This window comes from Lissotriton helveticus, chromosome 4_1, assembly GCF_964261635.1.
Source record: "Lissotriton helveticus chromosome 4_1, aLisHel1.1, whole genome shotgun sequence".
In the NCBI taxonomy this organism is placed as follows: domain Eukaryota; kingdom Metazoa; phylum Chordata; class Amphibia; order Caudata; family Salamandridae; genus Lissotriton; species Lissotriton helveticus.
The window spans coordinates 814,737,541-814,809,629 of NC_136063.1; positions in this window are offsets into that span (position 1 = coordinate 814,737,541).

Consider the following 72,089-nt stretch of genomic DNA (forward strand, 5'->3'; position numbering starts at 1 on the left):
ATAAAACATTTCTCCAACCCACTGTGTCCAAAGTTTACCTATATCATTATCTGATAGATAGGTTTCTTGCAATAAGACCAATTGGCCTTTGTCTTGACAGATCAGTCATGACTCGTCTTTTAATGGGATTTTTTAGGCCTTTTACATTCCAAGTAATAATTCTAATGTTCATTCTACACATTTATGAATATAGTGGTAACACTCTCTGTCAGATATAAAAATGTATAATACCATGAAGAAGAAAAGGAAACAAGAATAAAGGACTGGGAAAAGAAAAGTGGAGAAAGGAAAATAAAGGCAGAGAACTGAAAAAGAAAAGGGATAAGATATCCTGAACATGAAGTACAAAAAGAAAAAATGACCATCACAAAAGTCACACATTGAATCATTTCAAATATTGAGACATACACCATAAAAGGTGCAGGGGAGTTGGGGGCACCTAAAGAAAGACATGTAAACACCAGCTCAATATTTGCATGAACTATGACAACCAAGTAAAAAACAGTAGGAGGAAAAAACAGAGGATACTAGTGAAACATGCATTGATGAAGGTGTTAATGCACAAAAAAGTGTTAACACTCACTTACCTACCCAGAAAACAAGTATACCAGAAGGGAAACAGACAACACAAAACAACTTGGATCCATGAAACAGGGGGGCTTGACAACATATTACGAATACAATCAAGTAACTTCAATGATAAATCTGTACGAAAAGAAATATGGGAAACTACTGTAAACAGTCTAGAGATTCATTCCAAAGAGATAAAAACCAATATGTCAAAACGTTCAACAATTTCAGAGTACAGTCAACCAATGGCCTGAACCCCAATATTTATACCCTCTGTTCGGCATTGTAGCAAGAATTCCTTTAAACAGCAAGGTCAGTATATATAGTGGTCTTGTCCCTGTAGGTAAAAAGGATGCACCAACCCATATCCAGCATTCATAGCCTGAAGCTGAAGTCTCAAATCACGGAATTGTTTCCGCCTGGAAGCCATTGCATTGGAGACATCCAGAGGTAGATGGACGGTATTACTCGACGACTGAGAGATTTTTGTAATTTTGCATTTTTGACAATCTCCATCAGGTCAATATATTGAAGAAATAACATAATAATAATGTGTTTTGCTCTGAAGGTTGATGTGATCTTTGGACCCAGATGTTGAGCTTTCTGAATACTCAGACAAGTTTTGAGAGTGCAATGAACAATCTTTGATATTATAGACTGTAGATAAGTGATTATGTCTGTGCCCTCTGCTACAGACTGAACTTCATATCGTTGAAGATTGCTTCTGCTGTTTCTGTTTCCAGGTATTCAGTGAACTTTTTTAACATTTCAATGTCTTTGAAATTTGTGAGATGGTAGACATGGATCCTCCATATCACTGAGACATTGCTCATTGTATACATCATATACCACTGTTGTTAGAATTGGGGGTCTCTGGTTGGCACAGGTAGGTACTTGTGACAAGCAGGGACCCTCTCTTCTAGTCAGGGCAAGGGAATTACCCTCTTCAAATAACCCCTGCTCACCCGCTAGGTGGCATGGCGCGAGCAGTCAAGGCTAGTTCAGAGGCGATGTAAGTTAAGCATTTGTGACCACATACAGTAACCCAGTGACAACACTACAAATGGACACCACACAAGGGTTTATATAAAAAAATAAGTATACTTTATATAGAACTAGCTTACCCATTGCGCGTTGCTGCGATCTCCGAAGAAAGGAAATTCAAGGAAACTCGTTATGATAACATTCAATTTACATTGTGTCATTTTTATTGAAACTTATTCATTTTAATATGGAAAACATTTCAAAGTGTCATTTTAATTCTATTTATTTATTCGAGTGCTTGTGGATACACAATTTTTTGTTTTTCTGTCTGGTGCGTACATCAGTATTCAAAAGATTATGAGGGCCCTGGGGGGCTGATATTTAAAAAAAATGTATACCAGAAACCTTCGCGGGAGTGTACTCAACAACTTCCCAAAGTTTCCTGGCGATCGGATGAATGCTGTTTTAATTCTATTTATTTATTCGAGTGCTTGTGGATACACGATTTTTTGTTTTTCCGTCTGGTGCGTACATCAGTATTCAAAAGATTATGAGGGCCCTGGGGGGCTGATATTTAAAAAACAAATTATGCCAATAACCTTCGCGGGAGTGTACTCAACAACTTCCCAAAGTTTCCTGGCGATCGGATGAATGCTGTTTTAATTCTATTTATTTATTCAAGTGCCTGTGGATACACGATTTTCTGTTTTTCCGTCTTGTGCGTACATCAGTATTCGAAAGATTATGAGAGCCCTGGGGGGCCGATATTTTAAAAAAAAATTATGCCAGAAACCTTTGCGGGAGTGTACTCAACAACTTCCCAAAGTTTCATGGCAATCGGATGAATAGTGTAGTAATGCATGAAGGACAAACAGACAGACAGACAGACATACATTCGTTTTTATATACATAGATTATCACAAGACCAATAAACAACAAAAAGATTCCACTGTACTATTGAATTTCAAGAGTTCTGGTTAAAAAGGTGTAAATCAAAGTTCTGTGCGAGTCGGTAGCCTTGTACGGCTACGGCGTGCTGAAAGAACACAGAGTCTAAGAAATCAAGCGGACCGCGATGGTCCGGGCCCACTCAAATGTCAACAGACTCAAACACAGTAACTTTTCCTTGAGGCGGCCGGCACAGATGTGCGAGCCGGTTCCGGGGATCATCACGGTGTACAAAAAGAAAGCGTTGCTGGTCACGTTGTCCCTTCCGTCGCGGTGCAGGCTACGGCTAGTTGACGGCGTCGGTGAGCTCAGAGCTGGCATTGTTCGGGGCGGACGTTGCTCGTTGCGGTGCTTCCAGCTTTACGATGCAGCGTTCCAAACGGAGTTCGGGAGCTGGCATCGGTCAGTCCGGACATCGGTGCGAGTCGGGCGGTGCTTCGCGAAGTGTGCGAGGCGGTGCCAAACTCCGGTGCGGTCACAGTACTCGAAGTCAGCAGCAGTGACGCATCAGTCAGACCAGTTCGAGTTGGTGTAGCGAGGCGTTCCACGTTGCGGTGTCCTTCCAGTCGCGGTGCAGGCTACGGCTCATTGACGGCGTCGAGACGGAGTCGGTGAGCACAGAGCTTGCGTTGTTTGAGGTGGATGTTGCTCAGTGCGGTGCCAACAGGACACCGGGCCGGTAGTGAGAGTCGGTCATAGCTCCCTGCCTCTGTAGCCACTGGAACAGCAGCATTTCACAAAGGCTATTGAAGTCCACTGGTCCTGGGACTTCGGTCAGGGGGCAAGCTCTCTTCCAAGCCCTTGGAGATCTTCTTAGCACAAGTTGAAAGCAAAGGTAAAATCCACAAAGTCCTTTCTCCTCTCTAGGCAGCCAGGCAACCACTGCAGGCCAATCCCCCAAGCAGCAATTCATCTTGGGAATAGTCTCTCCTCAGTTTCTTCAGGTTCCTTCTCCTCACAAGAGGTTTCTTCTTGTCAGTTCCAGAAGTGATCTAATTTCATGGGATCAGGGTCCCAATACTTATACCCCAAAATCCTTTGTTCTCTGAGGGGAGAGGGGCCTGTGCCCAGTTCAAGCCAGTTATGAACCACTTTGTTTACCATACTTCTCCTTCCCTTTCACAGCACAGGGAAGGCACATCAGATGCCCCACAGGAGGTGGAGCCAGCATTGTGGAAGGCAAGTACAGTCCAGGAGCACTTTGTTGACAGTCTTCCTTCTCTTCTTTCAGTGTGCAGGGCAGAGACATCAGACGCACCACAGGGGGTGGAGCCAGCACTGTGGTGGGCGGGCACAGTCCTATTCAGGTCCCAGGTGCAACTCTTCCCTCCCATCTGGTTGTAGAGCTCCCTATTCACCACCGTGCTGACCCAACCTGTCTCCTGGAATTCCACAGTCCTGTCACACACAAACCCAGACAAGATATACACAATTTAGCAGAGACAGGCTCAAATGGTTAGGCAAGCAAATACCTACTTTCTAAAAGTGGTATTGCAAACACAGAATATTAAAGGCATGCTAAACTCGAATTTCTACCATGTTGTCTGAGTCTGCTAGGATTATAAACATGTAACAATCCAGCAGCCCATTCTAGCCTATAGAGAACAGGTAGCCTTACAACAGTGAAAAACGAAAATAACTGTAATTCACTATTGGGACATGCCACACGCATCAGGGCTTGTCCTACCTTATACTTACCATGCACATTGCCCTTGGGCCTACCATAGGGGTGACTAATATGAAGAACAGAGAAGGCTTAGGGACTGGCAAGTGGGTGCACTTGCCCAGTCAGCATGACAGTACCAGACTGCATGCACGCTCTGCAATGGCAGACCTTAGACACGTTTTACAAGGCCGCTTCTGTGGGTGGCACAACCAGTGCTGCAAGCCCACTAGCAGCATTTGGATTTACACGCCCTGGGCACACTCAGTGCACTGTAGTAGGGTCTGACAAGTAAACCAAATATCTAATCATGGAACCACTAATCAATACATCAATTTACAGTAGGGAGCAATCGTACTGTGGCACTGGACAGCAGTGGCACAGTGCCCAAAGCATCTAACAACAGAAAAACACATGAGGCAACAGCCAAAATGGAAGGGAGACCCACGCCAATGGTGCCAGGTCTAACAACTGTTCTTCCAGCCTTGTAGAATAGCAGTAGTTTCAATGACAAATAGCGACACGGTCTTGAGCTCATCCATCAGGTCATTTAGTGTCTCTTGGCCTCTTAACAGAGCCTGTGGCAATGGCACCAAAGACCTATGAAGGAATCGCAATTTTTGACTGTAGCAGTCAACAGGCAAGCTTCAGACTTGATAAGAGACTGACAGTGTATGATCTTGGATATCTATGAGGTAATTTGCATTAAAACCTATCCATGCTCAGTTTGCCAGTAGTATATGAAATCTCTCTGAGCTAAACATAAACAATCCGCATGACTCTTTCGATGGAATACAAAAAAGCAGTCGGAACATCTTGAGCTCTAAAACTGTTGATTTTCACCACTTAAACGGCTGATAATAGCTCCAATGTATGCTATTAATGTAGGAGAGCAAAGTGTCAAAATGAACTTGAGCCCTCTGTCAACCAATAATGATATATGCGGGGAATGAATCTCCCTTCATGAGAGAAAAAAAAATGGAGGGTGAAGTGTCCTGCTAACTTAAATATTCAAAACAATAGCTGTTTCCTCTGGAAAAATGCATATTCATGATGCCAATAGCAGTTGCTAGTATGACTTCAAACACCTGTGGAAGTCCATTGTGATCCACTTTGTTGTTTATTCCTTCCTGTGAGCTGAAGACATCGAGGACCTTCACCGATTTGCCATCATCTTCGTTGGCATCCAGAACATGCCCTTTAGATCAGCTCATTTGTACCTATGGAAATTCACCTATATAAAAAAAGCTAATGTGCACTAAGCAAACAGATCTAGCATGATTAGATTTCTAATATGCATGTTTCTGATTTTGAACTAGATGTGAGAATACATATTTCAAAACAGTTGCTGTATCACCCGATCCTCAATGGCTATGTGTGAAGCTTAGACAGACAAAAAAGGTTGTTTAAAAATGATAGACTTAGATGCAATAAGAGAACCCTAATTATCCTAAATTACTTCCAAGCAAACCAATCTGGAAGACACCTATATTTTCAACCATTTTCAGTCAGGTTAGCATCAAATCCAGTTACAAATTATGGGCAGCTGATATCACTCACGAAGAGACGCAGACTTTTGTTGAAGAGCAGATGTCATATTTAATTTCCATTCAATTCAGGACTTTTTATAAGGTAAGTTGAAAATATTTAAACAGCTGTTCGAATCAATGCCAATGGGCAAAACAATTTAAATAGGCAAGATATATTTCAATCATGTGGTAAATGGACAGAAATTAAGAAGATGCCATATAAATCATGAAAAGTAAATCTGCTCAATGCTTGGTGACAACTTTACATACTACTGCCTTTTAAAGACAACACTACTTTTGCAAGTGGCGAGATTACCTTATGCCCAAAAACACCAGCAAAATCATAAAGTCAACCTTGTGTCATCCATGATGGAAGCAGCGTAGGCACGTGCCTCGATTCTCCAAAATTCCAGGGTATGATATGACACCCTTTGACTTCTAATGCAATATAGGGTTAACACCTTGTCCCAGGTCATCTCCTAAATAGCCTCCTATTTACTGCAGAAGTGATAGAAGGAGCTCAAAGAATGGTAACTACAGAGAGTGCAAGGGGATCCTATGGCTCCAATAATTCCTAATCAACTAAATTAAAAACTGTACATCAATCAACAAAAGATCAGAATATGGTTTGACCCCTAAGCTTTAGGGCATGTGAGGCTAGAAGCAAAGGAATAAAACAATTTGTAGAAGTGGGAAAATCCACCTTAAAACCAAGGCAGAATTTGCAAACAAATCCTATGAGGAAGGTCTAATAAAACTGTAAGTCTATAATTGTCTGGAGTTGCAGGATTACTTTTGTTTAGAATCAGACAAAGAACTTCCAGGTGCTTATGATCCTTAACATATTAGCATGCTCGTGAGGATGGTTGGTAATGACTGACAACACCCTGAGGGTTAACAGCCAAGAAGGTTGTGGTTATCAACTCCTTTCATCCAAGGTTGTTCGGCTAATGTGCTGTCACTTCTTTCAAGACATTCCTACTGGTAAATTTCTCAACAGTCGCTATATCTTGCCCCTCATATGGTGCTTCATCAACAGTCTTTATTTTATCAACAACAATACCTCTGATACCATAGATAACACACTTTCTTTTTGCCACAAAAGTCCCTTTTATTGACTTTGGGATTTTAAACAGATAATTTTTCCATTATTATGTCTTTTTTTATATCGGTATTCACCCTCATTTCAAAAAGTTATTCTATTCAACTCTCCTTATTTTGTATCATATATCACATTTAGGTTACATACATTTACATACAACATCTCTGTACAAAAAACATAAAATAGACACCATATGTACATTTCCAGTTATAGCATAGTTTCATCCCAATTATAGCATAATTTATAGCATAATTTCATTCCGGTATAGCATAATTTAATTCCGGACAAGTTGGTGAAACTACTCCTGATATCTCCTCATGCACAAGATTAATGCTTGATTTTATCAAAGAGAGGTCTTTTTTTCTCCTCTCTGTCCTACTTCTACTTTCGAAACTGTCTGACTGGGGTCAAATCTTTCTTTATCCCTCAGTTGTATCTATTTTTCAGGTCCTGTATAGGGTCGGGGGTCTATTTTTAACAGTTATGCTACACGGGGAAATTAATCCTTTCCACTATTCGTTCCCATGAGGGGAATCTAAAGTGCATAAAAGTCCTCCGAACCACTATTTATTGCCAACGCGTTTCGACCGCCTCGTGTTCGGACCAAATGTTGTTTTCATGCGGTCTTCCTCAGGGCAGTGTGCTTTTGGGGTAGGACATCGTAATACACCTGTAGGATGTAATAGTGTATTTCAGTATGTGTATATTTGGTGTACTATGGAACTTTTTTTTTTAAACTTTGATGTGTTTAACACTCTATTATCACGTACCCTTTGTCTTCAACGTCCGTTGTCGGCAGTTTTGTCCTCTTAATTCAGGGTCTTTCGGCTGTTTTTTTTCTCTTATTTTTTAGATGCGGTAAGCAGTATCTTTTCCTGTGGGGGTAGTAGTAAAGGGGGGTATACATTACTGTGAGCATTCTCTGTTGTTTGTTTGTGTTAACATTTCCCCTATTTTTCGTGTGTTTATGAACTTGTTTGCAGGAGTTAAGGGGCGCGGGTGTCCTTCCTTTTGTTCGTGATTGTACTAACTGGGGCCGCTAGTTCCCTGGGTACATGGTTCTTTTCAGTTATGGCTTAGTGCAAAACGTTACTTCAGTATGCGGCTTTTCCCTGTCTTCTGACGTTCTGCGGTTTACCTTCTAGCTCTCCTTCGTGTTGACTCTGAGTGAGTTTCTATCGGGGGTGCCGTACTTTTTCTTGCAATCTTTCGCTCTTCTTTTAGTCCACCTTCATTTCCGGGTGTCGGGACGTCTGTGAGCGTAGCTCTCTTCCCGTGTACGTTGTCTATGTCAATGAGCCTCTTTTGATTGGCTTATCTATGTCCGTAGGCCTATTTTGGTTGGCCTGCGGTTGCTCCTAGAAACGGGGACGCTCTTAAAACTGCGTCTAGTTTACTTCGGGACTTGGGTGGTGCGTGAAAGCGCTCCTTGCCATTGGCTGTATCTCCATGGTTGCCAGGCGACTGCTCAGTGTGTATATACGTCCAATCACAGATGTTTTCCCCGCTCTTGTTCGGGCTTCCTTTTTTATTTAGTTGAGAGGTTTGACAACTTTATTGGATGTCATGTATAATGTTTCACGACACTTCACTCTCTCTGTATGCGCTCTTAGACCCGGTTTGCGGGGGAAGGAAACGATATTTCATGAACGGCATGTTTTTTCTTTATGTAATTCGTATGGGGTGTTGTATCGTGGGGGGTGAATCGATACCCTCCTTATCAAACTGCCCTCCTTGCATTTTATTCATCCATAATTCGATACCTCAGATATATCGTTCAGTCCATTTTCCATTGTTCCCAGGAACATGATGGTTTTGGCTTCAATTCTTGAAAGATTACTTTCAATATTCTTCCCTTTAATGTGTGTTAGCACAGTCCATTTCAGGTCATCTGGTCCATGGCCTGTTTCTGAGCAATGTGTTACCATGGGTGCATTAGGTGTTTTACACCTGATCCTTGAACGGTGTTGTGAAATGCGCCCACGAGGCAACAGATGGTTCAATCGCCAACCGAACCAATACCAAGGAGAAATCACCACCAGGAGGAACACCTACAGATGGTAACAAGAAGTGAAGGAGCAATATTCCATTTGTCCAACCACATCCTCACTCCCAATGAGATCAATGTATTAAATAAAGGCCTGTCCTTCATACCCACGATAAAACCAAATCTGTGCCAGTCCAAATTGGAAATAATCCAACTATTCCGCAAAATGCGCCTAAAAATATTTTTTCAAGATCGAGAGACCATGACTTCACGCAACTACTCTGGTCTAAAAAATGCATCCACATTCTTCCCACAATTAAACTTGATGCCAATAGAACTTTTGACGTTCGAAAGGAACGTACTACGAGATATCGATGTCTTGGACAAGAAAAAGAAGTACTTCACCAAATGGAATCTAGAAAAGGAAGAAAAGCTGGCATGAGAGCAATTGAAAGAAAACAAGGACCTTATAATAAAGCCAGCGGATAAAGGCGGTGGTATCGTGATGCTACCCCGTGAGATGTATAAAGCAGTGGTGCTAAGACAAATATCGGACGAGAGGTATTACCGAAAAACAGAAGAAGATTGGAACAAGAACATAAAAGACAAATTGGTTAAGCTAATTGATTTTTGAGAACAAGAAGGATGGCTGTCAAGAAAAGAGGGAAGCTACCTGATTAAACAAACACCAAGGACACCAATACTGTACGTCCTTCCCAAAATCTGTAAAGATCGAAGGAACCCTTCAGGACGCCTCATCATTTCTGGAGTAAATTCAATACTAGAACTTCCAGCCAAATAAGTTGACACTTTTTTAAAACCTCTGGTGATCTCTACAGCAAGTTACATCAAAGACACGATGCAAGCAATCAACTTCCTGGAAAAACAACCATTCGATGAACAAAACGAAATATTGGTAACAATGGATATAGTAAGCCTATATTCAAACATTCTGCAAGCAGACGGCCTGGAGGCCCTGGAAATTTTTCTAGAAAAAAGAGAAAGACCACACAATGTCCCATCTGATTTCTTGCTACAACTGGCAGAGATATGTTTAAAGTACAACTTTTTTACTTTCAACAATGTCCAATACCTGCAAGTAATGCGGACGGCAATGGGATATCCATTTGCGCCGGAGATGGCCATTATGTTTATGGCACTGTACGAGGAAAAATGGATTTATAACAACAATCCCTACGACCGCCATAATAAAATATGGCGTCGTTATATTGACGATGTCTTTATGCTGTGGAGAGGGAGTGAGGATCAACTAAATGAATTTGCGAGGTGGCTCAACAATAAGAACCCCAACATTAAATTCACAGTATCTTCAAACAAAAGCGAAATTAATTTCCTGGATTTGATGCTGAGACACGAAGATGGTCTTATCCACACATCCCTGTATACAAAGGAGACAGACAGGAATACGTTCCTACACTTTTCCGGCTTTCACCAACGTAATCTTAAGGAAAATCTACCTCTAAGTGAATTCTTCAGACTGAGAAGAAACTGCTCGAAGAAAGAAGATTACTTTGCTAATGCAAAAGAACTCTCAAGAAAACTACTGGCTAGGAATTATCCAAAAAAGTTATTAAAGAGGGTTATGAAAAGAGCCTGGTTCACCCCTCGCGAGTCTCTCCTTACTCCAAGAGAAAAGAAAGAAGACATGCCCCTGGTGTGTGTCACTACATTTTCAGGTGCAACGAGTGATATACAGAAGATTGTTCGAAAAAATTGGAACACAGTAAAAGGCCTGAAACAATTTGAAAATACTCCAATATTTGCATTAAAAAAGAACGGAAGTGTAAAGAATAAGCTGGTGAGAGCCGACACGTCCATACAAAGACAAGACATTTCACTCAGGTCAATGTTGAGTCTACCTCCAATTAAGGGCCACAGGAAATGTGGGAATTGCATATCATGCGCTAGCACCATGGAAGGCACTAAGTTTACATATGGGAACAAGTATATACAACATGAATATTTTACCAACTGCAACACACACAATGTTATATACTGCATTATATGCCCCTGCACATTGGCATATATTGGGAAAACCAGCCAACCTGTAAAAACACGCATTTCACAACACCGTTCAAGGATCAGGTGTAAAACACCTAATGCACCCATGGTAACACATTGCTCAGAAAAAGGCCATGGACCAGATGACCTGAAATGGACTGTGCTAAAACACATTAAAGGGAAGAATATTGAAAGTAATCTTTCAAGAATTGAAGCTAAAACCAACATGTTCCTGGGAACAATGGAAAATGGACTGAACGAAATATCTGAGTTATCGAATTATGGATGAATAAAATGCAAGGAGGGCAGTTTGATAAGGAGGGTATCGATCCACCCCCCACGATACAACACCCCCATACGAATTACATAAAGAAAAAACATGCCGTTCATGAAATATCGTTTCCTTCCCCCGAAAACCGGGTCTAAGAGCGCATACAGAGAGAGTGAAGTGTTGTGAAACATTATACATGACATCCAATAAAGTTGTCAAACCTCTCAATTAAATAAAAAAGGAAGCCCGAACAAGAGTGGGGAAAACATCTGTGATTGGACGTATATACACACTGAGCAGTCGCCTGGCAACCATGGAGCTACAGCCAATGTCAAGGAGCGCTTTCACGTACCACCCAAGTCCCGAAGTAAACTAGACGCAGTTTTAAGAGCGTCCCCGTTTCTATGAGCAACCGCAGGCCAGCCAAAATAGGCCTACGGACATAGATAAGCCAATCAAAAGAGGCTCATTGACATAGACAACGTACACGGGAAGAGAGCTACGCTCACAGACGTCCCGACACTCAGAAATGAAGGTGGACTGAAAGATGAGCGAAAGATTGCAAGAAAAGGTACGGCACCCCCGCCAGAAACTCACGCAGAGTCAACACGGAGGAGAGCTAGAAGGTAAACCGCAGAACGTCAGAAGACAGGGAAAAGATGCATACTGAAGTAACGTTTTGCATTAATCCATAATTGAAAAGAACCATGTACCCAGGGAACTAGCGGCCCCAGTTAGTACAATCACGAACAAAAAGAAGGACACCCGCGCCCCTTAACTCCTGCAAACAAGTTCATAAACACACGAAAAATAGGGGAAATGTTAACATAAACAAACAACAGAGAATGCTCACAGTAATGTATACCCCCTTTACTACTACCCCCACAGGAAAAGATACTCCTTCCCGCATCTAAAAAATAGGAGAAAAAAACAGCTGAAAGACCCTGAATTAAAAGGACAAAACTGCCGACAACGGACGTTGAAGACAAAGGGTACGTGATAATAGAGTGTTAAACACATCAAAGTTTTTTATAAAAAAGTTTATAGTACACCAAATATACACATACTGAAATACACCATTACATCCTACAGGTGTATCACGATGTCCTACCCCAAAAGCACACAGCCCTGAGGAAGACCGCATGAAAACAACATTTGTCCGAACACGAGGAGGTCGAAACGCGTTGGCAATAAATAGTGGTTCGGTGGACTTTTATGCACTTTAGATTCCCCTCATGGGAACGAATAGTGGAAAGGATTAATTTCCCGTGTAGCATAACTGTAAAAAATAGACCCCCGACCCTATACAGGACCTGAAAAATAGATACAACTGAGGGATAAAGAAAGATTTGACCCCAGTCAGACAGTATCGAAAGTAGAAGTAGGACAGAGAGGAGAAAAAAAGACCTCTCTTTGATAAAATCAAGCATTGATCTTGTGCATGAGGAGATATCAGGAGTAGTTTCACCAACTTGTCCGGAATGAAATTATGCTATAACCGGAATGAAATTATGCTATAAATTATGCTATAATTGGGATGAAACTATGCTATAACTGGAAATGTAATTATGGTGTCTATTTTATGTTTTTTGTATAGAGATGTTGTATGTAAATGTATGTAACCTAAATGTGATGTATGATACAAAATATGGAGCGTTGAATAGAATAACTTTTTGAAATGAGGGTGAATACCGATATAAAAAAAGACATAATAATGGAAAAATGATCTGTTTAAAATCCCAAAGTCAATAAAAGGAACTTTTGTGGTAAAAAGAAAGTGTGTTATGTATGGTATCAGAGGTATTGTTGTTGATAAAATATTTAGTTACAGATTCCAGCCTCTGACCCCCTTAACTGAATCATCCCCCCTTGCTATATGCCTCATAAACCGTCTTTATCACATTATCTTTGGCAATCTGAGAATGCTTGGAAGCTGACTCTGTGAAAACATTTGACCAAAACCTCCCAAACGGTCATTTGCAAAGAATCCTTAACAGCGCTGATAGTGTGTGCCTGCATGAGTCTCAGAGGATCCAAAAAGGTCTGCCTGAAGGTAATGGAACAGATTCTGAATTTGACCACACTCCTCTTCTGGTGGTCTGTTAGCTCATTATACAACCTGAGGTATTTTGATGATTAAATGTGAGCTTCTGAAGGGGGCACAAGATCCAGAAATTACACTTGTAAAGCGTGGCAGCTTACCCCCAACCCACTTGGCAAAAGCTGACTCATGCAAAGCATGATGCTGACTGGTGCGGTCTGCTCAGCGGAATACCCCCCCCATGTAGTAACACTCCCTACATTAGCCTATAGGGCAGTACAATACAATCAATCAAAATAAATATATCATTAGACACTAATTTCCTGAGCTAGCTGTCCTCAGAAGGCAACTAGCTCAAATGTGAGAGAGGCAAAGAGTCTCTTGGAGGGTGCTCTCAAGAATTCACTTGTTCAGACTGGTAAATGCGTAAAAAGGGCAGAATTTTGGTGGGGAGGGAGGTTTCCCATTGGGAATAAAAAGGTAGATTACCCTTTATGATAGAATGAGGAGGAGAAAATAGAGATCTAAAAACTGATAACAAAATATAGTGCTAGATAACTGGTTAACATTTACAGAATGTACACGTTGCGCCCTCCTCGACCAAGGCCACACAGCAGCCCTCATCCTCCTGGACCTTTCAGCAGCCATTGACACCATCTCCCACTGCACACTAGCCTCCAGGCTCCACAATGTCTTCATCCATGGCACAGCCTTAAACTGGATTCAATCCTTCCTCTCAGGCAGAACACAAATAATAAGACTTCCACCTTTCCTCTCAACTAACAGAGCTCAAATACGAAGTACCCCAAGGACCTACCCTCAGCCCCACCCACTTCAATGTCTACATGGAACACCTTGCAACCATCATCAGGTATCACGGATTCAACATACTCTCATATGCTGATGACACCCCGCTCACCCTCTCCCTCACCAAGGAGCCCAACATCACCAGGTGCAATTTCTAAGAAGGGATGAAATACGTTGTAACTTGGATGAGCAACAGCTGCCTGAAGCTCAGTTCAGAGAAAACAGAAGTACTCGTCCTCTGCTCTTCCTCTCCACATGGGACAACACCTGGTGGCCCTCCCGCCCTTGGAAACCCACCCATCCCAAAGGACCGCGCATGCAACCTCAGAATCATACTCAACTCCTCACTCACCATGAACCTCCAGATCAAGGCTGTTTCCTCCACATGCTTCAACACCCTCCGCATACTTTACAAGACCTTCAAATGGATCCCCCCAACTCCAGGATGATCATCACCCAAGCACTCATTAGCAGCAGACTAGACTACGGAAACGCTCTCTATGCTGGAATAAAGACAAAAACTCCTCTGCTAACTTCAGAATGCCACAGCCAGACTTATCCTCGACATCCCAAGACGTGACCACATTACCCATCCTCTCTGCGACCTCCACTGGTTCCTGGTCAAAAGAAGAATAACCTTCAAATTGCTCACACATGCCTACAAAGCCCCCCATAACACCGGATTCCAACACCTCAACGAACAATTCTCCTTCCGCGCCCCAAGAGTAACCTCCACTCTGCTGACCTCGCCTTAGCCGCGGTTCCTCGCATCCACAGGACCAGAGCAGGTGGCAGATCCTTCTACTACCTCACAGCTAAGATCTGGAATGAACTCCCCCTACACATCCGATGAAGACCTCAATACCTGGCTCTTCGAATGACCAATGGAGCTGCTCGCACCACCCGCACCCCAGTGCCTTGAAACCCTCATGGGTGAGTAGTGTGCTCTAAAACCCCTAATTGATTGATTACTAGTATATTAATATTAAGCCTATTAATACAATTAAAATAATGCATGTATACAACACTCTGCGTTTGTAACAGGGTACCAGCAAAACACTAAGGGGCCCATTGGGATGGCGGTCAGAAACCCACCCCGACCGCCATGGTAGCAGAAATCAACCGTCCGCCTGTAGCGCGAAAAAACCGGCGGTGCAATTAGGATTAACCACCTAAAAATCAGACCGCGGCGGTACAAGGCAACGAAAAAACATCCGTAGCGGGTGAATAAGGCCAAAATCCGTCCGTGATGGTCAGATTTGTGGCAGAAAATCATCAAAACAGCAGCAGAAACGCCGCACGGAAAATTAGGATATCCCCGATGAAACCGTGGTACGTTCCGCTGTTTCCAATCGTCACGGTCACAAACAGTGATGAATGGGAGATCCGGCAGAAGAGCTGTGGTATAGCCACCGCTGAAGACGCTCCGTGACAAATATGGCGGTCAACAGAAAAAACTCACAACAAAGCCACAAAATGCACACAGCAAACTAGCCATGCTCCCAAAAATACAGAACACACCCCAATGACACAACCACATGGCAACTTCAAAATACATATCCCAGGACAACCCACACAACACACCTGACAGCAAAACCCCATTTGGACACACCCACAGAGCTGAGTATAAAACCAGCCCCTTCCCTGACCAAAGTGCTTTGCAATACTCCGCAACTGAAGGGCCCAACACCAGAGCACAAAAGAGAGGCAAGTCAACATACCATCACTACTCACACCACACACAGCACCACCACCACCTCAACACCAGCACCTCTAACCCATCAGCACCTCACACACCATACACATCACCAGGCCTTAAACACCTGCACCTCCAACCCCTTTGCACATCACATAACATGGAACCACATAAAATGCCCAAATTCACAGAGAGTGAGTTGAGAGATGAGATAATCAGAGTAGAACCACAACGGTTTTGTAACCTGGTCCAACAGGCACCAATAGCCACAAGAAATAAAATGTAGGTAAGGATAGTTGACAAGGTCAATGCAGTAGGGACCACCCCGCGAAACAGACAGGAAATCAGGAAGCGGTGAAATTACCTGCAGAGTGTTGTTAAAAAGAAGAGGAGCAAGATCCGTGAGCTGGCTCAGAGGACTGGCGGTGGCCCTGCCATTTCACCAAGAACTTTCACTGCAAAAATGTATATAGTGACTACTGCGAGCACTCAGGACTCCACAGGCGTACTCGCACATACACGTATGAATATACACTAAGGCACCCGGTGGCCCGAACCTTACAACAGACCAAGTGATTTCGCACTCAACCTAACATCCACCTCTTAGTGCTAGTACTGGTGTCCCTTTAAAGCAGTTAAATAGCAGAAGTATTGTCTTTGGCGACTCCACTACAAAATGGCCGCGATAATCGCCTTAATACACCAGAAGACTCATGGCTAACAGTGTACAATTGCACTCCAAAAATAATTTTTAAAAATCCAGTTAACACTGCCTCATTCTCTGAATATAATTCCCACGCTGACACCAACCACACATGCAACAACGCGGCATGATTTCCGTGACCTGATGGTAAAACCTGTACACCATAGGAATCACTCGTCTTGGGCACCCTTTCAAAATGGCCGCCCAACAGACTAGGGAAACCACATGACCCGCAACATACAGCGTTCACGCCCAACCCGTCCATCTCCGTCACTATAACAAACACAGCTGCCGGACCAGACGGCACTATCCGGTCCTGGCGGAGAAGGGTAGGCGTTCCGCTGCTGGCACGGGAGAATCAAGTAAGTGAGCCTCAAAGGAAAGGAAATCCCGCCGTGCGCGAGTGCCGCCCTGCTAGCTTTCTATCACCCAAGACATGGGCTAGCGCTGACACATAATGCAGCATTAAGAGATATGGAGCCCACGTGGTCATTTTAACCTTGGGGAGTGATATCGTATATGACTCAACAATGATTAGGACTTTAGCTAAGCACTCTGTCATCTAGTGCAATAGCGACACAGATCCCCACAGGGTCCTGCCCTTTAGAGTTATGACTCACATTGTTTAAACCCCGGGGGACGCCGGCACTTCACAAATGAGTGTCACCTTAGACTCAATAAGAAACTAAATGTGTTTGTTTTGATACCTATACGATATGCATAAAACTCATAGGGGTCCTTAGCTCCCCAACCCGGCAGACATTAAACACTTGATGTTGTATATTAGCACCAATCAGAGGATATATTATATTAGATATATTTTTTGTCTGATCTACTTCTCCATGGTTTTCTTCCTGAACTAGCCTTAGCAACAGAGGCTTTACTCACTGATGCCATTCCCGCCAGAAACTGTTGATACAAGTCACCACAGACCTCTAGGTGAGTGGTGTCCGAGACAATACACTTAATGGCTGTAACTCTTCCTGTTTTTAAATCACCACTTGATTTTAATATGTCACTAAGGATCTCTCCATTTAGTTGGTAGAGCAATCCACTTATCACTGCTCTACCCGGAGATGCTCACTAGCTTGATTTCACCACCACTGTTTGTGCTAGTAGTCACTCATACTAGCATGCCACCCAGTGCACCAGGTCAGCACACATGTGGAATCTAATATTATACCTGTTAATGAGATTCTTAACTTTGTGTTCTCCCCTTTGTTTCCTATACCTGGCTTGGAACATTGTATAAACAGGTACTTTCCATACTCTTTGATGTGAACACTGATACTTAGGCAGATCAGAAACACAGTAGATAGTAACTCTTTAGGTCCTGATGAATCGCGGGTAATCTCACCCTACGCGAGAAACATGTCGACCATTATCATCACGTTATAGTATAGTCTCGAGTACGGAAAACATAACTTTCCATAACTCCTTGACTAATTATTGTTTTTAATTAACGCATGGGACCATCAGAATAAAGTTCCTTCTGGTACTCCTGCGCTATTTTAACTTCACTATCCGTCTACTACCAATCCTGGCCCCTCACCCACACTTCACCCAGGGGCAGTTGGAAAAAAGATCTCCGCCAAAGAGCCCCTTTTTTGAGGTGTAGCCCGTTGGGTATTGCACCGCCCACCCAACGAGGAGCACTGGCCCATGATGAAGCATGACACCTGCAAGGGAGTGTGAGGCCATTATATCCAACAAAATGGATACCCATTGGCTGGTTACCATTTAACCACCATTCTACATCCACATACTTCTGACCTGCACTCATACCCTAGGAACAGCCCAGTACCTTCTGTTGTTGTATACATTACGAGGGCAACAACTGTGGCTTGGACCTTCCACTTCCCTTAAGTGGTAAATCTGCCCTCTTGATCGATCGAGATCTCCTCTCTCTCCCCTTTTTTGAATACAACAGGAGAAGGTGCTTGCCATACTGCATCCAGAGAGTCTCAGAGGAACAACCGGTGGAGTGGAGGCTGGTAAGTACAAACAAATGTAGACCATTACACTGCTATGTACTGTCAAGCACAACTACCAAGCTACATCTCAGAGGCACAAGTATACTATATGTACCACAATATCCAACACATGTTTCACAGATGTAACATTCACTCCATCTGAATCACCCAAATGGTAGCCAACATTTGTTAGGGTTGTATGTGTCCAGGCAAACAGCACTACAACTCCCACATGCCCCCTGTCCCCAGTACTAAATTTGTGCTGGTGCTGTCTGATGCTTAGCACCGGCACTTAATTGACAGGTCCGGGTCTACACCGCAATGCTGCATGGCATTAATTTTGATGACATTTTCTGCACAGAGTGTTTGTTTTTGTCAAGGAACTTTGAAACAGACACACAGTCAACTGCTGACTACTACAGCAGGTCAGGAGGTGTACGACTTAGAAGCCAGCCCTGAGCCCTGAGCCCTCTGTCATCATGGATCATGACTCGAGAAAAACTGTCTGACTGAGTGAGTCGGAGTGTGTTCTGTTGGTGTTTGTGTCGTCGACGCTGGCCAGGGAAATTAAAAAAACGTCTGGGAGTGGTGGGTGCTGCTGGTCTGGGAAGGCTCCACTCGCCACCGCCACGCCAGCGCGCCAAGTCAGGTCCTGAGATCCGGCGTCCGTACACAAGCAGTTTGTGCAGTGAGAGTGGATGTCTGCAAATGCTGCGCAGTGCGCTGCCTCTGCCGGTACCATACCTGGCTGGAAGATCAGGATCATGAATCATGGGACTAGGAGAGATATTTAGGAGTGTGTCCATCGTCCGAGTGTGAGTGAGTCACTCAGTCCGTGACCGATGACAACCATCCGGTGCCGTGTGTGTCTCCCAGTGCTGTGCTGCTGACTGCGGTGCTTCGTCTCGTCCGCAATCCGATAGTGCCGAGTCAGTCGGTCCGGTCCCCGTCCCTCCCAGTCCCACGCACACATGCACTGACTGCACGGCGGCCACAGCACTGCAGCAGCACAACTCACTCAGTTGTACAGTACAGTAGTAGTAGTCCTTAGATACTCCGTCCGTCCGTCGTAAGCCTTGGCTTGGCCACAGTCGCAGCTGGGAGCCTGCCTGCAGTGGCTGAGCCAGCCAGCTGGTGTGTGTCATTGATGATCTCCAGACTCCAGTAGTACTGTTGATGTCTGATCATACTGATGGGATGGCATCATGGCGTCATGAAGGCCGCGGCGCCGACCAGCACTTAGCAGCACACACTACAGTGTTCTCAACTTCTCGGCCCGGTGGGCGGGTCGGACTCGGAACACTGAATTGGGCGGGGTTGTACTTTTAGTTCTGTGGGGGTTGGGGCTGTGCGGCAGGAGGAAGGCAGCATGTGCAGAATTAATTGCGCATTGCCACGCCCCAGCATACCAGCACAGCTGTACCCCACCAACACTCAGCCATCGTCGTCGATTCATGGTTCAATCAACGCCACTGGCCATGGCCTTCAAGTACTGTGTAGCCACTGCCAGACTGTACAGCCCGGCGGTCAAAACACACAGCACCGTCCATCCGTGACCCAGGTGAGGCATGGGCGCTGCACGTACCACAGCCTGCAGACAAGTTGGTTAGCACCTGGTAGTGGTAGGCCTCGCCGCCCGCAACGCAACCCGCAGGCAAGATGGCCCGCCAGCCAATCTGTTAATAAAAAAAAACAAGCTACTACAACGCAGCAGCTTAAAAGGCAGGACTGTGGACACAGTAAGACGTGTGTCCCGGGCAGGCCCGGTTCTAGCGGGTGGGCCGGGTAGGCCGGGCCCACCCAAACTTTGGCCTGGCCCACCCAAACATAAACCTTGGCCGGCCCTGGCAGTGACGTCAGCAAGGCCAGCAGAATATGGCCACTGCAAGTTAAACGTTCTTCGAACGTTATCTTTCTTTAGGAGTTGCGTGATTGGGCCTGGGCTCGCACCCCCAATCACGCATCTCCTATTAGGCAGGTGGGCTGTGTCCTCGCCCACTCGTGCAGGTACATTAGGGGCCCGGCGAAGGGGACAAATCCTTTCGTTGGAACTGGATTTGTGTACCGTCCTTCTGCGTGGATAATTAATTCTTTTCAGCTGGTGAAGAGGAGTTTGTTTTGCCGATTCGTTTTCCTGACCTTCCTGACCCCTTGAGCTGTTTGTTTATCCGATCCGGCTGTGACAGAGTTCGTAAGGAGCAGGTAAGAGAATGTGTGGCTATTGTGTTTTTTAAATCTGTGAGAAAGACATACTTAGCCGTGTATATTTCATTTACATCGTGTGTTTAAATCGTTGGTATCATTCATGAGTGGTTCTGCAAGGATGCACAACAACTAAAGGTCCAGATAACCTTGGGGATTGTTGAACTTGCTGGAGAGCCTTCTTTTTTTGGTTTGTAGTATTTAAATGCAATAGAACTGTAGTTAACGTGGATAGCTCAGTGGGTTACTGCCTTTGTCACATAGATCCTTTGATTCAGAAGATACAATCCTAACATAGGACAGTGTGATCAAAGACGTGTATACAAACCAGAATGGTATAATTAGATTTTTTTTTTGTATTGCTAGTTAGTTCGAATTTTCCCAGTATTTCATTATTCTAATGTTGCAATTCAGAGTTTGGGCAGATATAATTTCTAATCAGTAGAGCCAACCACTGGGGTATGCTTTAAATCCTGTGTTTGTGGTTCTCCATTCCCAACCCTCTTAATACATATTGCCCAGCAGCATGGATGAGATGTGATTCCTACACCTGGTAATCCTCATTAGCTTATGTGACATTCCCTATAGGCTGATTTGGATACTTTTATGAATCATTGTGTCTGCATAATATGTGTGTGATGTACAGTACTGTGATACCCTACACTACGAGTAGCGCTATTCAAGAAATAAAATGCATATGAGAGAGGGGCTATGGAATGATGATGGGCTCTGTTGGAGGGTGGCAATGAGGGAATCCGAGGGGGACATCATGAGGGGTGGAGATACGGAGAGATGGGAGGCACTGGTGGAGGTTGTTTGTGAGGGAGTCTGAAGAGGAGGTCATGGGGGAGGGGCTTTGGAGTGATGAGAGGCACTGGTGGAGGGTGGTAGGAAGGGCGTCTGAGGGGGAGGTCATGAGGGGCACTGGTGGAGGGTGGAAGGGAGGGAGTCTGAGGAGGCGGTCTTGGGGGGGTTGCTTTGGAGTGATGGGCACTGGTGGAGGGTGGTAGGGAGGGAGTCTGAGGAGGAGGTCATGAGGCAGAGGGGTTTTGGAGTGATATGGGGCACTGGTGAAGGGTGGTAGGGAGGGAGTCTGAGGAGGAGGTAATGGGGAGGGGCTATGGAGCGCTGAGGGGCACTGGTGGAGGGTGGGAGTCTGAGGAGGAGGTCATGAGGGGAAGAGGCTACGGAGAGATGAAGGCCAGTGTTGGAAGATGGCAATGAGGGAATCCGAGGAGGGGGAGGTCATGGGGAGGAGCTACGGAGAGATGAGGGGCACTGGTGGAGGGTGGTAGTGGGGGAGTCTGGGAGGAGGGTGGCAATGAGGGAATCCGATGAGGTCATGGGGAGGTGCTTTGGAGCGATGAGGGACACTGGTGGAGGGTGGCAGTGAGGGACTCAGGAGGAGGTCAATGGGGGGAGGGGTTATGCAGCGATGAGGGGCACTGGTGGAGGGTATTTGTGTGGGAGTCTGAGGAGGTGGTCATCGGGAGGGGCTTTGGAGTGATGAGGGACACTGGTGGAGGGTGGTAGGGAGGGAGTCTGATGAGGCGGTCATGACTGAAAGGGGCTAAGGAGAGATGAAGTGCACTGTTGGAGGGTGGTAGTAAAGGTGTCTACCGAGTAAGAGGTCAATGGAGGGACACCAATAAATTGGTCTTACTTTCAAATAATGCTCCATGTACACACAGAAGCAATCCGTTGTATCATGCTGCCTGTTTGCAAGTACATATGATGTAATCTAGGGATTGTAGGCTACCTCCAGAAGCGACACATTGAGCCCGCAGTGGCCCACCCAAATGCGCCCTTGGCCCACCCAAACAAAAATTCCTGGAGCCGGGCCTGGTCCCGGGCCCGGCGGGGCACTACTTTAACAGACTTCTTTAATTAGTAGCATTAGCATAGTAGTGTATAGTATAGTAGTATGTATATGTGTAATTGCAGTGAACTGTGAGTCACAATCGCCATATGCGGCCGCGGCCTGCACCATCCAGGACCATAAAATCATGAGAAGCCAGGCTGCCAAAAGAAAGGAGATTCATCATGATGCTGAATGAATCTCATCTGAGAGTACTCTGTTGACTTCTAGTTTCGTTTTCCTTAATTTGAATTTTATGGTGGGAGCATCATCTATCTATCTATGTTGATGACGTGTTGCCGGCCCGGTGGGCGTGTCGGGAGGGAGTGCCGGGAGAATTATTTGGGGTTTGGTAATGGTAACTGGTTGGTTTTTACTTTAGGTTCTGCGGGGGTTGGAGCTCTGCACACGCAGTAGGCAGCGTGCACGGTGCGTAGGTTTCGTTTGTTTAGATAGATTGTGCGTATTTGCCATCGCCACGCCCCCAGCTTACCGGCCGCACACACGAGTCATGCGATCCATCCTGCTGGGTCCGGTCGGCCATTCAACAACAGCTCTTCACCACCGACAACCAGCGTTACCCGACGTTGATCCTGGTGACTGGTTGTGGTTGGTGTTGTTGAGGACCCACTCAGGACTGGTAGCAGCTAGGACACTGTGTGTATTGTACAGTAGCCATCCCATGTGCGATACCGGCGATGGCGTGGCGCCGCGGTAACAACAGCACCATTGATGCAAAGACGAGTCTTTGTGCAGTCAAGGGGTGTTTGCAGGTGGAGTGCAGGGAGGGGTGCCATCATGCATGGAAGTGTGTTTTCCGTTTGTCTTCCTGAGCTGTGGTGTCACCGGTTTCCTTGTCTCCAACGCTGCACACGGGTGAGGATTAAGAAGCGTATACATGAATTATTGGTGAGCGCAGGTCCAGGGGCCCATTGCTGGCCCCTCAGGTGTCATGGATTGAGTTAGATAGGGAGGAGCAGCTGAGCCATGATAGCTTCGCGCACAATCAGGAGCTTGTACTATGCCCACAGCTAATCAGAATTCAAACTTTCAGTTGTTTTTTTTACTGTTTATGAATTGCCAGAGCGCATCCTATCTCACTGTTCCAGAAATCCCTGCATTTTAGCTTGATTTATACTTGCGGTTTATTATCAACCCTGCCTTTCTCTTTGAATGATACTTTCTTTACAATTCACTAGGTGACCGTGAGGTTACCTGAGACAGGATGCCTGGGCTGGTAGTGGCAGCTGCCGGCCTAATGCAGCAGCCTAAGGCAGTGCACTCACTGACTACGAATGCGACTGCCGACTGGACTGCACTGCAGTCAGTGTGTATCAGGCAGGCCGCCTATGACCCCAGCAGCTTTCTGTCAGATACTAGGAGAAAGGAGGCATACTGCATGGCATGGGACTGAAAAACGCAGGCTCACAGACACATTATCCATCAGATCCAGTGGAGTTGTGTCGTGTGTAGTTTTTAATGAAGGCTTTATTTTTGGGATTATTCTGTATTCCTCTGTGGCACTTTGATAAAGCAACAGTACTATAGTAAAATCATGCCCAAACAAAAGGTGCTTACTTAGAAACAAACTGCTCTATTCGCAAACAAGTAAACAACAGTGGTTCAAGTGGAGGTTGGAGCTATGAAACTCTACAGGGCAGGCCCACACTTTTACAAATATTTCCATTTCACGAAACGGAAGTAATAGCATGCTATTGCTACTGCTAGGAAAACATGTTAAGCACAAGTGTACTACTGGACCTAACCTGTGCTGTGATTCTTTTAGTCAGTCCCCCTAAGTGGAATGGTATGTAGCGTAAACATTCTTCACATGGGGAAGGAGCCAGGCATCACAAACTAAGTTTTAAATTAACAACAGCAGTAGTTGTTAAGCAGTACTGAAGAAATAAGAAGTTAATTTAAACTGAACTTAACTGGTGGCGCGGTAGCCCGTAGCCGCCATGCTCCTGCCGCCCGCCAACGCACGCCATGATCATCATGATGCCATTGCCAATAATGTGCCTCCGACAAATATTTGAGCACCTGCACTTCATATTTTACAAATTAAGCACTGCCTGTCCCACACCTGCGCAGGATGGAGCACACCCCCGCCCAGGAGCAGTTGGAAGCCATTGTATCACCACCAACAAACTTACAGGTAGATAGCCATCTTCCCTGGGAGGGCTGTTTGGGGGTCGGAGGCCTACACTACTACTCCCATCATGTCCCCTGTCCCACACCTGAGCAGGATGTAGCACTCCACACCAACCCAGAAGCGGTTAGCAGCCATTGTATGGTTCACCCTCACCTAACAGGTAGGTAGCCATCTTCCCTGGGAGGGCTGTTTGGGGGTGGGAGGCCTGCACCACTACCCCCACCATGCCCCCTGTCTCACACCTGAGCAGATGGAGCACACCCCCACCCAGGAGCAGTTGGAAGCCATTGTATCACCACAAACAAACTTACAGGTAGGTAGCCATATTCCCTGGGAGGGCTGTTTGGGGGTGGGAAGCCTGCACTACTATTCCCACCATGCCCCCTGTCCTACCCCTGAGCAGGATGTAGCACTCCACACCAACTCAGAAGAAGTCTGCAGCCATTGTATGGTTCACCCTCACCTAACAAGTAGGTAGCCATCTTCCCTAGGAGGGCTATTTGGGGGTGGGAGGCCTGCACCACTACTCCCACCATGCAGCCTATCCCATACCTGAGCGGGATGGAGCACACCTCCACCCAGGAACAGTTGGAAGCCATTGTATAACCACAAACAAACTTGCAAGTAGGTAGTCATCTTCCCTGGGAGGGCTGTTTGGGGATGGGAGGCCTGCACCACTACTCCCACCATGCAGCCTATCCCATACCTGAGCGGGATGGAGCACACCTCCACCCAGGAACAGTTGGAAGCCATTGTATAACCACAAACAAACTTGCAAGTAGGTAGCCATCTTCCCTAGGAGGGCTATTTGGGGGTGGGAGGCCAGCACCACTACTCCCACCATGCAGCCTATCCCATACCTGAGCGGGATGGAGCACACCTCCACCCAGGAACAGTTGGAAGCCATTGTATAACCACAAACAAACTTGCAAGTAGGTAGTCATCTTCCCTGGGAGGGCTGTTTGGGGATGGGAGGCCTGCACCACTACTCCCACCATGCAGCCTATCCCATACCTGAGCGGGATGGAGCACACCTCCACCCAGGAACAGTTGGAAGCCATTGTATAACCACAAACAAACGTGCAAGTAGGTAGCCATCGTCCCTAGGAGGGCTATTTGGGGGTGGGAGGCCAGCACCACTACTCCCACCATGCAGCCTATCCCATACCTGAGCGGGATGGAGCACACCTCCACCCAGGAACAGTTGGAAGCCATTGTATAACCACAATCAAACTTGCAAGTAGGTAGCCATATTCCCTGGGAGGGCTGTTTGGGGGTGGGAGGCCTGCACTACTATTCCCACCATGCCCCCTGTCCTACCCCTGAGCAGGATGTAGCACTCCACACCAACTCAGAAGCAGTCTGCAGCCATTGTATGGTTCACCATCACCTAACAAGTAGGTAGCCATCTTCCCTAGGAGGGCTATTTGGGGGTGGGAGGCCTGCACCACTACTCCCACCATGCAGCCTATCCCATACCTGAGCGGGATGGAGCACACCTCCACCCAGGAACAGTTGGAAGCCATTGTATAACCACAAACAAACTTGCAAGTAGGTAGTCATCTTCCCTGGGAGGGCTGTTTGGGGATGGGAGGCCTGCACCACTACTCCCACCATGCAGCCTATCCCATACCTGAGCGGGATGGAGCACACCTCCACCCAGGAACAGTTGGAAGCCATTGTATAACCACAAACAAACTTGCAAGTAGGTAGCCATCTTCCCTAGGAGGGCTATTTGGGGGTGGGAGGCCAGCACCACTACTCCCACCATGCAGCCTATCCCATACCTGAACAGGATGGAGCACACCTCCACCCAGGAACATTTGTAAGCCATTGTATAACCACAATCAAACTTGCAAGTAGGTAGCCAAATTCCCTGGGAGGGCTGTTTGGGGGTGGGAGGCCTGCACTACTATTCCCACCATGCCCCCTGTCCTACCCCTGAGCAGGATGTAGCACTCCACACCAACTCAGAAGCAGCCTGCAGCCATTGTATGGTTCACCCTCACCTAACAAGTAGGTAGCCATCTTCCCTAGGAGGGCTATTTGGGGGTGGGAGGCCTGCACCACTACTCCCGCCATGCAGCCTATCCCATACCTGAGCGGGATGGAGCACACCTCCACCCAGGAACAGTTGGAAGCCATTGTATAACCACTGTGAGAAGTTGGCCTGGTATATGATGCTCACTAGTTCTAGTGATCACCTTGTACCATGCCAAGCAACCCTTATGGTGCAGGTTGTAAAGTCAACCTTATAGACAAGCTATCCTAGGGGTAGCATGGACTAAGCAGTCTTAGGCTAAACTCTGTAAAGGCATGTGAAGCAAGCTGTTTTACCATACACAATCCCTTGAATACCAAATGAAAGGACACCACACAGATATATAGTGAAAATATATATGGATTTATTACTACAAGTAACCCTGATACTCTTTATGAGCACAGAAGCAAATGTGTTAAAACAAAACACAGTTAAAATACACAAAAGTTGCACAATATGGATGAGCCCTAGGGGCCACCTAAACCATATACTAAGAAAGTGGTATAAGAGATGCCACTTGGACAGGAAATAGGCCTAGGGCCTGGGGAATCGCTGGAGCTGTTCGGGACTAACAGTGAAGAAGTCGGGAAAGGCCCGCGGGACTCGGGTGCAGGGATTAAAGTGCACGCACTCACCAATGCAAAGTCTATGGTGCGTAAAAAGTACAAAGTTAGTTAGAAAGCAACCGTCCGAGTGACCTAGAAGGATGAAACTTCAGACACAGACACTAGAGGTGTGTACCAGTGTGGGAACACCGGCGGAGCTGAGTTACCTCACCCACAGGAAGCGGGTGCATAGGGTCGAAGTAGTGTCGGGTTTCGTCACGCAGGTCGATGGTGCTTGGAGCTGAAGATGCTGCAGGCGGCTCGATGTGAAGAGTTCCGGTGGATCCAAGGGTGGATCTGAAGAGGTGAAGACCTGAAAGCAGAGGGGACAATGTTCAAAGTCACTAGCCAGTGACTACCGTGGAACCAGAGTGGAACCAGGCGATGTCGGGTGCAAACAGGCGTCGAGGTGTAGCTTCTCTCTGCAGCCACGTGGACACGAGGAGTTGAAGACATCCAGGAGTCGGTCACGAGCTGTCCCACGCAGGTTTCTCGCTGTTGGCGGTGTCGGCAACTTGATTGAAGCAAACAGGCCTTGGCTAATGCAAGCCACGCAGGAATCGAAAAAGGCTTGTTACTCGGACCAGCAAGGTCAGAGCAGGGGCTCCTTTTTACAGGAGCAAGGGCAAGTCTGGAGCAACCAGACCCGCAGTGAAAGTTGTAGGTTTCGTTGCCAAGATGGCCACTAGCCGCGTGGCAAGTGGACAGGAAGGCACGTCAAGTGGCACAATGCAAAAGGGCCCCACGCTGATCGTGGAGATGCTGGGGGGCTGATCTTCGGTGCAAGGGCTGCACGAAGTTGGGGATTCTCAAACCCCAAAGCACAGTGTCGAGGGTACCTTTGATGCTGCACAGTCAGTGTTTCAGGGGTCTTCCAAGAGGTCCGGTCCCACGTCTCTCGATGCCTCCACGGGTCCCTTCTTTGTAGGGACTGTGGATCGGGCTGTGAGAAGTCTGGAAGTCTGGGTCTTGTCAGGCTCTGGTCTCGGGCTCCGGCGGGAGGCGGCGGCAAAGCAGACGTCGAGTTGCTGGATGGTGCCTGTGTGAACAGGGTGGTCACTCCTTGGCCACAAGGGAGATTCTCTTCCGTCTTCTGAGCAGCAGAATGTCGAAGTCCAGTCTTCTTCTGTATTTCAAGTTGATTCAGGATGAGCTGAAGTCTCAGGACACAGCTCCCACTCTTATTCGAATCTGGGGGGCCGGATCACCTACTAGGTCCCTCCTCTGGGTGGGACCAGGAAGGGGGGTGGTTACACCCCCTTTCCTTTGTCCAGTTTCGTGCCAGGACTGGGGCTGGAAAGCCCCAGCACCGGTTTGAACTGACCTATGCACAGGGACACCTTGTGTGCCCCAGGCATGTCTGATTCTATTCAGCCCTGTCCTACCCAATACACAAAATCCTGTCTGGGGTGGTGCTAGCACCTCCCAAGGCAGGAAACCCTTTGTCCAAGCTGCCCTCGCTGGAAGGACTCAAGCAGCAGCAGGAGGTCAGACTTGTGTCTGTGGTGGCAGCATCCATTTTGTGATGCTGAGGCTCTGTTTAACTTTAACCGGGGTTCAGGTTAGGTACATGTCATGTCCCTCTAGAAGGGAGGAATGCTACCCCCGTCGCCAGAACTGGCGAGGGGGTAGTATTCCAATTCGTATGACACCTTACTCGACATGTTTTGATAAAGCCAAACCCAAGATAGCATTTAACCGCGAGGTTCATAATGCACTTAAGAGTATATGGTATGGCAATATCATGGAACAGCTAAAGGACATGGTTCCGAAAGCTGCAGACAGGCTCAGCTCATGCCAGAGCACCATCTCACATATTTCCAAGCACTCTGCCTCCAGGATTGATGAGGCCTTCCATAGGAGTGACTGATAGGAACATATGTGTCCATTTTAGGTTAGGTATAGGCTTACTACACCTAAGTAAGGGGTGGTTACACCGACTTACCCCAGCTGAGTGATCAGCCAGTTGTGTCAAATATGGAGGCCAGGCCAGGGGTGGCACAATACATGCTGCAGCCCCTGGTAGGCCTTGGTAGCACCTATGCCCTGGGTACCTGGGTACACTGTTACAGGGGCCAATAAGGTGAACCAGTTTCAATTTCGTTATGCACCTAAAGTACATGGGTAACAATTTAGAGAGAGAACAGCAGGCTGTGGGTCTGATTAGTAGGCCCACAGCCACATTAAGTCATAAACCAGTGAAGCAAAAAGCAAAAATTTGGGGTGACCATAGGATAGCAGACCCTACTCTCCTACACAACCCCCCCCCAAACGCAGGGACATTAGACTAACCTTGACCAGTTGTGTCTTCATGTTCTAAGTGGAAGTACCTGGAGAGACCATCTGCATTACCATGGTCAGTCCCTGGGCGGTGCTCCACTGTAAAGTCCATCCCCTGTAGGGAAATGGACCACCTGAGCAGTTTGGGGTTTTCACCCTTCATCTGATTAAGCCATAAGAGGGGCTTATGGTCGGTCTGAATCTTGAAGTGAGTGCCAAACAAGTATGGTCTCAACTTCTTCAGGGCCCACACCACAGCAAAGGCCTCCCTCTCAATGGCTGACCAACGTTTCTCTCTGGGGGTCAGCCTTCTGCTAATGAAAGCAATGGGCTGGTCTTGACCATCTACATTAAGTTGTGAAAGCACAGCTCCCACTCCCAACTCAGAAGCATCTGTTTGGACAATAAACTCTCTTGAGTAGTCAGGACTCTTCAGGATAGGTGCAGAGCACATGGCCTTCTTCAGGTTATCAAATGCCTTTTGACAGTATTCTGTCCACTGAACCTTTTTGGGCATCTTCTTGGATGTCAGATCATTAAGAGGAGTCACAATGGACCCATAGTTCTTAACAAACTTCCTGTAGTACCCAGTCAGGCCCAAGAAAGCTCTGACCTGAGTCTGGGTAGTTGGAAGGGTCCAGTCCTTTATGGTCTGAATCTTACTCTCCAGTGGTTGAACTTGGCCTCCACCCACAAGGTGGCCCAAGTACACAACCTTACTCTGCCCTATCTGGCACTTGGTTGCCTTGATAGTGAGGCCTGCCTTTTGCAGAGCCTCTAGCACTTCCTTCAGGTGGACCAGGTGGTCCTCCCAGGTGGAGCTAAAGACAGCAATATCGTCCAGATATGCTGCACAAAAGTCATCCAACCCAGTAAGGACTTGATTCACCAACCTTTGGAAGGTGGCAGGTGCATTTTTCAAACCAAAGGGCATCACCACAAACTGGTAATGCCCACTGGGGGTAGAAAATGCTGTCTTGGCTTTAGACTCCTCAGCTAACCTGATTTGCCAGTAGCCAGCTGTCAAGTCAAATGTGCTCAAATACTTGGCAGAAGCCAATTTGTCTATGAGCTCATCTGCCCTTGGAATTGGGTGTGCATCTGTCCTGGTGACAGCATTGAGTCCTCTGTAATCCACACAGAACCTCATCTCTCTCTTTCCATCTTTGGTGTGAGGTTTGGGGACCAGAACCACTGGGCTAGCCCAGGGGCTCTCTGAAGGCTCAATGACACCTAATTCCAGCATCTTTTGCACCTCAGCCTTGATACAGTCTCTGACATGGTCAGGCTGCCTGTAAATTTTGTTCTTTACAGGAAGACTATCACCAGTGTCCACCACATGGGTACACCAGTTAGTCTGACTGGGTGTCAGGGAGAACATATGTCGATATGACTGCAAAACCTGTCTACAGTCATGTTGCTGATGTTCAGTGAGGCTGCCATCTAAGGCCACACCATCATCTGAGCCATCTTCAGGGTTCTGAGTCAGCAGGTCTGGGAGAGGGTCACTCTCTTCCTCCTGCCCCTCATCTGTAGCCATGAGCAAGCCCATGTCTGCCCTGTCAACATATGCTTTCAGCCTGTTAACATGTAGCACCCTGTGGGGGCTCCTGGGAGTTCCAAGGTCCACCAAGTAGGTAACCTCTCCCTTTTTCTCAATGATTGTATGGGGTCCAGACCATCTGTCTTGGAGTGCTGCTGGGGCCACTGGCTCCAACACCCATACCTTCTGTCCAGGCTGGTACTCAGTCAGGACAGCCTTTTGGTCATGCCAGGCTTTCTGTAATGCCTGGCTAGCCTCAAGGGTTTTGGATGCCTTCTCCATATACTCAGCCATCCTGGAGCGGAGACCAAGTACATAGTCCACTATGTCTTGCTTGGGCTTTTTGAGAGGTAACTCCCATCCTTCCCTCACCAGACGTAGGGGTCCTCTTACAGGATGTCCAAACAACAATTCAAAGGGGCTGAAGCCAACACCTTTTTGTGGGACCTCTCTGTAAGCAAACAGAAGGCAGGGCAGAAGGATATCCCATCTTCGCCTGAGCTTCTCAGGTAATCCTTTGATCATGCCCTTTAGGGTCTTGTTGAATCTCTCAACAAGCCCATTGCATTGTGGATGATAGGGAGTGGTGAACTTATAGTTGACACCACACTCCTTCCACATAGCTGTCAAGTATCCTGACATGAAGTTGGCACCTCTATCGGATACTACCTCCTTAGGAAACCCCACTCTGGAGAAAACTCCAAGTAAGGCCCTGGCCACAACAGGAGCTGTTGTGGTCCTAAGTGGAATTGCCTCTGGGTACCTGGTGGCATGGTCCACCACCACCAGTATGAATCTGTGCCCAGATGCTGTAGGGGGATCCATTGGTCCAACAATGTCAATCCCCACCCTTTCAAAGGGCACCCCCACCACAGGTAGTGGTATTAGGGGGGCCTTTGTGGTACCACCTGCTTTGCCACTTGCTTGGCAGGTTACACAGGAGCGACAAAACTCCTTTGTATCTTCTGACATGTGAGGCCAGTGAAAGTGACAGACAAGTCTGTCCCATGTTTTGTTCTGGCCTAGGTGTCCTGCTAAGGGAATATCGTGTGCCAAGGTAAGAAGGAAGCCCCTAAATTGCAGAGGTATGACCAACCTCCTGGTTGTACCAGGCTTGGGGTCTCTACCCTCTGAATAAAGGAGCCCATCATCCCAATAAACCTTATGGGTACCTTGAGCATTCCCAGCAGCCTCAGCAGCAGCCTGCTGTCTGAGGGGTTCAAGAGAAGGACAGGATAACTGAACCTGCCCCAAGTCTGTCCTAGAAGGTCCCCCTGTCCCCAGAAACTCAACCTGATCAGGTTCAAGCTCTATAGGGGCAGTTCCTTCAGGGGTCTCAGAATCATCTTCCTGTGAAGGCTGATCCTCACTTGTAGGCATTTGGGAAGGCACAGCCTTTACCCTCCTGTTCCTTGTCTTGGAAGGTATTTGGTCCATTGTTCCAGGATCCAAGACCTGAGGTTCAGAGAGGCACTTTTTGGCCTGTGACCTGGTCACAGCAAGGACATGTGATGATATCCCTAACATCTCTGCATGAGTCCTGTACTCAACTTCTGACCATAGAGAGCTCTCCAGGTCATTGCCCAACAAACATTCTACTGGGAGATCAGCACTAACCACAACTCTTTTTAGGCCAGTTACCCCTCCCCAGGAAAAGTGAACAATTGCCACACTATGTGTAGTAGTGACATTGCTGGCATTGGTCACCAGGTAATTATCACCTGGTATGTACTGTCCAGGGTCCACAAAGCTAGGTGTCACCATGGTGACACTGGCACATGTGTCCCTGTATGCTTGAGCCACTTTCTCATTAATCAAAGGTGTCTGTCTGTACTTGCCCAAATTATTGGGACTGGCAGTAGGGGAAAAATCAATTTCCCCATCACAAATCAGAACAGCCTGTGTGGGGATTCTGACTAGGTCAGAATCTCCATCAGTTCCCAAGGTGATATCCACTACCCCCTTAGTCTGTGGACCAACACTGCTAACTGTACTAGTGGGTGCAGGTGCCTTAGGGGCTGCAGTGTTGGGGGCTCCACCCTTTTTACAATCACTTGTCCAGTGAGTGGTGTTTTTGCAAAAGCTACACCAGGGTTTTCTTTGACCTTCTTTCTTCTTCTTCTTGGAAGTTTGGGACCCACCCTCAGTATTAGTTTGGGGCCCTCTTGAAGACTTCTGGTCTTTAGCTTTCTGCTCCCCACCCTTCTGGTCTGTTTTCTTTTGGTCACCACCCTGGTTCTGGTTCTGGGTTTTTGCTTAACTCTGGTTCTAACCCATTTGTCTGCCCTCTTTCCCAATTCTTGGGGAGAGGTTAGATCTGAGTCAACCAAATGTTGATGCAACTGCTGGTTCTGACAGTTATTTAAAATCTGTTCTCTCATAAGCAAATTGTACAATCCTTCATAGTCTGTAACCTTACTTCCCAGCAACCAGCCCTCCAGAGCCTTAGTGGCACATTCAACAAATTCAGACCAGTCCTGAGTCTGTGTCTTCTGGGTATCTCTGAACATTAACCTGTACTGTTCAGTGGTTAAGCCTAACCCATCAATCAGAGCACTCTTCAGGACCAGGTAGTTTCTAGAATCCCCATCACTAACTGTGAGGAGTCTGTCTCGGCCTCTACCTTCAAAGGAGAGCCACAAGATTGCTGCCCACTGCTCCTGAGGGACCAGCTGTACTTTGCAAGCTCTCTCAAGTGCAGTCATCCACTTGTGGATATCATCCCCAACTTTGTAGGGGGCACAATCTTACTCAGGTTTCTATTGTCATAGGACCTGTCTTTATCCTTAGGGATAGTGCTGCCACCAGTGGAATCTAATCCACTCTCTCTAGGCTGCCTTGCTCTAGCAAGTTTCTCTTTGGCCAGGGCAACTTCTAATTCTTGTCTCTGGATCCTAAGTTCAGCCTCTCTAATTTTGGCCTCATGTTCCCTTCTCTGAGGGCTAGTCAACTCCCTTCTGGAGTTGCCATGAGAACCTCTAGAAACATGGGAAGTATTGGATTCACCTGAGTGATTCCTCCTCCTCCTATGCTCCTGGTTAAGTCCATTTGGGGGTCTGAATGGGTTGGACCCACTTTCAGTCCCAAATAAGCTTAGGTTAGCCTGGTTAAGCCTGCTGACTAACACCTGGCTATCTCCATCATCAGAATCACTTTCTCCTACCTCCTCCCCATCTTCTTCCTCAGGCTGAGTATTCCCAGTGGTCTGGTCTTCCTCATCTACCTGGATGACAGGGGCAGGGGCATCAGGGTTATCATCTTCAGTGGGGGATCCTCCATCTCCAGTCCCTGAGGGGCCTGGTTTGGAGTTCCTTAGAGCTTCAGACTGGTCTAACAGCTCTCTGAGGTGTCCTGCTTTGGAGAAGGACCTGTTTTGATTCCTCTCATGGAACACAGTTGCCTCAGTTCCTTAAATGGAAAGGTAGCAAATTTGGATGGTGCCCTTGGAGGGTCACTCTCAACAGAGGTTGTTCCATTGGATCCCTCTGCTCCAGACATTGCTCTAGTGTGGTGGATGTGTTGCAATCTACCTACACTGGTGTTTTCCTACAAAACCTATCTAGTAGTTATAGTCAGGGTGTGCTACTCCCTATCCTCTACAACAACTAAGTTCAGTAGAACTTAAGTATATCTAGTCTTGTTTTAGTGTACCTATCAGGTACCTGTATGATCTTTCAAATGATATTTTCAAAGATTGTAATGGTAAAACAACAGCAAGCTCAAATCCCAATCCGCTGCTCACCAATGTGAGAAGTTGGCCTGGTATATGATGCTCACTAGTTCTAGTGATCACCTTGTACCATGCCAAGCAACCCTTATGGTGCAGGTTGTAAAGTCAACCTTATAGACAAGCTATCCTAGGGGTAGCATGGACTAAGCAGTCTTAGGCTAAACTCTGTAAAGGCATGTGAAGCAAGCTGTTTTACCATACACAATCCCTTGAATACCAAATGAAAGGACACCACACAGATATATATTGAAAATATATATGGATTTATTACTACAAGTAACCCTGATACTCTTTATGAGCACAGAAGCAAATGCGTTAAAACAAAACACAGTTAAAATACACAAAAGTTGCACAATATGGATGAGCCCTAGGGGCCACCTAAACCATATACTAAGAAAGTGGTATAAGAGATGCCACTTGGACAGGAAATAGGCCTAGGGCCTGGGGAATCGCTGGAGCTGTTCGGGACTAACAGTGAAGAAGTCGGGAAAGGCCCGCGGGACTCGGGTGCAGGGTTTAAAGTGCACGCACTCACCAATGCAAAGTCTATGGTGCGTAAAAAGTACAAAGTTAGTTAGAAAGGAACCTTCCGAGTGACCTAGAAGGATGAAACTTCAGACACAGACACTAGAGGTGTGTACTAGTGTGGTAACACCGGCGGAGCTGAGTTACCTCACCCACAGGAAGCGGGTGCATAGGGTCGAAGTAGTGTCGGGTTTCGTCACGCAGGTCGATGATGCTTGGAGCTGAAGATGCTACAGGCGGCTCGATGTGAAGAGTTCCGGTGGATCCAAGGGTGGATCTGAAGAGGTGAAGACCTGAAAGCAGAGGGGACAATGTTCAAAGTCACTAGCCAGTGACTACCGTGGAACCAGAGTGGAACCAGGCGATGTCGGGTGCAAACAGGCGTCGAGGTGTAGCTTCTCTCTGCAGCCACGTGGACACGAGGGGTCAAAGACGTCCAGGAGTCGGTCACGAGCTGTCCCACGCGGGCTTCTCGCTGTTGGCGGTGTCGGCAACTTGATTGAAGCAAACAGGCCTTGGCTAATGCAAGCCACGCAGGAATCGAAAAAGGCTTGTTACTCGGACCAGCAAGGTCAGAGCAGGGGCTCCTTTTTACAGGAGCAAGGGCAAGTCTGGAGCAACCAGACCCGCAGTGAAAGTTGTAGGTTTCGTTGCCAAGATGGCCACTAGCCGCGTGGCAAGTGGATGGGAAGGCGCGTCGAGTGGCACAATGCAAAAGGGCCCCACGCAGATCGTGGAGATGCTGGGGGGCTGATCTTTGGTGCAAGGGCTGCTCGAGGTTGGGGCTTCTCAAACCCCAAAGCACAGCATCGAGGGTACCTCTGATGCTGCACAGTCAGCGTTTCGGGGGTCTTCCAAGAGGTCCGGTCCCACGTATCTCGATGCCTCCACGGGTCCCTTCTTTGCAGGGACTGTGGATCGGGCTGTGAGAAGTCTGGGAGTCTGGGTCTTGTCAGGCTCTGGGCTCGGGCTCAGGCTCCGGCGGCGGCAAAGCAGACGTCGAGTTGCTGGATGGTGCCTGTGTGAACAGGGTGGTCACTCCTTGGCCACAAGGGAGATTCTCTTCCATCTTCTGAGCAGCAGAATGTCGAAGTCCAGTCTTCTTCTGTATTTCAAGTTGATTCAGGATGATCTGAAGTCTCAGGACACAGCTCCCACTCTTATTCGAATCTGGGGGGCCGGATCACCTACTAGGTCCCTCCTCTGGGTGGGACCAGGAAGGGGGGTGGTTACACCCCCTTTCCTTTGTCCAGTTTCGCGCCAGGACTGGGGCTGGAAAGCCCCAGCACCGGTTTGAACTGGCCTATGCACAGGGACACCTTGTGTGCCCCAGGCATGTCTGATTCTATTCAGCCCTGTCCTACCCAATACACAAAATCCTGTCTGGGGTGGTGCTAGCACCTCCCAAGGCAGGAAACCCTTTGTCCAAGCTGCCCTCGCTGGAAGGACTCCCAGCAGCAGGAGGTCAGACATGTGTCTGTGGTGGCAGCATCCATTTTGTGATGCTGAGGCTCTGTTTAACTTTAACCGGGGTTCAGGTTAGGTACATGTCGTGTCCCTCTAGAAGGGTGGAATGCTACCCCCGTCGCCAGAACTGGCGAGGGGGTAGTATTCCAATTCATATGACACCTTACTCGACATGTTTTGATAAAGCCAAACCCAAGATAGCATTTAACCGCGAGGTTCATAATGCACTTAAGAGTATATGGTATGGCAATATCATGGAACAGCTAAAGGACATGGTTCCGAAAGCTGCAGACAGGCTCAGCTCATGCCAGAGCACCATCTCACATATTTCCAAGCACTCTGCCTCCAGGATTGATGAGGCCTTCCATAGGAGTGACTGATAGGAACATATGTGTCCATTTTAGGTTAGGTATAGGCATACTACACCTAAGTAAGGGGTGGTTACACCGACTTACCCCAGCTGAGTGATCAGCCAGTTGTGTCAAATATGGAGGCCAGGCCAGGGGTGGCACAATACATGCTGCAGCCCCTGGTAGGCCTTGGTAGCACCTATGCCCTGGGTACCTGGGTACACTGTTACAGGGGCCAATAAGGTGAACCAGTTCCAATTTCATTATGCACCTAAAGTACATGGGTAACAATTTAGAGAGAGAACAGCAGGCTGTGGGTCTGATTAGTAGGCCCACAGCCACATTAAGTCATAAACCAGTGAAGCAAAAAGCAAAAATTTGGGGTGACCATAGGATAGCAGACCCTACTCTCCTACAACCACAAACAAACTTGCAAGTAGGTAGCCATCTTCCCTGGGAGGGCTGTTTGGGGATGGGAGGCCTCCACTACTACTCCCACCATGCCCCCTGTCTCACCCCTGAGCCGGATGGAGCACACCCCACCCAGGAGCAGGTGGAAGCCATTGTATCACTACTAACAAACTTACAGGTGGGCAACCATCTTCCTTGGGAGGGCTGTTTGGGGGTGGCAGACCTGTAATACTACTCCCACCATGCCCTCTGTCCCACCACCTGAGTAGGATGTAGCACTCCACACCAATATAGTAGCAGGTTGCAGCCATTCTATGGTTCACCCTCACCTAACGGGTAGGTAAACATCTTCCCTGGGAGGGCTGTTTGAGAGTGGGAGGCCTGCTCTACTAATCCCACCATCCCCCCGTCCCACACATGAGCAGTATGAAGCACCCCCCACCCAGGAGCAGTTGAAAGCCATTGTATCACCACAAACAAACTTACAGGTAGGTAACCATCTTCCCTGGGAGGGCTGCTTGTAGGTGGGAGGCCTGCACAACTACTCCAACCATGCCCCCTGTCCCACCCCTGAGCAGAATGTAGTACTCCACACCAACATAGAAGCCGTCTGCAGCTATTGTATGGTTCACCCTCACCTAACGGCTAAATAGCCATCTTCCCTGGTAGGGCTGTTTGGGGGTGGGAGAACTGCACTACTACTCCCACCATGCCCCCTGTCCCACACCTGAGCAGAATGTAGCACTCCACACCAACCCAGAAGCAGTCTGCAGCCATTGTTTGGTTCACCTGCACCTAACAGGTAGGTAGCTTTCTTCCCTGGGAGGGCTGTTTGGGGGTAGGAGGCCTGCTCTACTACTCTCACCATGCCCCCTGTCCCTCTCCTGAGCAGTGTGGAGCAACCCCCCCCACCCAGGAGCAGTTGGAAGCCATTGTATCACCACAAACAAACTTACAGGTAGGTAACCATCTTCCCTTGGAGGGCTGCTTGGGGGTGCGAGGCCTGCACTACCACTCCAACCATGCCCCCTGTCCCACCCCTGAGCAGGATGTAGCACTCACACCAACATAGAAGCGGTCTGCAGTGGTTGTATCGTTCACCCTCACCTAACGGTGTAGATAGCCATCTTCCCTGGTGGGGCTGTTCGGGGGTGGGAGGCGTGCTCTACTACTCCCACCATGCTCCCTGTCCCACACCTGAGCAGTATGGAGCACCCCACCCACCCAGGAGCAGTTGGAAGCCATTGTATCAACACAAATAAACTTATAGGTAGGTAGCCATCTTTCCTGGGAGAGCTGTTTGGGGGTGAGAGGCCTGCACTACTACTCCCACATGCTCCCTGTCCCACCCCTGAGCAGTATTGAGCACCCCCCACCCAAGAGCAGTTGGAAGCCATTGTATTACCACAAACAAACGTACATGTAGGTAGCCATCTTCCCTGGGAGGGCTGTTTGGGAGTAGGATGCCTACACTACTACTCCCACATGCCCCCTGTCCTACCCTTGATCAGGATGGAGCACACCCCCACCCAGGAGCAGTTGGAAGCCATATTATCACCACAAACAAACTTACAGGAAGGTAGCCATCTTTCCTGGGAGGGCTGTTTGGGGGTGGGAGGCCTGCACTACTACTCCCACCATGCCCCCTGTCCCACACCTGAGCAGGATGTAGCACTCAACACCAACCCAGAAGCAGTCTGCAGCCATTGTATGTTTCACCCTCACCCAACAGGTAGGGAACCATCTTTCCTGGGAGGGCTGTTTGGGGGTGGGAGGCCTGCACGACTACTCCCACCATGCCCCCAGTCCCACACCTGAGCAGGATGTAGCACTCCACACCAACCCAGAAGCAGCCTGCAGCCATTGTATGGTTCACCCTCACCTAACAGGTAGGTAGCCGTCTTCCCTGGGAGGGCTGTTTAGGGGTGGGAAGCCTGTACTACTACTCCCACCATGCCCCCTGTCCCACACGTGAGCAGGATGGAAGCCTCCACCACACACAAACACAGAGATGTGTCACAAATCCAAGGCAAATGTGAAAACATAATAGGAAAGTAGCCAGAACATGCACCCAGCCATTCCTCTCAAAGGCATGGATGTAGCACTCCACACCAACCCAGAAGCAGTCTGCGGCCATTGTATGTTTCACCCTCACCCAACAGGTAGGAAACCATCTTTCCTGGGAGGGCTGTTTGGGGGTGGGAAGCCTGCACGACTACTCCCACCATGCCCCCTGTCCCACACTTGAGCAGGATGTAGCACTCCACACCAACCCCGAAGCAGCCTGCAGCCATTGTATGGTTCACCCTCACCTAACAGGTAGGTAGCCGTCTTCCCTGGGAGGGCTGTTTAGGGGTGGGAAGCCTGTACTAGTACTCCCACCATGCCCCCTGTCCCACACGTGAACAGGATGGAAGCCTCCACCACACACAAACACAGAGATGTGTCACAAATCCAAGGCAAATGTGAAAACATAATAGGTAAGTAGCCAGAACATGCACCCAGCCATTCCTCTCAAAGGCGTGGTGCCATATTACAACACCAGCCCTCTCATTTCACAAATATACACACCAATCCTATTGCCACTCACAGGGTGTAGACATCTAAGCAAATTAAACTGGCACATCAACCAAAGTATGACACACCAATTCACATGTAGAAGAAAGTATGTGCACAATCATGCACAGCACTGAATGCCACGTGAAAGTGCCATGGGAAAGAGCAGCAAGGACCACATGATGACATAGAAAGCAGGATTGCTGGTACAAATTCAGATATGCATATGACATGACAAAGGTATGCATGAGATCACATTGGAAACTTCATGCTCAGATGTAACATCTGCCTGGGCACAGTAATCAACAAAGAGGCTTCACCAAAATATTTGTTGCGCTAGTCGTCACATGACAACATGTCCCTGTAATCACAAAATATGCATGTGGTGCATGGTATGTATTGATACTTCATACCATGGACAAGCAATGAATGTACCTTAAAATCATGTCAGGAGGCAGCGTAGTGCACATACAAACAATGTGATGTTTAGTCAACTGTGTGGTGTACAAACAGTTAATAATACACAGCTAACACAAAGCTTGCCGGGTGCACTACAATGACCATTTCCCATCTGACCCACAGGTGACTAAGAACTGACTATAGAGGACAACACCAGCAACCTGCAGAGCCAGTCTCCCCCGCCCCTCGGAACATCGACTCTCAGATGTGGACTCCTAGGATTCTTTGGACGAGGAGCTCAAAGCCAGCCCATCTGGTGTGCCAGGGCGCAACAGGTCCCAGGACCCCATCGTCCCCCACCACATCTGCTGCAACAACAACCTCTCTGCAGACCCTTGCTGTTACGGCCTGTGCGACCTCCACCACCACCACCATCACCACCACCACCACCAGTGCTGCCTGCAACACTCTCCCTGTGACAGAGGATGACCATCCCACACCACCAACTGAGGAGGGCAGGGAGAGGATGTGGGGCACACAGTGGTGAGGTAACAGGTCCGTGGCAGCAGGGCCTGGGGAAGGGGCAGGGTCAGTCACAGACAACCAGAGCCTGGGCCTGAAGCCCTCGAAAACATAAACAGAGTACTTGGGGCCTATGAACGGGCTAAGGGACGAACAGCCGGTCAGAAGATTCCTGCGAGATCCTCCTGCTGATGAGATTCATGGACACCCACATGGGCCAAATTGTGGACCTCTTGGGCCAGCTAGTGGCGGCACTGAGGGACAGGCCTGTGCCACAATCAACACCTCCCCCTCCCATTGATGATCCACAGGATGACAGTTCAACAACCTCCCCTGCGGCCACAGAGCGTACTCAGACTCCACTGGCCCTACAGCAGTGGCCCTCCCTGCCAAACGATTAACGGGCCATTCCAAGAAATCCCTGGGACTATCCCGTGGCAATGCAGCTGCCAAACGTCAGTCCCGGAGCCAGCCATGATGGCAACACTCTTCACTGCTGCATTGACTCTTTTGGACTGTCCTTACCCACACTGCCTTATGAATGGCATCTGTCTGTTGGACTGGATCTCCACATCAATGTGGTGACCACTTGATTCTCTCATTTATCATAAATGTCAACTTACTGCTTCACAAATCATATCAATGTGAATGTTCATCCCCCTCACATGTCACCATTGTAAATAAATAACTCTTATACACATGCCGTTGTTTCTCATCCGTGTTTATTCCAGGATGGGCAGTCTCACCATGATTGCTTTTTTTTTTTTTTTTTTATTGAGTTTTTTTTTCCCCCTGTTTTATTCTGACATGAGCAGGGCACAATAAATGCATAACTATAAATACACAAGCATATTCAAACATATACAATTCAATAAACCAAATGTGTGCTATATATACAATGTAGGTAGTAACTTAATACCTTAAGCGTCTAATCCATACTTCCATCGTATAAATGGTTCCCAAATTTGCGTACCCATCTTCTTCCCCTTTTTACCCTTCCTAGCATATATAGCGGTTTCCAGTTTTTGTGCTGACATTACTTTTCCTAGCCATTGATGATATGATGGTGGATTAGGTTCCAACCAGGCAGAGGCCAATAATAACCTCAGGATCGCCATTGAAACAAATATAAAACTTTTACAACTCGTTTGTTCTGAGCTGATCCCCAACAACATAGTGGCCGGTGTTAATTCTATTGTTATTAACATTGCCCTTTGAAAAAATTCCACAATGTCCTGTTTCAATTTGTCTAGATGTGGACAAGATGCGAAGATATGTATCAAATCAGCATTAGAGCTTCCGCATCTAAAGCAGGTAGTACCTGATGTAACGCCCCACTGAGCGATCTTCGCTGGTGTGTGATATAGGTGGTATAGCATCTTATAGTGCTGGGCCTGGAGGGATGATGAACATAACATTGTCTTCCCCATTTCTAACGACTCAATAAAGATATCCCCATCCAGTTCCAGATCTAATGACCATCTGTCTGTCCACTTCTCTAAGTCATCTTTTTTTAACATAGTCATTTCTAAATAATATCTTCTAATAGTACAGTCAGAGCCATTCTCTACAAGATCTAACAATGTACTTTTTCCAAAACCCAATATACCCCCCTGCTTTTTCAAAAGGTAACTTCTTATTTGGAGGTATTTGTAAAAGTGTTTTGTGTCTAATAAAAAACTGGTTTGTAAATCCACGAATTGCAGAATCCCTTGTGGGCCCATCATATCACCGACTTTTCTTATCCCGTGACTGTACCACTCTTTAAAGACAGCTCCTGAAAACATCTCGCTAGGTAAGGAGGGGTTATCATTTAATCTCGTTTAGAAATTGAACTTCCCAATTCCCACCTTTTTTGAAAACCCTTTCCAAATATTATGCGCCGCTATTACTGTCTTAAAACGTGTTCTTTTGAAGTAGCTTCCTTCTGTAAATCTTAGAAACACATTTTCGGCATTCATACCTAGAGCCAGACCATATATTGCTAAAGACCCTAGCTTGTCCCAACCCTCCACTTCGGCCCCTCCAATCAAACCTCCCATATATTGCAGTGCTGCAACCCAGTAATATAACTTTAGATCTGGTAGTGACCAACCTCCTCTCTCCCGTGGAAGTGACATGTATCTCAGCGCCCTCCGCGTCTTGCCTTTTGCCCAAATAAAACGGTTAATCATTTGCTCACAAATTTTAAACCACTTATTGTCAATAGCTAGTGGAATTGTTCTAAATATGTACAGAAATTTCGGCAAAACCAACATTTTAATAATATTAACACGTCCTACTAAAGATAAGTGTAAATTCTCATACCGGTCAAGATCTTTTTTAACCTTCTCTACTATTGGAGCTATATTTTTTTCCACAAGATTATTGAGGTCAGCAGTGATGATAATGCCTAAATAAAGTCCCTGTTGGACCACCCGATTATCTCTGCAAGTTGTCTTAGAGTTTTTGATAATCTGTGTCTTTGTGGTATTCAGGGCATAACCCGATATATGCCCGAATTTACGAGCTTCCGCCTCTATCCTCTCGATTGCCTCCGTGGGGTTTGGTGTTACCACCGCCACGTCATCAGCGTAAGCTAGAATCTTACAAGGGCCAAGTAATGTATTCTGTGAGGGAATATCTGGAGATAGCTCTATCCTGCGAATTAGTGGATCCATATACATGGCGAATAAAAGAGGGGAGCATGGACACCCCTGTCGTGTACCTCTCTTAATATAGAATTGATCCGTAGTCCCCCCATTAACTCTCAGCGCTGCTACCTGATCCATATATAATGTCTGTATGGCTTTCACGAAACCCCCCTTTATACCTACTCTTGTTAAGATGTGCCAGAGATAATCCCAGGAGACCCGATCAAACGCTTTCTCTGCGTCTAACAACATTACAGCCATCGGGTCTCCTGTGACCTCAGCGGCATCAAACAGGGTTATAACTTTTCTGGTGTGGTGAGTTGTCCCTCTACCAGGGATAAATCCATGTTGGTTATCACTAACTAAAATACCAATTATCCCTGCAAATCTTGTTGCTAATACTTTCGAGTATATTTTCGTATCGTTATTCATCAATGTTATAGGTCTGTAAGACCCTGGGTCAATCGCCTTTTTTCCCTTTTTTAATATTAAAACAATATCTGCAGCTCCCCAAGATTTAGGGTTAGACTCACCAGTTTGTGCTAGTTGGAAGGTATTGATTAAATCTTGACCTAGACTCTCCCAAAATATTTTATAAAATTCCAAAGGGAGTTGATCCGGGCCAGCAGCCTTTCCAGATGGGAGATTGGCCATGGCTTCTTGTATTTCTGTTTTATCCATCAATTTCTCCAAACTTTCTGCATCTTCAGTATCCACCCCTTTAAACGGAATATGCTGAAGATAATCGCTTATCTCTTCTGGGTTACAGAAATGTTGCTGATCGTATAATTTCTGGTAGAATTTCCTGAAAACTTCTCTTATTTGGATCGAGTCTGTGTGTGTCCTTCCATACTCGTCCCTAATCTCTCTGACAGTGCCAGATGCAGCTATCTGTCTAGTCCGCATAGCTAAGACATGACCAACTTTTTAGCTATATTCATAGCACCTTTCCCTCTTTATAGTATAATACTGCGCTTCCCTGTTCGCTAACTCTTCCTCAGCTTTGCTTTTTGCCTTCATCAGGTCTATTCTTGATTGTTCAGACGATTTGCCCCTTGTTACACAATTATGGAATTGTTCCTCTGCCTCGAGTACAGCCCTCTCCAAATTATTCTCTCTGATACGCGCAATTTTTCGTTTATACACGCTAAAACTGCATGTCTCTCCACGGACACCAGCCTTAAATGCGTCCCAAACAACCCCTACGGGGCGCTTCCTCTATTATTTTCAAAAAATTCGCTGATCCATTTAGTCATATGCTGTATATAATTGTCGTCTAAAAGAAGTGTTCTTTCAAAGGTCCAGGTCCTACTTAGTCTAATTCCTCCTCCTATCTTAATTGTTAAAAGTAAAGGGTTATGGTCACTGAAGATTCGTGATAGCCTTTCGATTACTACTCTAGGCAATAGATCATTAGAAACTAAGAAGTAATCTAATCGAACACAGATACGGTGTGGTGCAGAATAATACGTATATCCTGCTGGATCCGGTCTGGTACTACCCCATACGTCTCGCAGAACATTATTCTCTAAAAGTTTAGTCAGTGCCTTATACACTCTTTTCTTTCTACCTTTATAGGACCCTGGCTCCAACCCGTCTGCCCCGTTAATGTTTAAATCACCTCCTATAACTACCTGTGTAGGCCATCCTGCTAATTCTGCATCTAGAAACTGCAAAATTTCTGGATCATCCTGGGTTGAACCGTATACTGACACTAGGGTTGTCCAAACTCCATCTATTAGTACCTCGACTATTGCCCATCTACCCCATTTATCCTCTAATTTTCTACCAGTTACCACATTTTTGTTTCTTGATAGAATCGCTACTCCTCTATTTTTTGCCCCAAGCCTAGATCTTGCTATTAAATAAAATCCTAACTGATTGAGACAAAACTCCTGTGTACTCATTACATGAGTTTCCTGTAAAAAGATATAGTCCACATTCATCTGACAAAGTCGGGTGGCTATCTTTTGTCTTTTTTGAACATCGTTTAGACCACACACATTCCATGTTACAAGGTTCATAAGAAAATTTAAAAATATCCGGTGAAAAAGAACCTCCAGTAATAAATGCATTAGTAGCTACATTTTCTCTTACTTTAGTTTTCAATACTTTTTTAGCATTCTTAACATTCTTATACCTCATGTTTTTCAGTTCGAAACAAAAAAAATAACACAACAAATTTATGCCTATGTCTAATCTTCCTTTTTCGACTACAAACCTTGTGTGCCCTGCCCATTTCCCCTCCCTCCCCCTCCCCAGACTGCCCTCCCACAGGACCCCCCCCCCTATGGGCAATTAGGTCGAGAGGACCTATGTCTGACCGTCGATGCCAACAGGGTGCCCCATCCTCCCCAACCCCCCTGATGTTCAAATACCAGCAAATTCCTCCCTTGGTGCTCTGACGACAATACTGATACTAATAAACCTTAAAGCCCTCTTATTCTAGTCCCTCTAGCCTCTCACCCAGTTTTCTCCTAAAGTCATAAACCCCTGTTCTACTTCCCTTCACCAAATTGTACAGAGAAATAAGACAGGCATCAAATATTTCCCCATTACAGGGAGCGGAAAAACACCTAATAGGATGTTATGTCCTTTCCCTCTCTATTTCTTTCTGGAAATATCCTGAATAGCCACCACCTGTGACAATCGTTCTCCCAATTCTTTGTCTTTTGCCTTGTGTTTGCTCCTAGTCTCTCGTAGGAAGTTTAAATACTCCTGGGCCAGGATTTCAGAATGGAAGATTTTGAAGATACCATTTACCCCGATCTTCAAACGGGCTGGAAATAGTAAATAGACCTCACACCCCAAGTTCTGGAAAGGGGTAATCATTTGTCTCATCCTCCAACGCCTTTCTACTGTGGTGTGGCAGAAATCAGGGCGAGCAAAGAAAACAATGTCTTTGTACGTACATCTAGTTTGAGGTTTTGCCTTAGCCATAATCTCTTCGCGCAATAAGAAATTTCCCACATATATCAAAATAGCGCGTGGTTTAGTCTGTGATTCTTTCCGCATCAGTGGGAACCGGTGTGCACGCTGAATCTCGTGCTCCCAATCCCATGTGGTCATCTCGGGGAATGCTCCCTTCAATAATTCGATCACAAATTTTCGCATATCGCCACCTTCCTTCCCTTCCTGCACGCCAAGTATCCTTACATTATTGCGTCTCTGCCTGTTCTCTGATTCCTCCAATTTCCAAAGTATATCTGTTGTAGTCTTATCTTGATCTCCTTTGTCCTCTTGTAATTTTACCATATCGTCCTCCAGCTTGCCTGTTCTTGTCTCCACCTCAGAAACCCTTCCAACTACCTCCTCATACATTTTATTTATTTTGTGGAGTGAGGATTGTATTTTTTTTGTTCGCGGGCTTGGCTCTTTTGCTAGCCCTTTGACTCTCGATGCGTGCCTCCTCCTGCATTTGTTTTAAAGTTGATAGCAAAATTTCAAAATTAGAAGGATCAGTTTCAGGACTCCTAGTATTAAGTTCTGACATGCTCGTGACTCTATTAGCTACTGCTGCTCCCGTCATAGATGGTACTGTATGGGTTTCATGTGCATAGAATTCTAGTTTTTTTGTAACCGTTTTTTCCAACGCCCCATGCATTGCACTGGTTAGTTGTTTTGACTTAGGCATATTACTATTTTTAATCTTACTCCTGGTCTTTCTCCTGCGCTTAGATTTGATCTTGTGCACTGGCTTCACTGGGTCTCTGGTAGTAAGGGATTGAAGTGCCTTAGGGCCCTTTTGTACTGTGTCACACTCCAAATCGGCAAATCCTAGCTCCTTATCGGTACCAGGAGAGATACTATCGTCATCCTCTATCTCTTTGTCCGTATCCGTGTCTGGATCATTACTAGATTCAGATCCCGACGACGTTTCCAAATCTTGTCCAAAATGGACATACCTTCCGAGTTGGTACTTGCAGCCTCATCCTCCACGTCATCTTCATCGGCCTCATCATTGCCAGTAAAGAAGATATCCTCACTTGGAGAGGCCAACACTACTCCCATTGATGCTGATATGTTTTTAGCCGATTTGGGGAAAGGCGATATACACTGTGAGTTTGGTGGGTCCGCATTCATATCTTCCCCCCCATTTTGCTGAGGTAATTCTAGTATTGGTTCAGTGTCTACAGTAATATTATCAGTATCCGTGCATTGTACCTCCTCACGAGTATCACTAATATCATTACTGACATTGCTGCATTGTTCCGTGGAAGTAAGAGGTGATTTGTCAATCTCATGCACTGTACCTTTAAGGGATCCTTCGGCATCATGCTCCATATCATCTATCTTCGAGCTCTCTGCCCCGCCCCCTGCAGAGCCCGTAACAAAGCCTACCGGTCTCAGAGGCTCTGTAACTCCGCATTGCCCCCAGGCATGGTCAGGAGAATCGTCTCGTCAAGCTCACTCTCTTTGTTCATTAAGCCTGTCCTGCTCACCACGCCGTTCGACTGTCTCCCTCCAACAGCCACGCCACAGAGTGCAGCCAGAGATGGGATTTCGAGTCCTTGGGTCAAAGCCGGTTTTGATACCTGAGAGACTCCCAATACAGGTAACGGCGAGAATGTTTCAACGATAGTGGTTTGACGGAGTATAGTCTCTCTCCCTACTACCTCGCTAGCAAGGAATTGCGTCTCACTGTATTTCTTTGAAGAAGACGCCGTTTTTTTCCTCTCCACTTCTTTTTCACGGAGCTTGCGTATTTTATTTTCCTTGGCAGCCTCCCGCCTCTGCTGTGCTTTTGTCCGTACCTTGCCTCGCAGGTTAGGAGCTGGGGCCCCAGAGCCGTCCGTTAATACTTCCTCATCTTCTTCATTCCTGCCTCTTCCTTGGGGATCGCGGGTTTTTTTAGGTGACCGGGGAAGTTTAGGCGCCATTAGTTTTAGCAAAACCCTCCAGTCGGGTCTGCTTGTTTGAGCTACCGATTGTAGCAGGGAGGTTATTTTAGAGAAGGTCTTCTCCTTGAGCTGGGAGACAGATTCCAATCGTAGCCACAATGTTGAAAGTCCGATCATTGCCTCCGTCGCTTTGTAATATTCTCGTCTATATTGCGCTTAATTTAGTATTTCCTTGAATTCGCACGTCCTCCTCTCATGTCCAAAACCTGGTCAAAATGTTGATTTTGCTAAAAGGAGGCATCCATTCTGGAACATTTTTGCGTTTTTTCTTTCACAGGAATGCACCAATTCATTGCGTTTATCCTTCCAGCAGGAGGGTGGTCAGATGCGACTTCCCTCTACAGCATCTCGGCGGCCATCTTGCCTTCGTACATGCCAGGTTCCCATGGTCTCACCATGATTGCAAAGAACCAGGAGTATTGAATGTATATAGTCAAGGAGAGGCTGAAGGGACCTAGGAAAACACAACAGAAAAATAGTCACTAGTCTGGGTGTGGCATCACAGACATCACACAAGACTTACCATCAATCCAATCAATCATGCACACATCACAATGAGCAACAGTGCCAACATGCACAACCTGCAGATGGCCCAAACTACCCTGTCCAAGAAACATTGTCTGCCACCACTGAGTCAATAACAGGCTGCAGTCACAAAGCTCACATACACCCTGACAAGAACAGCAACATCACCATACAATGGGTCCGTTGTACAACGTCACTCAGCTTCAAGTGAAGTAGCAGTGATGAGCTGTAGATGCAGGTCAACAGCTTCCTCCTGTCCACTACCCTCGTCACTGGACACGGGTTGGTTAGCAGGCGGGGTCCTTGGCTGCTAATCAGCATCCAGGAGCAGGGGGATCTCCTTGTGCATGGCCAGGTTGTAGAGTATGCAGCATGCCACCACAATCTGACACACCTTCCTGGGCGAGTACATCAGTGCACCTCCGGTCTTGTCCTGGCAGCAAATCGTGACTTCAGGAGACCAAAAGTACATTCCACCACACGACGTGTCCTCCCAAGGGCATCATTGTAGCGTACTTCAGCTGGTGTTCTGGGATTCCGCAGTGGGCTCAGCAACCAAGGACGGTTGCGATATGCAGTCACCTAGGTGTTAGAAACAGAGATAAGCCTTGTAATGTTACTGTGGCAGAGGACCGCATGTCACACACACAGCACGCTATTTGACTATGTATACTCACCCACAATCCATGCACACTCAGGAAGCAGATTAGCCATCAGCTGTGCGACAATGCTGTTACGCATGATGTGTGAGTCATGGGCTGAACCTGGAAATATGCCACACACGTGCGAGATGATCATATCCGCCTGGCATACCACTTGTATATTTATGGAGTAGAAATGTTTACGATTTCCATAGATTTGTTCACGTGCCTGTGGTGGAACAAGCCCAACAATTGTGCAATCAATGGCACCAACAATATGGGGGATGTGTCCAAGGGCATACAAATCTCCCTTCACATCCGCTAATTCACCCCCCCCCCCGGGGAAATGGATATATCTGTCCTTGTAGATCATCATAGTGGACAGGACATCACGCAGCACCATGCTGAACATAGGTTGCGACATCCCACCTGCGCTGGACACCATGTGCTGGAATGATCCAATGGCAAAAAATGCGGGGCCACCATCAACTTAGACCTGGGTGGTGAAAGCAGTTAGATATGTCCTGCGAGGCTGTAGGTGGGGCTCCAACAAAGCACATAGGTTTTGTAGGGTGGCTCTATCCAAACGGAATTTACGGATGACCTCATCATTCTCCATGTCTGCCAGCACAGTGAAGGGACAATGTAGATTTGGTCTCCTCCTAGTTGAGGTCAAAGTGGACACATGTAAATGCAATACACCTTGAGATGTGTACAACATCTAACATTTTGACTGACACAAGGCCAACAATGACTGTTATCACATTTGAGTCACAGACCAGCTAATATGTCGGGACACCTTCAGCTACACAACTCATACACTTGTCCTCTTTCACACAGCAAGTACCTCCGAAACAACATCTGACTATCAGAATTTACAAAGGGATATAGCCATATCTGGCATTAGCAGGCCTGGGAGTATCTCATTCAGCATATGTGTGAAACTTCTATACCACTGTCTCATACCTAGCTGCTGTACCTGCCACACATTCATGCGTAAGTTGAACATGGCACACACCAACAATACAATGACAACAGGCTGTGTGTAAACAACAAGTGTATGCAATATCCAAGAAAGGTAGACCGTCAAATTTGCACATAGTTCATTGAGACATACATCACTCAGATTTTGCAAAGCACTTCCACACATTGACATGTGTACCCATTGGAGAGTCCATCACAACACTGTTCTGTGTATATGCCCATCAAAATCACAAGTGACATGTGAGGGGGTACATGCCAATGTCCCAAATCACATACACAAACATGGCATGTATAGTCAGCCGTGGGGTAAATGTTACATAGGCGTTGTGTGCATAATGATGTGACATTAATCATGTGGGCACTATGCACTGTTGATAACTGCACATTGGCCATTGACACAGCATGATGTGTCCATAGGTGCTGTCACAGTGCTCTGCCACCCAAATTGTGGTAGCTACCACCTGGCACCAGTGTTGTGTCACCAGCAATCCCCAAAACACAAATGCAGTAATGATAGCCATATACACATGGCCAAATGGCGGTTGGCATGCTCTGCCACCCAACTCGCGGTAGCTACTGCCTGGCACCAGTGGTGTGTCACCACCAATTCCCAAAACACAAGTGCGGTAGTGATAGCCATATACACATGCCCAAATGGCAGTTGGCATGCTCCGCCACCCAAATCGCAGTAGCTACCACCTGGCACCAGCGGTGTGTCACCACCAATCCCCAAACCGCAAGTGGGATAGTGATAGCCATATACACATGCCCACATGGCGGTTGGTATGCTCCGCCACACAAATCCTGGTCACTCATGTGAATCTATGGCACACAAATCACGGTAGCTACTGCCTGGCACCAGCGGTGTTTCATCACCAATCCCCAAAATGCAACTGCGGTAGTGATAGCCATATACACATGCCCAAATGGCGGTTGGCATGCTCCGCCACCAAAATCGCGGCAGCTACCGCCTGGCACCAGCGGTGTGTCATCACTACCAATCCCCAAAACGCAAGTGCAGTAGTGATAGTCATATACACATGCCCAAATGGAGGTTGGCATGCTCCGCCACCCAAATTGCGGTAGCTACCACCTCGCACCAGTGCTGTGTCACCACCAATCCCCAAAGCATAAGTGCGGTAGTGATTGCCATATACACATGCCCAAATGGCGGTTGGCATGCTCTGCCACCCAAATCATGGTGGCTACCACCTGGCACCAGCAGTGTGTCACCACCAATTCCCAAAATGCAACTGCGGTAGTGATAGCCACATACACATGCCCAAATGGGGGTTGGCATGCTCCGCCATTCAAATCGCAGTAGCTACAACCTGGCACCAGTGGTGGGTGACCACCGATCCCCAAAACGCATATGCGGTAGTGATAGCCATATTCACATGCCCAAATGGTGGTTGCCATGCTCCGCCACACAAATCGCGGTAGCTACCACCTTGTACCAGCTGTGTGTATCTGCCATGGACCATGCCCTTACAGCGAATGGGAACCGCAATCGCGGTAGACTAATGCAATTTTGAAAATTGCGGTAGGCGTGCTCCGCCACCACAGAGCCGGTCATTGGATGCATTTGAAAAAGGCTGACCTGGAACACCAATTGCATGTGCTTAGAACCACTGAAACTAGCCCTGGGGGCTATATATGTGTGGGAGAGAGACTCACATTTCCACTGCTCCCAGGCACTGCTACCTGAGACCCCTCACCTGCTGCTGCCTGCAGGGCCTGCTGCCTGAGACCCCTTACCACCCACTGCCGCTGCTGTTGTCACCTGGCCACAGTGATGTCAAGGACTGAGAAGATCCGTGCCAGTCCCTTCACCAGCAAGGAACTGCAGGTCCTGGTGAACGAGGTGCTCACACAGTATCCAAGGCTATATGGTGCCCCAAATGTTGTGCTAAGTCTTCAACAGTGTGAGTGAGAGTGCAGGGGGGCACACATGTAGTTGGTATGATGCAGTAGGTAACTTAGAGTGTGTCTCCTACTGACACTCAATCTGCTGCCCTTAAGAGATATTACTGGCATCTGGGATAAAACACCTATGTTATTTCCACTTGTAACGTGTCCGGATACTCATGAGTGTCCCGGCGCGGAGCTCGAGGGGGACAAGAAGAAATTAACAAACAAAGAGATGTGTCTTGAGTTTTTGAAGATGGCAGGGTTCTGGATCGACCGTAGGAAGGGGGGAGGGCACTCCAGGCAAGGCTGGCCTTCACGGCGAGGGTGCTGCCTCCCATCCTCTGAAGACGGAAGCAAGGCACCCGGGCAAAGCACTGAGTAGCAGAGCGAAGGGCACGAGCCGGGAGGTAAAAGGAGAAACGCTTCTGGAGATAGAGGGGGCCAAGGCCATGAAGGGCACGATGGGCCAGAACTAAGGATTTAAATCTAACTCTATCTGCAGCAGGAAGCCAATGGAGAGAACGGAGTTGAAAGGTCACACTGGTCGTGGCAGAGAGGCCCAATAACAGTCTGGCAGCCGTGTTCTGGACTACCTGAAGCTTCTTAACCAGATAGCCAGGGGACCCTATAAAGAGAGCATTGGCATAATCCAAACGGGAGAGAATCAGGGCACAGGTGACAGTTTCCCTGGCCGCTTGGGGAAGAAGCGGAAAAAAGGTGCGAAGTCTCTTGACGATGCCAAAGCAGCAGCCTGCCAATTTCTTAATGTGGGAAGAAAAGGAAAGACTCTCGTCAAACCAAACTCCCAAGTTTTTAGCAGGCTGTCCTGTCGCCGAGGGGAGCGGGGAGTCAGGGGGCCACAGCTGTTCACGGAAATCAGTCGGAAAGCTACCAAACAGTAAAATCTCAGATTTTTGTTCATTACATTTAAGCTGAGCATCAGTTAGCCATTTAAAGATGGAAACTAGGCACTGTTGGGCTGCCACAACTGAGCTGGAGGTCTAGTCCCAGGTGAACAGCATCTGTGTGTCATCAGCATAGGCTATCACCTTAGCCCGAAGCTCCTCTGCTAGATGTAAAAGCGGCGTAACATAAATGTTAAAGAGGAGCGGGCTAAGGGAAGAGCCCTGGGGCACTCCCGTGGTGACCAGCCGAGGTGGAGAGGAGAAGGGTGGGAGCCAAATCTGCTCGACTCGCTCTTCCAGGAAGGACCTCAGCCAGTCCCAAACTGCTCCGCAAACCCCGATCTCAGCCAGACGGGCCAGCAGAAGAGCATGCAGGACCGTATCGAACGCAGCCGAGAGGTCTAGCAAAATTAATGCTGCCCTCCCGCCTGCGTCCCGACACTCCCGGATGGCCTCGACCACCTCCACCAGGACAGTCTCAGTGCTGTGTGAGGTGCGAAACCCCGATTGAGCAGGATGCAGTAGGCCCTCTGTCTCCACATACTCTGTAAGTTGGCTGTTAACAACCTTCTCGCAGACATTGGCAATGGCCGAGAGAAGGGAGATGGGACGGTAGTTCCCAGGGGTGAGAGGATCCAGGGAGGCTTTCTTCAGGAGTGGCAATATCTTCGCCTGCTTCCACCTCAAAGGAACCACCACCGTCTGGAGGGACAGGTTGACAATACGGTTCACCTCAGAGGACAGGCTCTCAGCCACTGAAGCCAGATGTCTGGCTGGGCAGGAGTCGGAAGGAGAGCCCGACTTGAGGCCCCTGATGATTTTAAGGGATTCCAGGGGAGTAACTGCCTTAAAAGCTGAAAAAGAGCAGACAGGGGCAGCAGGAGGAGTAACCAGAGGACCCATGCTACCGCCATTGCCCACGGAGAAGGAAGCTTGAATGGCCTGAATTTTCTCTCTGAAGCAGCAGGAAAGCGTATTACACCACGAAAGAGAAGCGGGAATAACACTCGCCTGGGCCTGGGGAGAAGTAAAATTCTGCACTATGCAGAAAATTTGTTTAGCATTGTTCCTAGCTGAATCAATGCAGGCAGCAAAGAATTGCTCTTTGGCCACGGCGATAGCCTCATAGTAGATTTTTTGCGCAGCTCTCAAATTCCTCTTGGCTAAAGAACAGTAGCTGCTCTGACGCCAGGCATGCTCCAAGACCTTGCAGTCGTGCTTGGCGCTCTTGAGAGTCGCAGTAAACTATGGTTGAGACGGCGAGTCTCGGGCGGATCTAGAGGGCCGAGCGGAAGCAGCAGAGGTTGCTGCCTTGGCAACCCAAGTAGAGAACTCGGACAGACACTCCTCCAGTTCTTCCAGCAAAGCGGGTCTGGAGAGGTCAAGAGCCAGTTTAAATTTCACAGGGTCAATCCTGCCAAGGGCAGGCTTCTGATAGGGAAAAGTCCGAGGAGCAACAACATTGGATAGCGCCCAGGAGAAACGAGATAGAAAATGATCGGACCAGGACACGGGGCAGGGATCTCCTATGAGGAGGGGGAAATTGAAACAGCTAGGGTCTAAAAGATGACCCGCCTCATGAGTAGGGAGACGGACATGCTGGACAAGTTCAGCCAGGTGGAAAATATCCAGAAGGTCAGCCGCATCTCTGGTATCAGGGCAGTCCAGGTGGATGTTAAGATCCCCCAAGATCAGATAGTGCGTGAACCTAACTGCCCTGGCGGCAATGGCATCGCCACAGCTGTGAAGGAAGGGACCCGTGGGGCCGGGAGGTCTATAAATCAGAGAGGCCCCCAGAGTGAAGTGTGCTGAGAGGCGCACGCTGAAATCAAGCACCTCACAATTAACCCACGCGGCAGAGTCCCCTAGACGGAGTTCCAAGATATCTTTAAAAACGATGGCCACGCCGCCTCCTCTGCCCTTCACGCGGTCAGCTCTAAGAATCTTATAGCCAGGAGGAATGGCAAATGCGACAATAGGGTCAGAGGAAGCATCAAGCCATGTCTCAGTGAGGAACAGAATATCTAGAGAATTCTCAGCCAGTAGATCATTGACATCAACGTGATGCTTCCTAAGGGAGCGGGCATTAATCAAGGCAGCCTGAATATGAACTTCCTTGGCCCGCTAAGCCGAAGGGCGACCCTCAAAAACTCGAGGGATAGGTTCGCTCTTCAAGTAGAAACCACAGTCTGAGCAGGGGGCTAATGGTGGCAGCAACACATCCCAAGCTTGGGGACAATTGCAGACCAAGCGGTCCATAGCTCTCAAAGAGGTTGCGCCATAACTAATCCTTGGCTCATTGACTGGGGATTTTGGGGCAGCATAACTGGCGCTGGTCGCCTCCGGGGCGCTGACGGGCGCAGACGGGCTAGTCTTTGGCACGTCTTCGGCGCGCCAGTGGTGAGCCCGCTGCGCGCGTCCGCTGCGCGCCCGTTCAGCGTGCATTTAAATGAGCCCGTGGTCCGAGAGCTAGACTGCCAACTACCCCAAGATGGCGTCTCTCGGCGGCACCACGGGACGAACAGGAAGTGAATCGGAGCCCTCAGCCCAATAGCAGCCACACAGGAGAGAAAACCACTATCTAAATGGCATCCAAACTGATGCCTAGAGAGAAGAGAATTTGTGAATTGTGCCAGTTGCAAATCCAAGATCCAAATCATGTCCTATTTGTATGTTCAAAGCTGCAAAGTGCTGGGCGAGTGTTTTTAAAATCAGCATTTATCAGATTTAATATTCACTCTGCTCAGGACGCTCGTTCTTTGGTCTTGTCCCCTCCGAATGAAATGGTTTGTTTTGAGATATACCAATTTTTTAGATCATATTTGCCTATTTATTTTTAGAACATTGTCCAACAGTAGTACTCTGGTTACGATTTAATACCAATTGGTTGGCTATCTGATTGTTTCATGTATTCATAGCATTATTTGCACATTTCTATCGGTCGGTTATGTGATTGTTTTATGTATTATAGCATTATTTGCACATATCTCAGTATGTCTGATATAATTTTATTGCAATGTTTAAGGAAGGTATTTTGTATTGTATGTAATGTTTGTCCTTTTAATTGTTGGAGTGTTTTTGTGGACCTCCGTAGGAGTTCCAAAACAAAATAAATAAATAAATTGAAATTGTGTGGGGTTGTGTCATGCGCTGCCTAACATGCTGTCTCCAGGGGTAAGGTGTACCCTATTTCACACATTCCCATGCCTGCACATCAAGATTGGAGGGACATGTATTGTCTTGTCAGCCATACAGTGATGCAGCAAGTTGGTAATGCAGGAGTCAGGACAGTGATTGCCTGTGTGAATGGATGTGTGGGTCGCTGGTGTCCATCTCAGTGTGAGCCCACCTGGCCTGCACAGTCAATGCCCAAAATGACAAGGCACATCACCGAACGTACATAGCGTTACATGTGTCTGTTTTCATTACTCTCCATCAAAGAGTCATCTCAGCCCTGTAGATTGCACACAACAGGCCCTGTGAGAAGGGTGTGGGTTTGTGAGATCATGTCTCTCAATGTGACATCCATGACACAGTGAGCCATTCACAGGGCAAGGACATTGAGGGCTGCGCAGTGTTGGACACAGTGAGTGTACCCACAAACACATGTTGATATGTAATGTATGTCTTGCTCTACCTAAAAATGGACAGTAGATGTGGGCAGACTAAACATGGCTTTCTGTGCTGGCATCCTGCATGTGTATGAGATGGGCAGGTACTGTGTCACCCTCACACCTGCATGCATTTATGTGTGTTTCTCCCATGAGGATGTATCATGTGAGTTGGATTCTTGTCTCTGAAAGACACATCTGTGGATTTGGGATGAGTCAGTATCATGCTACTGTACTGAGAGATTTAGGTATATAACACGGTGTCACCGATGTTTTCCACCTCTTGTCTCCCATGCCTTCAACTCAAATTCAACTAGCGTAAGGCCATGTGGAGGGCCATTACACGCAAGGTGTGGGATCTGGGTGTCTCCAACCGACCTCGCACCCACTGTCACAAGAGTTGGGATGACATCTGCCGGCTGAGCAAGAAAATGGCGGAGATGACGCTGGGGCTGCTCCCTCATTCTGGCAGGTTGGCATGGCAGAGCATGACTCCACTGATGGCCCGCATCTTGGCCATGACACAGCCTGAGCTGGGTGCACATTTCAAAGATTAATAGCAGTAAGCTAGGTGTGAGTATTCTTGGAAGAGTGACTTTGGCTGTATGTGTGTCTGCATTTGTTCACAGCCTGTGCCAGTACTCGGGTATGTGATGTTGGTAGTGTTATGCAGGGTCCTGTAAGTGTCCTCTGTGTTGGGTGCAGCTGTCATGCATTTGCACTACATGTATTCCTAATGTTTATGAGTAATGGGCATTGCCATTGTATTGAGAGTTGTGGCCTTCAGGTCTTGTCTGCATTGGGTCTGTGTGGGAAATCCCATTTAAGGACAGAGCAGTGTGCAAAATCTGAGTGTGCTTTCATCAATGTGTGAATTGCCTAACCTCAGAATGAATAGTGAGCCTTAGACATCTGACACCAATGTCCAACAGTAGTTGTGCCCCACAGTACAACATTGTGTATGGCATAGGCTCATGGCCAGTGTGGACTGTTATGTTGTAGTCTGTATCTGTGTTTTCCCCTTCTGCTCCACCCAGATATGGCAGTAGCAACATGTGGTGGGGTACATCTTCGCATCCTTCAGGGCCCTAGGTATGCTCAGAGCGATTTGTGTGTCTGGTTGTACGCAGCCATAGAAATGGTAGTGTGCTGTGTGGTCATCACGTGGCTGACTTGTGCCCCGTTAGCTTGTTGACAGGCAAAGGCTGTAGCCAAAAATTGAGGTCGCAAGATGTTTTTGCACAGGGTGGTGTGTAACAGGGAAATCTCATCATCTTTAGTGATGCTTTGCTTGCATATGAATGTTCTGTTGATGCCAATTAACTGACCGTACATCTCTCTCATGCAGCATCTCCCGTGGTCACGAAAGACAGTGGACGGACACCAGTGGTGAAGCATCAAGCATAACTGCTGCACGCGAGCAAAGTAACACTGATGAGACCAGCGCCTCGGAGGGGGACCGGGTTCTGCTTAAGGAATCACAGCCAGAAACGCAGACCTCCACGTCATCAGAGGCCAGCAGTGAGCCATCTATGTTGGTGGGCACAGGGAACGGGGACTCTGCCTCATCTTCCACCACACAGCATACAGTGCCCACCCTCCCACTTACATCCACTAGTGCTGCCCGTGTTCGCACCAGTAAGAAGGGAAGAGTGTCCTTCACCCCAGGCACCACTACCCCTGCCCTATCTCCCTGCTGCCATCAGTGCTTACTCTGTGGACCTTTTGTGCTAGCAGTGTGTGGGCCAGACAACTCTCCTCAATGCCTTTGTTGACCAAGACAAAAAGTTGTCACAGGTGGTTGCTTTCATGGACCGCATTCATTCAGACGTGGGTGGGTTACACCGGACTGTTAAGTCTTTGTCTTCCACTGTGACCGCCACCCTTGAACTGGCACATTCTCAAAGTACAGCTCCAGGCCCTTTGTCCAGCCCCTGCCGGTGGCCACATCTTGCAATAGTGACCACACACCATAGACCTCAAGGGCTAGATACAGTACATGCAGCATACAGCAGCAGCAGCCTAAGAGGTCCAGGGCACAGACACCACCCCCACAGAAAACTAAAGCCACCGAACAGCACAAAGACAAAAGCCCGTCAGGCAACACCAAGGGCCACAAAGGCAAGAAGCAGGCCTGAGGGTCTTGTGCCACAGAGGCATCCCCAGCCCAGTACTCTCCTGTTCCAAAAGTGTCTCGCAGAGACGAGCAGACAGTTTTCCTGCCCACTGAGAAGGTGGTGCCTGCTAAGAGTACACATAAGAAGAGCTCCAAGGCAGATTTACCCACAACTTCTACTCTCATCCAAAGCCCTGTGAAGCAGGGAAAGGAGAGCACTGTAGGGGGTACACCTGGTAAACAGGGGATGGAGGGGCATAGGAAAGGCCAGGCCAAGCGTCCTGCTGGATCCAGCATGTCCCCAGAGGGAGGGCAACCGTCTGCACCTGATGCAGCTTTGGTGGTGGGTGTGCCTGTTGTGTCCACACAACTTTCCATTAAACCCCAGACAGGGAAGCCATTTTGAATCCCAAAGAAGTGGAAAGGTACCCCTCAACAATCTCCCACCCACACTGTGTCTCATGGCAGCATGACTCCACCTCCACGTTCCACAACACTACCTGGTCCAAGCAGCCCTCCAGCTTCCCAGGCCACTGATGCCTCAGCCTCAGCTGGGACTCTCTCTCCCCGGTCCAGTCCTTCGACTTTCCCCGAGACAGAGCCACCTCTCAGTCAGACCGACAGCCAAGTCTGAGTGGCGGTCCCCCTCACACACCTGTCTCGCCCACAGCGGTGCCTGTACTGCCCATTGCTACCACCCTGACTGTGATGCTGACCATGGCAGGGTACAGTCACACACATTCCCTGTGCAGGATCTCATGCAACTACTCTGAGCATTGGACTGGCCACTGGTCTGGATGTGTGCCCCTTACCTGTGCAGCTTCTCATGGAAATACTCTGCACTTTGCCCTGGCCACTGGCCTTGTTGTTCCCTGCTGTTTGCACCTTCCCTGTGCAGAATCTCATGCAACTACTCTGAACATTGGTCTGGCCACTGGCCTTGATGTGTGCCCCTTACCTGTGCCGCTTCTCAAGGACATACTCTGCATTTCGCCCTGGTCACTGGTCTTGTTGTTCCCTGCTGTTTGCCACTTGCCTGTGCAGGATCTCATGTACCCCAACTGCACTTTGTCCTGGCCACTGGCCTTGCTCTTGTCTAATGTTGGTGCCTATCTGTGTCATGTGTGAATAAAAAGAAGTTACTCCATTTGTCTGCCTTGACAGTGTCCTTGCTAAATAAAACATTATCAGTGTGGGTATGGTTTACTGTGACACATGCACTATATGCCACTTCAACATTTCCTATGTCTTGTTCCATCTGATCCTGTTTTATCCACTTTGGGGGTCCCAGACTTGTGCATCTGTGGGTGTTGTGTTAGCCGTATGTGTGTTTGCTGAAGGACTGCTTGACTTTGTGGGTGTGGTGTTGTCTGTGCTCCGTTTTGATTGTTGTTGCGGGTGTTCATGGTGTGTCACTCATATCGGTGTGGAACAGGTATATTTGTTGTGCACACACTGCTTGGTGTGCATGCAGTGCTGTGAGTGTATGTTGCCTTGTCCTTGCCTGGTGTGTGCCCCTTGATGTGCTGCTGTGTTTGCTATTTGATTTCTTGTCATGTGCATCTGTTGTGTGTCTGATGTGGCTGTGTGCAGTGTTTGGGCTGTGTTGTCTCTTGCAGTTGAAAGGTGCTCTGTGTGTGGTGTTATTTGCATGCCAGTGTGTGCTTTGTTGGTGTGTTTTATTCAGATGTCTTTTGACATTGTGTTGTGCCTTACTTGTGTGTCTGTCACATTTACTTAGGTCCATTCTGGTTCCTGTGCTTGTGTTTGGTGCGTCCTTGGTGTTTCCTCCTCTCATATTTGAGCTGTGTCTTGTCATTCTTGAGCATGTGCATGCATGTGGTACACTATGACACAATGTTGACTTGTCTCCCTAGTTCTTTGGTCTGTGGTGCAGGGTGTGGGCTCACCTCAGGGCCGGACTGGCTACCGGGCGTTTTGGAATGCTGCTGAGCTGGGGGCTGATTTCGTAGATGTGGACCTGCGTGTACTGAACGGAATTCGTTTTGCTTTAATTATTTCGAAGCACACGCAGGTCTCCATCAACGAAAACAGCCCCCACCGCAGTGAAATCAGCCCCCAGGTCGGCAGCATGCCACAACACCCGGTAGTCAGTCCGGCCCTGGCTCACCTGGCTATTTTTCGTTGATTGGGGAGCACAAGAGGGGCACATGGCATATCCTTTCATGTTTGGGGGCTAGTGTGGGGAGGGTGGAGGTGTGGCCCTGGCGGCGGCCCTGCCTTCTGCATTGTGTGCATGTTTTCACGCGGCTTCACCGCTGCTGTGACGTGACCGGGACATTACTTCAGGATCTCTGTAGATGTGTGACCTGGATGCGGAGATGTGATTTTGTGTCAGGTAGGACATGTGTGGGTACACTTGTGGCTGTGTTCCTGTCCCCACCATTGTGTCTGGTGTGGACAGGAACCTTATTTCAGCCCTGGAGTTGTGTGTTGTGGTTGTGTGCCGGATTGTGTGTTTGCGTACCTGTGGCGCATTCCGCGACGGTGCATGAGTTGCAGGTAATATATCAGGTACAGCATCGAGAAGACGTGTAAAGCAGGATCCATAGCGGTCGGGACCGGGTGGGAGGGACAAGGGCTCTGGTTTCACGCTCCGCTGTCGTGCTTCCGCCGTCTCTGGTTGGCCAGCTTCACCGCTGTGGTGTGACTGTATGTTTGGGGGATCCTGATTTGTACAGCAGACGGGACATCATTCCACACGGCGGTGAGTCTCCATTGGCTCCCACCGCCACGGTGGCAGGCGCACTTTGATGGCGGTTTGCTTCGCACCGCAGTGGACGGGAAATAGGCTATGTTTGGCCATCCTAATATGGCGGGCGTGAGGTCCGCTGCTAGCATGTGGAAAAAAACATTTTCCGCCTGCACCGCTGTGGTGCCTTCGCCCGCCATCATAATAGACCCCTTACTAATAGCTTTTTTGTAAATGTTTCTCCACATGCCTAAACAGACAAAAATGAAAGGAAATAGAAAAAGAAAAGAGAAAAGAGAAAGACCAGCAATATTCATAATAATATGTCCTAAATATTGCAATTGAAGTTTGAACCTTCCTAAGTATTTATAGTGACATTATCTAAGTGTTTCGATGGTTATTTTGTACTCCTTCAATAATTGCAATTGGACAACATATCGATTAAGACACTTTTTAATGCACGGTTGCAAATTACTATAGACATTAAAAAATATTTTTGTTAAGTTTGAAAAGTGTATTATTTCCACAGTACAACATACTTAGCCTTTTCTTTTTTGCTTATTTGTTGAGATCACTTTCATTACAAAGTTCCGCCGATATTGAAGTTCCCAAAAATAGAAACATTTTACCATCTGCTTTTTCATTTTAGTTTGTTAAATAGCATTGTGTTACAGTAAACACATCTCGAAGCATTCCCACTTTGTTCAGACTACATTTTTTAGTCCAAATCATCACTGCCATTTCAACACATGTTCCAGCTGAGCAGCATAATTACATAAGTTACAGTTTTCAGTCAGGAAGGGAGCCAAGAATTTGCTGAGCAGTGTTATTGTGCATTATGAGTTTGCTTTCCCTCTCAACTTCTTAATGAAATGCGCCGCAGATCAACAGCCGCCCACTTCACTCGGGGAATAAGGGACATGCGTTTTTTTCTCCACAACAGAACTTGCACAAAAGTGTTGTAAGGTTCCCACACATCTGCGAATCATTTAGAACAGATAATGCAAATGAATAAAATGGCCTAAGGCACATAAAATAAGCAATAAATAACACCAATGCTACTTTGGTAATCGTAATAGTTCGCAGCACTCTCTACTGTGTCACATAAATCCGTTTATCTCTCACTTACCATCACACAACATTCATTAAAATGAGAGATACGGGGATTAATCAGTTACAACTGAACTTTACCTAGTTTAAACTCCTTTCAAACAACGTTCCAAAATGTAATATTCGCAGTGGATCGATACCGATTGATTTTTATTTGTTTGAAGCACATCTCAATGGTTTATAGATGATTTTGCCATCCACTTCTTCCGGGGGGCTTTGCAGGACATATCCTTTTATAATTAGCGAATTTCAAAATACGAACATTATTAGTAAAAGTAATTTAATGCATTTGAACTACAAAGGGAAATATATAGTTTTCTTAAATGTCAATATCTGAAAAAAAATGGTAAGACCTATGCTTACAGCAGACTGTTTATTCACGAAAAGCAGGAGAAATTTGTTGGTAATTTATGCAGGGCTTAATCTTTGAAATGTACATTACAGGGATATAGAAAATATGTAAATTTTTAGCTTTACATTCAGGAAATTGTATAAGAGCTAGCATGCAAGTTGAAAATTTGATTACAGGTATGGTTTTGCAATCTGAATAGCAATAATTCTGAAACACTTAGAACTGGGTTCCCAAAGCAATGGGTGGCGATGCGTAGATGTACACTAAGGGTCACATTACGATGTCGGGTGGAAAGCCTCCACCCAACATTCATAATTTCCTAGACAGTGTCGGAATCCTTCAGACCAACTCACCGGTTTACAATCCGCGCAATCGATTATGATGTTCACGGTCGGATTGTAAACCCCATGGTCCTTTCGAATCGGTTCCGACTGGCTATCGGAGAATTCACGTTGGTCGCAACCGCATCGTGCACCTCAACGAACAACATTTCCGACCAACCAATTACAATGTCGATTTCCAACAGCCTTTCAGAGCCGGCCTGTCCGACACAAAAAGCCTGCCGGAAAGTGACTTTGGAGGCCCCTAGCAGGGCCCCCTTCATCCTGCGGACTCCGGTTGTGGGACATGGGACCCCTCTGTAAAACCCTGCACTGTGCAGCTGGCACCGTGGAGTGCCTGCAACAGGGTGCATAGTTTTCCACACACACCCCACCATTTCCCCATTTTGGCCAGATCATGGGCTCCCACAGGGAACAATGGGACTCAAACCGAACTGTGTTCAGTCACAGTAATAGTAATCGGTCAGGCGGAACTGCCGACTGGGAGTCGGTCGGTTCCCGAACTCTAGACGGTGTCGGGCTGAAAGTGTCCACCTGACGTTGCAATGAGGCCCTAATGAATGGATGCAGGGTCCATCTATTGGAAATTCTTGCTATTCACAAAACCCATTCAGATACATAAAACACTAGAACCTGTCTTCCAGTGGCATACTGTTAGAAATTGAACTTGTGTTTGGAAGAGGTATGCACCCTGTCCATGCAGGAACCTCAATCTTAGTGAGTGTAATTCAAATACACACCATAAATTAACCTGTGCTCACCTCTGGTAGCTTATTACACAAAACAGGGGACCCTAGTCATTTAGGATCGCATGAATGATAGACACACACTAAATATTATGTGTGTCCTTTGTCCAGCCGGACAGAACTTTATTTAGCTAGAATGCCATATAGTGATTCAAATAATCAACATTTATACACAAGTGGGCACAACCTGTGACCCACAGAAGACAAGACAAAACAGAAATAAATTATGTAAGGGCGCACAAGGCGGTCTGTACTAGTAATTCAGTTCTACAGACTTGGGTTCATATTTAGCAAACCATTGTTAGGAACGTTTGTGACTTATAAAACAAACATATGGTGCTTTAGGGTCGACGACGTTTCGATGCAGAAACAAATGCAAGCATCATCATCAGGACAGAAAACATTGTATCATGTTTGTCTTGAAAGCATAATAGCTGAGCCTCTTCGTGAGGGGCGCGATACGCACAACGAGGGCGGGGGCACCGTTTCTGCAAGATCGCAGGGTGTCTTGATTAATGGCCGTCCTCGTCGCGTTGCGCGTCGCGTGATAATGGGAAGTAATGGATAGAGGTGGTCCTCGTTTACCGGCCGAAGCAATCTCCGGTGGGTAGAATCTTGATTTGTTCTTGCTCGATGGCAGTACGGTGGGGTTCTGGCGGTGACCTCTGGTAGCTTGGCACAGAGCAGGCAGGCTTAACTTAAGAGGCAATGTATAAAGTATTTGTGCAACATATCAAACAGTAAAACTGTGAAAACACAATGCAAATAGAATCAACACCAAGTTAGAAAATGGCTCTTAATTTAATAAATAAAACAAGACCAAAACGACAAAAATTAAATAAGTAGAACTTGAGATGAATTTTCAAAGATTTAGGGCCCGATTATGATGCCGTAGGAAACATCTCTGACCCTCGGTCAGAGCCATTCCTACGGCATCGTGATTGGCTCTTTGGATTTCTTTCTGACCGTCTCATTTTGATGGAGTCAGTCGGAGTGGAGTCAGCTTGGGAATCATCCAGGCAGGGGAGAACAAACTGATAAGCCTAAGCACTACATAGGAAACCCACTTAAATGTGCTCTGTTAAACACTAGATCCATGCCCAAGCACAAACACGAACTAGAATCCCTGATATCGGATAATAATTTGGATCTAGTGTTTCTCACTGAGACCTGGGCATCCACTTCCACGGGACCTGACTGGAACACAGCAGTCCCTTCAGGATACTCAGTGGCTCAAGTAGACAGGACGGGAACAGTGGGGGGGGGGGGCATTGCACTAATCTACCGCTCTCACTTTAAAGTCAAATTTTAATCAGAAGCCACATTAAGGCAGAGGCAATGTCCTTCAACATAAAAAACAACAATCAAGCTCTTATCACAGGCCTATTAATTTACAGACCACCAAGGACGAAAGGTCCTTTTAGTAAAGCTATTCAAACCTTCCTAGAATCATGCCTAGACACTCCCACTTATACAGTTCTAGGTGATTTTAACTTCCATCTGGAGGATAATAGGGACTCTGATACTGTGACTTTGGTTGACAACTTCCACAGTTTTAGGCTGAAACAACTAATCGCTAAACCTACCCATCAAGCCGGCCATATCCTGGACGGCATCTTTACGAACAATGAGAGCATAAGAGTGACATTGGTCCTACCAATCCCATGGTCAGATCACTCGGTCATTCACTTTACAATAAAACACACACCACAACCCGGGAGCCGTAGGATTCGCCCAACACTGGCCTTAACCAGGCCGTGGAAGGGTATTCAGAAGGATAGTCTAGCTAAAATTCTCTCAAAAAATCCCCCCTCATTCACTAACAGCAATGAGGGGGGTAATAAATTCAAACTTTGGATAAACGAGGCAGTTAGAGAACTAGCCCCTGAAGACAGAAAGAAACCCAGGAGACAATCAGCCACCTCACCTTGGTACACACCGGAAGTTAAGCAACAAAAAATAAACTGTAGGCACAAAGAAAGGATCTGGAGATCTGATTGTAGCACATCACACAAAAAAGAATAAACAAAAGCTCTAAATGAGTATAAAAAAAAATGATTGTACAAGCCAAATCGATCTATTTCACGTCTAAAATCAACGAGGCTGCAAATTCCTCTAAAGAGCTATTCAAAACAGTGTCATGCCTACTCAAATGCCCCAGGGACACAGTATTTGTCCCTGATCAACACTTTGTAGATAAGATAGCCTTGTTCTTCCAACAAAAGGTCCATGATGTATATAATGAGCTGAATGAGATATCCGACCCAGGGACCAACATCATTAGGGAACAATCAGCAGCCCCCCAGATTTGTCTATCCTATTTTTCTCACTTTGAGGAAGATCAGATTTCCAAGTTGATAGAACACGCCAAGTCGGGATCTCCGCAATACCCCTGTCCGCCCTACATATTTCAGCTGGCCCCAGAAACAATCAGTAAAACCTTAACTCCACTTCTCAATGTGGTAATTAAATCAGGTGTATTTCCGCAGCAACGGAAAAAAGCCAACATGAGACCTATCCTGAAAAAGGACTCCTTAGACCCAGGGGAGGCAAAAAACGATTGTCCGATCTCCTGTCTCCCTCTACCAACGAAAATATTAGAAAAGGCCCTTAATCAGGAACTAATGGAGTTTGTCAACATCAATAACATCCTTGACAATACCCAGCACGGCTTTAGGTCTTGTCACTCTACTGAGACAGCCCTAATAATTGCTACGGCGGAAGCCCGCAGAACCATGGATAGGGGAGGAAGAGCAGTGCTGATACTGCTGGACTTAACAGCATCAATCGACATTGTTAATCATGGGGTCCTCATTAACAGTCTAGAATCAGTGGGAGTTAGAGACACTGCCTTGTCCCTACTAAAGTCATTTTTAGGAAATAGAATCCAACAAATTTATTGGGAAGGCCTGAAATCGGAGGAATTCTCCCTCCCTTATGGGGTCCCACAGGGTTCGGCACTGTCCCCCACCCTTTTTAATCTTTATGTGACCCCGCTAGCATTACTAATAAAAGCACATGGCCTGAAATTGGTTTCGTATGCCGACGACACGCAACTGATCGTGTCACTTACACAAACTATTGAAGTCACTGCGGAACAGATTAGAAGCTGTCTCTTAAACATAAAAAGTTGGATGAACATGAACTTCCTAAAACTGAACACCGAAAAAACGGAGGTGATCGAGTTCGGACACAATACTCCCACCTGGAGCCAACTTTGGTGGCCTCCTGAGGCAGGAACGTGTCCTACGCCTGCACAAAAAGTAAAAAATCTGGGTTTCTGGCTAGACAAAGATCTTGCTCTCACCGCACAGGTGAATCAAGTGACGTCTGCATGCTTTTTTACTATCAAAACCCTCAGGAAAAAACTGCCCATGATCCCCCCAACACTAAGGAAAACAGTGGTTGGGGCCTTAGTCCTCTCCCGTATCGACTACTGCAATGCCTTATATCTGGGTACGGGTGAATGGCAACTTACCAAATTACAGTCACTGCAAAACACTGCGGTAAGAGCTCTGTTGGACCTCCCAAAGCGCCATCCTACTTCCAAAGCCATACGCCAACTCCATTGGCTGCCAGTTCGGCAGAGAGTACAATTCAAAGCCCTCTGCCTAGTCCACAAAACAGTAATAGGAGGAGGAGCCGAGGACTTGAAAGCTCTCTTTACCCGCTACACCCCTAGCCGTACTCTTAGATCTACATACCAGGGCTTAATCACCGTCGCGAGAATAAGGAGAGCACGCTGGGGAGGCAAGTCCTTTTCCCATCAGGCAGCGACGCTGTGGAACGCCCTGCCCATTAAGCTCCGTCTACAACCAAATAAGAGCAGTTTCAGAAAGGCATTGAAGACCTGGCTGTTTACCACACCTTAATCACCAGCAGTAGCCGCACCCTCTCTCAGCGCCAAGACGCCACGGCATAAGTGCGCTTTACAAATATTTCAGTCAGTCAGTCAGTCAGTCGGAAAGGAATAAAAACTGTATTTTCAAATGGCCTCCAACAGACTCGGAGAGCCCGTCTGCCATTCAGAAAGCTTCCAGTAATCTCTTGGGTGGCTCTTTCCGCCCGAGAGATAACAATGGCAGATTCCAACAGCCTTTATGTGCCAGCCTTTCCGACACAGAAAGAGTGTGAGAATTCAAATTTGGGGGCCCCCAGCAGGGCCCCTATGGGCGCAAGGCCTCCGGTGGTGACCTATGGTGCACCTATGGTGCTCTTCTATTGATTCCTGCACCCGGTGGCAGGTACCTTGAGGTGCCTGCCACTGGGTGCAGGGATGAACTGCACCTCAGCTCTTTAAAATGAGAGCATGCATTCTGGTCGGAAAGCATTCTCCCTTTGTAAAGAATAGGAATGCGACTGAACAGTGTTCGGTCTCATCCTAATTGCTGGGTTGGGACCAATGACAGGAGGTTGTTTGGTACCAGTTCGCAACCGATGTCGGATCGTTGTCAGACTCGGGTCCATCCGACATCGCAATTGGCCTATGGGGATATCTAGTTGCCCTGGACCAGGAAAAAGTCAATAGTTCATGCCGACTGCGATGGAGCACACGCTGGATACAGGGATCAAACCAGGCCAGCTGAACAAACGTACCTTGATTCTTGTCGCAACACAAAGATGCGGGTGCAGTTGAGTGATGCACTAATTTTCTCCACACAACAATGGAACGTTCTGAAGAAGAAGTGTCGATTCTGAGATGCAATGGTACCGAAGTTGATGCGCCGTGTTTCTCCATGCAGTTGAGGCAATGTTTTGATCATCTCTCTGCATTGGCAGCAATGCGGCAGTTCTGATGACAATGCGCTGGTTTCAAGTGCAATGCACCGGTTCTGTTCCCACAACAGCAGTAATGCGTTGATTCTGCTCTCGCAGCAGAGGATGGGTCAGTTCCGCTGGAGCAAGCCCCTGTTTTTTTTCCAATAGACCAGGCACAGGAGCAGGATGGAAGACTTTGATGTTCCTTAGTCTTGAAACAGAAGGCTAGTCAGTTGGCCCTTATAGTCACTTAGGGTTGCAGTAATGGAGGTCCAGTCTTTACCCAGGTAGAGAGGGCAGCAGGGTACCAAAGCCTGACAGCAGTCTTCCAGATCAGCAGTCCAGAAAAGTGACAGTCTATAAGCCCAGCAGTACTTTTTCCTGGCAGAGTGGTTTCAGGTCCAGAAGTGCACTGATTTGGTAAGGTCAGAGGTCCAATACTCATACCCAGTTGTGCCTTTGAACTGAGGGTGCCTTTAAAGAAGGCTCTTTGAAGTGCACAGAGGTTCTTTCTTCCTGTCCTGGCTCCAGACTCAACAAAGGGGGTATTCAGCTCTTTTTGAGGACAGGACACAGCTTATTCAGGTGTAAGTGTGAGGCTGTGTCCATCTCTTCTCTCCCATCCTTCCACGAAGATGCATGAAATCACACCCAGGTTCCCTTTGTTTGTGGCTGTCTAGAGGAAATACACAAAGTTCAGCTGTCACCCTGCCCATTCAGTGATCATAGAAAGGCAGCAGACATCAAATGGCTAAGAGCAGGAACATTCCTAACTTTCTAAAAGATGCATTTAAGGGTTGCAATAACAAACCCAAAGTAATAATTAAAGTTGACTTATCATTATCATTCCATAGGTTCTAAAAATGACATATCTATCTACTCTCAATTAGGAATTATAAATGTACCTTAGGGGTGACTTATATGTAATAAAAGAGGAGTCTAAGGCTTGGTAAGGGGTTTTAAATGGCAAGTCAACATGGGAGGTTCAACTGCACACACAGGCTCTGCATGGCATGCATGAGGCATGTTTAACTGCTACTTGAGTGGGTGGCACAAGCGGTTCTGCAGTCTCACTAGCAGTATTTAATTTACAGGCTCTGGGCACATGTTGAACACTCTACTAGGGACATATAAGTAAATTAAATGTGCCTATTGTGGATACAACAATATAACTACATTTAGGGGAGAGAGCACATGCACTTTAGCACTGGTTAGCAGGGGAAAATTGCTCAGACTCCTAAGGAAAACATAAAGGAATCAACAAAAATATGAGGTGAGTTGACATAATGTTTGGGGACGACCACCCTAAGGCTGTCAGGTCAAACACATAGTAGCCTGCCACATCTGAGCAATAGTGCACAAATGAACAATTATTACCAAGGTGCAAATAGGGCATGCCCAAGGGTGTGGATATAAATGTGGTGAATAATTCCTCAAAAACTGGTAAGTCATGTCATAAATGAAATGGGCACTGGGTGGGAAATGAAAATCCATTGAAACCTGCAAAAGAGTAAGTCAGCATAGAGGGAGCTACAGGCCAGCTGCACAAATGATTTTTGTGTTCACAAGTGGCACAATTTACAGAATCAGGCCATTTGTGACTGCAAAAATGCTATTTCAAATGTAAAAACACCAAATTGTGATTAGGTAACTAGTTAGCAAATTGCAATGCTGGTTTACAAACAAATATTGATTTGGTATTTGTAAGTAGTGTCCTTTGCAGACACAAAATTGGTATGCTATGCATTACTGTTTTGTGACCGAATTCCAGTTGCAAAATAGTAATACTTTACCACCAGTTTAAAAGTAGTGGTAAGCCATTTGCAAATGGGAAGGGGTCTTCTTGGGACCCCCTCTCCCTTGAGACTGTTAACCACTGCCAGCTCTTGAAAAACCTAATGGAAACATACATTTTTTTTTTTTAAACATCCCCTTTTCCTTTAAGGAAAACAGGCTGCATTTCAAATAAAAACAAGATTGCTTTATTAAAAAGCTATCACAGACATGGTGACTTGCTGCCCCAAGCAGACACCATCCCTGTGATGGCACTGATTCCTAATGAGTTGCAAACTGCGACCAACCTCATTAATTGTTATGAGGTAGGTCAATTTGGAACCTACTAGGAAACGCGATTTAGAATTTTTTTTTTACTGAATTCCAAATCGTGATTTAGAGATAATCGCGATTAGGAAATAGGTATTCCTAATGTTAGTACATCTGTCCCTAAATTTATATAAGGAAACACCTACAGCTACTCAATCAGTACTGCAGGCTGAGCTGGCTCAAAATATCATCCACCCAACATGCGAATCACACCCCCCCCACACATAGCAATTGCAACAGAATCACATAAAATCCTAAAGAACAATGAATTATAGCACCAGTACATATGATTGTAAAAAGTTAGATAAAATAAAGGGAACATCAAACACGAGTTGGCACTCACAAAATAACAAAAACCTCCAAACAACCCGAAGGCTCAACAAATCAATTAAATACGTGTGTAAGAAATGTCAAAATGATAGTAACACCTGTTATATAATTCTAACCTACAATGTCAATGACCCTAAAATCCAATTTTTTGCCCACAAACAGAAAGAAAAAAAGTGTTGCATCTACACCCTTGTAGACACTGAGATCCTCCTTTTTGAGGATATGGCATAGGGCAGCGAAGTAAGTCACCTCGCTATGTTGCCCTTTGTCAAAGTTATAGGGCAGGAATGCAAGGTATTTAACCAATAGGGTGCATTCCTTTCCTTTCCCGCGGCGCTTGCTCCATTTGGGCTGCCTTGCCCCAATGCAGGCACTCTTGCACCATGATGCAGGGGTGTCTGTGCTGTCAGCAGGATTGTTTTTGTGCAGGTAGGGGCACCTTCCTTCATAAAAATAATCCTTGGAGGTT